This window comes from Erithacus rubecula (assembly GCF_903797595.1).
Source record: "Erithacus rubecula genome assembly, chromosome: 5".
NCBI classification, from domain to species: domain Eukaryota; kingdom Metazoa; phylum Chordata; class Aves; order Passeriformes; family Muscicapidae; genus Erithacus; species Erithacus rubecula.
This window is the reverse complement of record NC_136687.1, coordinates 59643392-59715190: the sequence shown is the minus strand read 5'-3', so window position 1 is coordinate 59715190 and position 71799 is coordinate 59643392. Positions and strand designations below refer to the sequence as shown.

The 71799-nt window shown below is 43.0% G+C and overlaps 2 protein-coding genes across 5 annotated transcripts; one reads left to right on the top strand and one right to left on the bottom strand.

Moving 5' to 3' along the window:
- The first annotated feature begins 25927 nt into the window (after positions 1–25927).
- Positions 25928–33799, top strand: NOCT (nocturnin). Its single transcript, XM_079305795.1, has 3 exons — positions 25928–26398; positions 30595–30864; positions 31679–33799. The coding sequence occupies exons 1-3, from the start codon at positions 25957–25959 to the stop codon at positions 32512–32514; spliced, it is 1548 nt and encodes a 515-aa protein (XP_079161921.1). The 5' UTR covers positions 25928–25956; the 3' UTR covers positions 32515–33799.
- Positions 33800–38291: 4492 nt separating this feature from the next.
- On the bottom strand, positions 38292–68689 carry ELF2 (E74 like ETS transcription factor 2). Of its 4 annotated transcripts, none has more exons than XM_079307481.1 (9): positions 68507–68689; positions 62427–62635; positions 61291–61456; positions 45661–45774; positions 44497–44670; positions 43820–43906; positions 40967–41159; positions 40230–40583; positions 38292–40010 (listed from the first exon to the last, which is right to left on the bottom strand). In XM_079307481.1, exons 2-9 carry the CDS (start codon positions 62505–62507, stop codon positions 39383–39385), a joined length of 1797 nt encoding a protein of 598 aa, XP_079163607.1. In that variant the 5' UTR covers positions 62508–62635; positions 68507–68689; the 3' UTR covers positions 38292–39382. The 4 variants fall into 4 exon arrangements, with proteins under 4 accessions (XP_079163607.1, XP_079163608.1, XP_079163610.1 ...); XM_079307482.1 differs by having other exon boundaries at positions 62436–62635; XM_079307484.1 differs by lacking the exon at positions 61291–61456 and having other exon boundaries at positions 62436–62635.
- Positions 68690–71799: the final 3110 nt, after the last annotated feature.

Below are 71799 nucleotides of genomic sequence, written 5' to 3'. Positions count from 1 at the left end.
GGAAAATAATGGAGAAGGAAATGAATGAAGAAGGAATGAAGTCACTTGAAGAAGGAAACCTGGTAGGGCACTAAAACATGAACAGTTCCTACATGGAGCACTCTGTTCTGTGCCTCACAGCTCACTCACTGATGGGGCTCAGCTGTAGCTGGGATCTCCTGAGAAATTTCCATCACCCAGATAGTCAAGCTGGGAAGCAAACAGCATGAAAAGCCTCTATTTTTTGGTGTTACATGAACACACACACATAGAGGAAGCATAGCAACAACGCAAATTAAAGGCTAAAGATGACTTTCATGTTAACATGATTGAGACAAATTTAAAAAAAAAAAGTGTATAAAACAATAAGCAGGTGCTAGTCCTACTAAACTGAGCACTAGGATCACACACTTTTTAAAGACACAGTAGAAGGAATAGCTAGTGTAAATAACTTCTTAAAACTCTTTGAGAACAGCCCCTGTCTTGAAGGACTGCAGTGAAGGAAATAAACTCTCCACCTTTAGGAAGGAAAACTTTAAAATTGAAAAGTCCAGAAAATAGAAACTTACATTCCAGTCACTGACAGATGTGCAGCTGCAGAAACTTTCACATATATTGGGCAAAAGCAGAAATAACAATCTGGACAGAAAAAATATATGAGCAATGTTGTTTATTAGGGGATGGGAGGTCCCCAAACCCTTTCACCTTGCTATCAGGATTCCATCAGCTGCATTACCAAAAATATCCTCCATAATTCAGTATGGTAGAAAATATTAAGACACCAGAAGTAAAATTTATTGAACTTGGTCTTTTCATCTTTCTACCTATCTGCATAAGCCTTTGAAAACCTTGGGATTATTTAAGTACTTTAATATAAATTTTCAATGTCAGATCAGGTGACAGCAATTCCATTTCTGTCCTCCTCAAAAGTAATGATGCAGGACAGTTGATAATGCTGTCACCACATGCTCAGCTAGCAAAGAGGTTGGAACATTCCCTCAGATACTTTGGTGTTAAATGAAGTTTAATTCTAAATAGAATATTACTGACAAAAGAAAACAAAAAGAAACTTGAATTAGACAAAATTGTAGATAAGATTAGACTGCATATTATCCTTTTTACAATGGACTGAAAATTAGAACAAACCCAAAATTACAACTTTTTCATAAAACTAGGGCTTGCAGCAGCTCTCCACTTCAGTATGCATTTCCAAAGTGGGAGACTTGAGCCACTTGTTTAAATCACAATATTGTGCTGGGGAAAATGTGGTCAGATGCTAGCAGCTGGGCAATGATGGGTGTTCCCTAGCTCAGCTGGGTGTGACCCTCAGGACTGCAAACTCTGAAGTGAAAACAGGACTTGGTCTGATATGCCAACATCACCTGACATCATCTGCTCAGCAAACCCACCAGCACAAGCTCTCCCAGTGCCTTCAGGTGAGCTCCTTATTGCTCTTTTACTCCAGCTTGGACACTACTAAATGGAAAATATCTCTACAGGTCTAGAAGCACTGCAGGTGACAATTTTGCAGCCAATTGCACTTTTTGCTTCGCTGCCTTTTTCCTTCCCTGTGGTCTTTTAACCTGCTCGTCAGCCAGTTTGCTCTGCTTTTGGCACAGTGTGCAAAATAGGACTTTGAAAAGCTCCTGTCCAAGCATGGCAGCTTCCAGATAATGAAGTAATGTGAAACTTGCAGGCAATATTTAATAAATTTCTCAATTATTCTGATACTTCAGGCCAAATAGAATAGATGCCAAGTGAGACACAGTGGATTTGTGGATTTCTCCCAGACTGCTGATGCAACCTCAAGCTTGTACACTCCCAGTTTTCTGTGACAACTTAAAGAAGAATCTGGAGATCTACAAAGGGGCAGAAGGAGCATGGAATCTCCAGCTCTATCCCCTCATCCTCATTCCTGAGGCCATGCTTGGAGCACAGCTGCCTCCATTCATGCCCTGTGGGTGAAGAATGGGCTCCTCTGAGTTTCATCTCTCATGCACCTTGTCACTAGAAAATCAGGACAATCAGCCTCTCTGACAGCCTAGAAACACCCCACTGCATTCCATCAATCCTTGTGTCAAACAAAAGCCATTGCTGGGGCTCCACTCTGGTTGAGAAGAAGGGAGAATCTTTCCCTCAAGCAGGACCCACACACAACTGCTGAAAGGGAGACCTAATGCCACAAACACGATGTGATTTTCATGACATTCTTTTCTAATTCCAGATATGTGCAGCACCTATCTAATCGAGGAGAAAGTACCTTGGACTTCTCTTTACTGACAAAAGTTATCAGAAAAAGTAAATAGAGAAGTGGGCAGCATCTGCTTCTTGTGTTGAAGACAGCCTGATTAATCAGTTAAAATGTTAAACATTTGAGGATGTGAAAAACTCTGTTTTCTGACAGCATGTGGAATTAAATATACCATTTATATTGTCATATGTAGATATATGTGGGTGGTCATCCTTGATCCTCTGGAACAGCAGCACATAAAGGATTAACTACACCTATATAACCTGTCAGAAACAAACCATTGACCAAGCCTGGGACTAGGATTAGATGCAATTTCACCCAGATTCTCCTCTGAGAAGGAGTGTGGAAAGCAAGGCAATCCTTTCCTGAACCTCATGAATCAGCAGGATGGTGTCCTTGATAAATCTTGTCCAAAGGTTCCATTCTGCCCATGAAATCATGCAGAGACTGCCCTGGGGTCTTCTGCTTTGGTCTTCTAGTGACACTATCATCACCTCAGATCTAATTGCTACTTTCCATCAGCTACATGTCTTACACTAACTGATGTGTTTTACAGATTAATTTATCTGTAAATCCACACTGTTTACATCTTGAATCTGACAGAAGTAAAGGCCAATCATCATTGGAAACCCCAAAGTCATTATTCTATTATCTCTCCATTTTTAACAAGGTTTACCAGTGTAAGCACACATTCCCCTCCATAAATGTATTGAATAATGTAGAAAAGTTGTCTCCTTTTCAGTCTGACTGTTAAAAAAAATGCATGGGTTTTTATTTATGGAGTCATCATTGTTGGGTTCATTTTTCATATTGTTGTCTGCATGTTTGTTATTGAAAACAAACTGCCAAAGCAGAGAGGCTGCTGGATCAAAAACTGTGGAAAGCCTTTCACTTGGGATTTGATGTGCTGTACCCCATATCCCCAAGATTCTAAATAAGCACCTTCCTTTGATTTGTGCAGGTTGTTCTTTTTTGGTACTTGGTTCTGGACTTTGGAAAATTATAATCAAACATGTAACTCATACAGGCTGTAGAGCTTGTTTTCTTTAGGATAAGTTCTAATTTAGGAGTTTGTATGATTCTGTGTATTATTGCATCCCAAATAATTGCATACCTTATTATTATATTCTCTGTATATTACATCCCAAAATGCTTTGTAGGAAGGGCTTTTCATTGCTGTGTGTGGCCAGTAAGGAAAGGAGTCTTTCCTCCTGAATCCTCTTACAAATCCCACACATTTACTCTCAGAGGGAAAGGCATCCAGCATATTTGAATTGATTCCCAAATGATTCCCCATAGGCACTGCTGCCTGCTGCAGGTCTGTGGCTCAAAGCATAAAGGTTATGCCCACCCCATTTATTCTCCTCAAGAATGAAAACCCCACTTTTATTGCTTCTTTTTTTCCTGGGAAGAAAAATTACTTTTGATTGCAGAAAAATACACTTGTTGCACTATTTCTGCTGAGGAATCAAGTCCTCACTGCTTGAGGAGGTGTGTAAGCAGCCAGACTCCTCTTGCTGCTGGAAAGGTGGGATGCCTCATTTTGTGCTGCTTACACCAGTTGTTTGCAGCTCTCCTGATGCCTACACCAGCTAATTATATAGTATTATAATATTATTATATATATAAGGTAATATTATATATTATATAAATATAATATATAATATATATTATATATATTATAATATTTCCTTATATTTAAGAGAAAGACACAGAAGCCATTTAATATTCTGCACCAAGAAATGCAACAGTTCTATGTACCTATAGCTCTAGTTGTCTAGAAAAAAATCTTGGCATATGGCATGACTTCTTTATTGAAGTAGTTAATGGCCTTTTTTATGATACTTGATTTAAATTATGTAGTTCATTATTACTTTTGCTGCTCTGTTCAGAGATGTTCTTCCTACTCCAGATACATAAGATGTTTGGACAATTAAGTATTTTGAATAGCCAAATATTCTTTAATGTCTGGTCACATACTTGCATGTCTTTATTCATAAAATATATAGGGATGTGTGGGAATATTGTGTTTCTATTTTCCTTGTCTTTATATGATAAAAAATGGACACTGGAATAATGAATAAGTCTGTGTATTGCAATAGCAGGTTGTAAAAAGAAAATTATTGTATAGTGCAGGGATGTACAGGCTGTGTTTGGCTTTGGTTTAATGGCTAAAATTCTGAATAAATTTTTAAAGGTAACCCAGAGTATAGGGAGCACTTCACAACCACTGACAGCCAGGACATTAATGCAGGTGTTAATCCTTCAATGCACCTGCTTTATGAGGACAGGTGTCTGTTTCAAAGCAGATGCCTGGAGGAACCCATGGATTGCTGGAGTGTGTCAGGACTGGAGCAGAGTGAAGCTACTCCATACATCTGCTACAACCTCAGGAACAGGAAATTTAAAGCCTGAGGTCAAAAATTTTTTATTATCTGTTACCCAAAAATTACCTTTATTCTGTGTTTCAGTATCTTCTGCTCTCTCTCCCTGTCCTGTATGATTGCAACACCAATGGAAAGGGCTCTTTCTCCAACTTGGATTCTTAAAAGTGACAGTTCTGCTCAAATATTTTTCTAGCTGCTGTACCCACATCAAATTTAAAATCATATTTTAGTCAAGTTGGCCTTAAAAATCCTACTGGTCTTCTCTGAATATACCTGCACATATATTCTGCTTTTCATGATGATATGATTTATTTTCTATTTCATTTCTTTTTTTTTTACAGTTTCTCTCTCCTGTAATCTGGCTGGCAATTCCATAAAGGAAGCAAAGGGTAAAGAAGAAAAGTCTATTCACTACAAAATGTGAAATAATATCTAAATATCTCCATTTAAAAAGAATTTTCCTCTGTATGTCCTTCAAGGTGTGGATTCTGGAGAGCTTGACCTATTATTAGCTTACAGTTCAAAAGGAGATTTTTCTTGACAGTTGCTGGATGGTCAAGAGTTCAAAAGTTGAAGTTCAATGAGGAGGGCAATGGCACAAAACAGCTTCAGGTCCCATGACCCTGTTTCAACAAAATGCATTCTTTTTGAGAAGCTCTAAGCATAATAAATTATATGGCAAAATAGACTCATTAAAACCCTGTGGTGGAAAGAAAGGACCAGAAAATGCTGTAATGATGATAGGTCATGTTTTTACTGTATAATGAGCACAGGTCAGGTAGTGGTGTCTAATTTACTGGGAACACAGGTTTTTTTGCATTTTCAGAGCTCAGTTTCTCTGCCAGGCTAAATACATGACTCCAAAACCTCCTGACCATTTAATCCCAGGGAAGTCCCATCACACCAATTACAAATAATTTGGGGACAAGGTCAAGAAAATAAACATACAAACAAAAATCAAGCAGGCATTACTGCAGCTTTTCTGTGGTCTCTCTTGAAGAGAAAGAGGGGGGGGAAAGGGAAGGGCTACTAAAGGATTAAAATAAGCAATCTTAAATTTTTAGGAAATTTCCTCTGAAGCTCATATAAAGCTGCAAGAAGGAGGAACTACTGACAGAGAGCACAATAAGGAGCTTCTTGCTTTCCAATAGTGCATCACTGGAATGGGATGCATTTGATCTTCAGAGCCAGGGCAGCTGGAAAAAAATATAAAGGCTGCAGTGGCTTGGCAGAGAGGGAACAGTTTGTGGTGGCCTCACATATCACAGTTCCAGGCTTCTATCAACTTACAAATTGTCATTTCCCAATCCTTACAGTAGCCTAATTAACACTGCAAAGCTTTCCAGGTTAGAACAGGAGAAGAAAAGCAGAAAGATTTCATAACCTACTATCCCAGGGTGAGAGTTTATATGACAGTGCTTTTGGCAGAAAAGAATGGCCAAACTTTTTCCAGAAGGAGCCAAGTTCATTTCTTAGACTTTGAAGCAGGTCCACAAGAGAGAGGGTCCAAGAGAGCCCAAAAAAAAAAAGAAAAAAACAGTCAAAGTAATGTTAAGAAAAAGCCATGGCCTTTTTCATTTCTCCAAACTTTAGAAGTCTGTAATATTTTTCATTCCCTCTCTTCATGCAGCTCAGGGTGACTGGATCTTAGAGACAACCCCTGAAACAGATCCCTAAAATTCTTTTCTTGTTCACAGGATTTTCTTTTTCTGTGCATGCACAGAAGCTCCCATCAAGGAGAAACAAGGACCCTTTGAGTTTGTTGACATAAATTCATTCTGCATCCATAATGCCAGGGAAGTGCATGAGAATCCTAAAATCCACTTACTTCACACAATCAAAAAAAACCTAGGATTATTAGTTTAAATACAGCTTTCCAGGAGAAGGCACATTAAATGCCAGACTAAAGAGCTTTATATTGACAGCAGAACAGGATCATAGTCCCTAGGGCTGGGTGTAGGAGTTTGGCAGCTCAAGACACTCAGACAGATGTCTTCTGCTTCCCACCTTCAGCCATCCAAGTACCTCTGCTAGTTTGCTGATCCAGCCACCTGTCTGTTTTACTGACAAGGCTTGCAAAAATGAGGCAACTTAGAAGCATACTTTTATCTATTTTCTCCAGTTTTGTTCTAATAAATAAAAAGACAGTTTGGTTTATTAAATCAGGAGGGGAAAAATAAGGTTAGGCATTCAGGGAGAATACAGAGAAGACATCTTACAGAGCTTCTGCAGGCAGAAGAAATAATACATCCCAAAGTGCAGCAAAGCAACAACCTGAAATTTCAAAACTCAAAGGCATATTTGGATTTAATCTTCAGCATATGGACCTACATAAGGTCACTAAAGCAAGGATCTCTACAGAAAATGTCTCTCCTGCAGCTTTTCTGCATGCAGTTGACATATGGTTTTGTTGTTTGTTTTGTTTGTTGTTTTTTTTTTTATAGGGCATCAAATGTTATTTCTCATTATTATGAATAGCATCAAGACTCCCTGTTCCTTGCATGGCAGCTGTAACTCAGGTGATTTCAGTGGAGACAGAGCACATAACCATGGTAAAAATCCAGAGCTGCCTGACAGTTTTCTTGGCCTTATCCTGCCTGTGTAGACACAAAAGCAATGAATCTGCCATCAGTATTTACTCATCCCACCATGGTCACCCCTCAATACCTCATAATCTCCAATATATTTGCCCTCTCTCTCTCTGGGGCATTTTTGATGGATCAGTCTCAGAGCTGTGAACTTGAGGAGAGGACTGGGCACAGCTTTAGTCTGCCTCTCATTGCCTCTCTTTTACCATTTCTAAGGCAGAGAAAAACATCATTTCAGCCACCCATAGCAGGGCAGGAAATAAAACCCAACTCCCTCTCCCTGAAGCCAGGGTTGTCCCCAGGCTCAATTTCCATGACAGGAGGCTCCCCTAAACCACAGCCATGCACAAGGATGGGATTCTGAGTTATTCTGAAGGAGAAAACCAGGATTCCCAGCATATTTCCATCTTATTACATCCCACAGGCCACCAGATGCTGTGCACAGGGAGCAGCTGCCAAAAGGAAGCTGGCATCACACAGCTCACTGATGTTTCTCTCCTCCTTCAGCACCTTCTCTCTTCTTGGTCTTTCCAGATAAAATTCTTTGAAGCTCCACATGAAAAGCAAATAAGCAGCCCCAGCTCATTCTGCCTCCTAACAAAAGTTGTGAATACCATATTCCCAGCCATGTGCATTCTCTGACTTGAACTTTATGCTGAAGTTTATGTGCCTTAGCACTGCCTCTCTAAGGCAGACCCTGTGCAGTAATTAATATTTCTCTATTGACCACCTGGGCTGAGGATACCCCCTGCAAGCAGTTCAATAGTTGCCTATAACAATCCCATCACCAGGAAGTTATTCCAATTCTCAACTTTAGACTTCAATAATTCTTGAAGAAAAAAAAAGCGTACAAAAGGAATTAAAAACACCACTGCCTCGATCAAACTCTGCTGCAGGTCAGCATAAATAGAAAAAAAAGGAAAAAAGATTATCCTCCACATATTTAAGGTGTCTTATCTGGCTTCACTGTCTCAGTCCATCCTCAAGATTGGCACCAGCTGCTTCCCAAACATGGTAGACAAGTGATATGGGGAAGTTTCCACCAGAGTGGTCCAAACGCTCCACTGTTCCTGCAGAGGATGTTCTGCCAAGATTTTCCTTCATTCCCATGCACAGACTGCTCATCTCCTTCCTCTTCTGTCCCCAGTTTCACCACGAGTTCTTTTATGGATAAATTTAAATTCCCATCACTGATTCCACTTGAGGTAACTGAACTAGGCTGAGGGAGACACACTGAAAACACTTGGAGGACATGAACTTCTCTCCTGTACCTGCAAGGTCATTTCCCACACACTCAGATCACAGACTTTATTCTATTTATCTGTAAAACCAATAGCACTGTTTGGATTTCCTTGAGTGAGCAGGTAATGATGTATATGAAGTGCTACATGTGAATATATTTGTCTGATCTGCTGGGTTCTTGGCTTGTTCATCTCCTTAGGACTCCTTCAGAACTTCAATCAGGAAATTATAAGCAACCCAAATCGATTTTGGTTCCCCCCACCTTCAGTTTCTAAGCTCCTCATTTTCCTCAGTCATTATAAGCCAAAAAGCCAGGCCTGGTTGCCATCTGAGCTGGGTGGAAACAGGCACCAAAAGGAAATTAAGAAATGTTTACAGTTTATTTACACATATTGGGAGGGGGAAGAAAGGAAAGCATAGCATAAATCAACTGGCTTTGTGAAAAACTGACAAAAATTAGGGAAGATATGGTAAAATCGCAGCCAGGAGAAAGGCACATGTAGAAATCATACCCTGGCACTGATGTGGAAAAAGCAGTCACAGAACCAAAGGGGAGGTAGACCAGGGTCTTTGGAAAGGTATTCCTGTTTCATCAGGCTAATTCCATAACACAGACTGGAAATGGACTGGCAGTGGTTGGAGTCTGTGTGCTAGTATTGAGCAAGTCAGACTTGCATTTTCAGCTCTGCTGTACACTCACATCATTGTATTGCTTTGGCTGGACTGTGTTTAATTATTTGTTCATACAACAATGGCTTCATTATTTCCCTGGGAAGTAAGACTGGATTGTCAGTATATATAGCCACATTTCTGTTTATTTCTGTTAGGTGCACTAAAACAACACAGTAATCACAGCTTTCCCTTGACAATTGTTCTCCAGCTTTACACAGAAAAGGGCGGGCTGAGCCCCATCTACAAATCATACTAACTGTATTTATATTTACAGTAAGCTCACATTCCATAAAAAGTGGTCATAGATACTCTGATCAGAGTAAATGCAATCATCAGCAAATGGCCCCACCAGCAGAATCCAGTGCAATGCATTATTTTAATCTTTCCTGCTCTCTGTAACCCACAATTTATCTTATTTGCTTGTGCATTTTTTTCTTTTCAGCTGAGATCAAAAGCTGGAAGAGGGAAATTAAGTGTTTTCATCTTTCATTAGAGATGTAGTAATAGAGTCTTCACATTTATTCTGTGGCTTATTTGCTGCAGGTTTTGGCAGTCATCAGCCAAGGATGCAGCACCCAGCACCTGTAGCATGTGTGAAGTGTTGCTGCAGGGCTTTTCCTCCAGCAGCAGACTGCATGTTAAAGCTCTGCACTTTCATTAGAGAGGTTACTGCAGGTAGAATTAAATCTACATCATGCCTATGCAGATTATGTATATGTGATGTACTGTGTATGATGTGTATACTGACATCACACCTTGGCTTACTCCATAAATATGCTTTTCAAATGTGCCTCTTTATAGGCAATAATTGTTACTTCAGCAAGGCAATGCAGATTGCCTCATCCCAGCCCTTGGCCATCCCAGCCCAAGGATATTTTACTGCCCTTGCCTTCTTTTAAGATGATTTTGGAAATGTCATCCCCCTGGTTTCAGAACAAGAAAGCTTTGCTAAGGGCAAAGGCCTCTCCTTTACAGTGTGCACATCTATCTTTCTCTTACTTTCTCATCTTTTACCTAAACCTGCTTTATCTGCTAAACCCAAACTCAGCTGTATTCTCACTTCATCTCACTGCATCTGTAGCAATCAGGAGCTCACTTCATAGTGCTGCTTTTTGGGATTTGCACTCCAAAGTGCCCTTTATACATTCTTTTCTTCAGAAGCTTTTGCTGGTCTTCTGGATCCCTTAATGATGTGAACACTCTCCTTGGAGTCTGTCAACCAAAAGCACTTTTTGAGTGGCTGCATTCATTACCTGAGGAAAATAAGTTGTGCATGCAACAGTGGAGCCTTCTTAAGTGAATCCCTAAGTTTCTTTGACAGAATAGACTTCTTAAAAAGATAAGATCTGGTGCAGCAAATCTGTGTACTCTCCACTAATGATCTGTTTAACTTAGTTAAGGCAGCAGTCTGGTGATCCTCACAAAAGCAGGATAGCACTGTAAATAATAGCATATATTATATATATATTTTATATATATATATATATATAATAGCATAATAGCACTTTCCATTAAAGTTGCAATTATCCTCTGGGTATCAAGCACGTGCATTATCAGTCTATGCAGAACCATCAAGCAATAAGGAAAACAAAACTATCTCTAATGCACTCAGCTGCCTCCATCAGCATTCAGTTGTGCCGCATTTCAGAAACATTTCCTCTCACATTGGTATTTGGACCCCTTAGCATAAGTAAATCCCTGTGAACATGCCACAGAATAGAACAGAATAGTCCTCTGCTTCTTCCCCTTTTTCATCTTTGTCTTTCCTATCCCCTCACACATGCTCACAGAATGTTTTATCCTATGGTCCCTACTGTTTGTCTAGGTTGTTACAATACCAAGCTGATGCCAGATTTTTTGTTTGTTTTTCCCAGGAAAAATATGTCCAAATCCTGGACATTTTTAACTGGAATATCTGAAAATAAAAAAACTTAATTTGGTTGAAAAGTTCTTCTGACTTGACTATTCCTTACACACAGTGCAACATTCTCTGGATTTTTCCTCCTAACTTGTCTCAAACTGAGACAATGGGGTAGACAGCCAGTCTGTCTCAGGGTAGAACATGTATCCTTAAATCAAAAGCAGTCTTCTCTTTATGTTTTCATAGCCCAGAGCCAACAGAAATGCAGAGCAGGCTGGGCACTTCTGCAATTTATTAAAGTGAAAAGACCATCAACATCAGGAACATTAGTGGTGGCAGAACAAAAGATTTTTGTATGAAAAGAAAGCTAGTCACCTAAATTGAATTTTCAGCTGAGGACCTAAGAGGCCAAATTTAATCATCCACCTCAGATTATCACACAAGTCAATGTTCCCTATTTTCTCTCTGCAAGGGAAAGGTGCTGCTTCTCCCCCTTGCCTGTGAGACTGCCAAGCTCTGCTCTGCTCTGCCAGCACGTGGCAAAACTCTGCAGAGTTTGGCCAAACTCTGCCAATGCAAATCTTCAGAGGAAAGAAACATATATTTTTGCAGGCCTGTGTAACAAATATGCATGGCAGAAGGATTTTCTCACTGTGTCAATTTATGAGGCATTGAGAAAGTGGGAGGGACAATGGGAAGAGACTCCATCCAACACCTAGAGATGCATGTCTGATTAGATTTATAATTCCCACTCCAAACTCAAATCTGACTCTGTTCATAAACTAATCCTTCTTCCCCCATCCCTCTCTACAGGGTCAGGTCCTACAACAATATAAAAGTCAAGGGATGGACAGGGGTGAATTATAAAAACAGTTTTCACAGAGGATGCCTTAGGATGACAGAGCTGAGAATGCACTGTGGTCTCTGAAGATAAATTCTCTCATACCATCTCCCTTACTGTGTCACAGAAATGTTGTTTGCTTGGTTTTAGGTTTAAAATGAAGGCAAGAAAAGGACACTTCAATGAAACTCCACACCACTCATGGAAGGAGTTCTCTATAAGAGCCATGTTTGTTGTTTTTTTTTTTTTTGTTTTACCAGGGGAGCCAGAAAAATATGTTGGGAATGTTGGAAATAACAGAAAGGGAACTGAGAATTTACAGTGTGAATGATGGTGCTGGGTTTTGTGAATATCTCTGCACCACAACTGCATGTTTTAGCTTTGCCCAGAGCTTGGAGCCTTGGAGCCTGAGCCCAAAGGTGCAAGCCTTGATTCTGCACAGTGCAGGGAGCTGGCAATCACAGAGACACAAGCAAATACTTACAAACTCTTAAGAAAAGAGGACAGAGAACTGGTCAGACTGGAAGAGAGAGTCTCTAGGATCCATGAAATTTGTGTACATGCCTCTGGCCTTAGGCACTCTGAAGTTGCAATATTTAAACCAACAGAAATCTTCCACTCCCTTGTCTGCCCTTCCTCTCTAAGCAATACATCCAAGAGTGGCACTAATATCTGCCACGACTCTGTGATGAAAGGGAGCTGGGTCCAGGCTCAGATGAAAACTCCCAAGGGACAGAAAAAAACCCCAACCAAACAGTTTTACATCTTCCTGAATCCACTCTGCTTGCAGCAGCAAAAAGCAGCTCTGGCACACAGCAGAAGGTGGAAAACAGGAGCAGGGATTGTATCTGCTGCTGCTGCCCCCAAACTGCAGACTGAGCAGCCTCAGTGATAACTTGCAGGACTCAGACAACACTGATGAGCCTACCCAATGCTAGCAGCCAAAAAAATTAACAGAAGCCTCTAATAAATAATAACTTGCTCATTTCTAATAAGTTAATTGTAAAATAGCTAGGACTAAATACATTCAATTCTTTTTATATTCAAAGACATTGTAAGTGAAGAGGTTTTGAATGGGCTTTTTACAAGGGCATGTAGTGACAGGGTTTTGACTTTAAACTGAAAGAAGAGAGGCTTGGATTAGCATCCCAGCTGCCCATCAGTATGAATGAAATGGCAACTGCCCCTGCAACACAGTCCCTCATCAGCTTCATCACCAGCATGTCACAGAACCAATTTGAAGAGTCCTAAATCACTTCCTGCACTGTGGCTCTGCAGTTATAACCAATTCTTTTTGGAAAGACTGTATTGGAGCAAGTCATGTACAGCATTGTCTTTAACAACATTTTCCTGTAAGATGATAAGGAGGCAGTTTTGCTAATGGATTTTTACCTACTTTTATTACTGTTGCTAAGAAGAAAGTGCTAAAAGTAATTCCTGTGATAAGAGCAGGATGAAGAGTGGGAGGGAATGGCAGACATAAGTCTGTTTTTCCTCATCTTCATGCATATCTGCTATTCTTTCTATATCACATTATCATCATATAATGTCACCACGTGGCTAAAAGAACTTCTGTTTCTCTTCCCACAGTTTTTTTAATTCCAAATTTCCACCTGATAGCTATAGCTAATGGGAAAAAAAAAAAAAGTTTCAATTTCCTCCTTAACTATTTTCCCATAACTAAACAGATCTCTGCAAAAATGGTTTCCTGCATCTGGTCTCCAACAGGCTGAAGTAGAGAAGGCTTCAGGGAGCTCTTATAACACCTTCCAGGACCTAAAGAGGCTACAGAGAGCTGGAGAGGGATATTTAACAGTGTAGTGATAGGATAAAGAGGAATGGCTTCCCACTGGTAGAGAGTAGGTTTAGATGAGATACTAGGAACAAATTCTTCACTGTGATGGCTGTGAGACCATGGAACAGGTTGTTCAGAGAAGCACAGATGCCCCATCCCTGCCAGTGACCAAGGCAAACACCAAAGGCTTAGAGCACCTGGGTGCCAGTGAAAGGTATCCCTGCCCAGGGAGGGCTGGAATGAGATGAGCTTTAAGTCCCTTCCAACCAAAACTAAAGGCTTTGCTTGTCCATTTCTTTCAAATAATACTAAACTATGGGAATAGGCTAGATGTGAAAAGAAGAAATAGAATAAAGGGGGAAAAGGGCCTTCTCTACTGAAAAAGAAACCTTAGATTTCAGGGAACAATACAGCATATACTCTGTTGGATGCATTCTAAACCATGGATTTATCAAGTTCTCTCACAAGAATCCCTAGGCAACAAACAATTTGGGGCACAAAATTCTCTCAAAAGCCTTTGCTGCCATCTCATGGCATACCTGGAGAAAGCCAGCCCAGCTCTGTCTTGGAGGAATGCCACAGCTTCATCAGGCATTCCCAGCACCTTCCTAATGCCAGGAGTGCCCCAGTGTCCTTCAGGAGCAGAGCAGCTGCTGCAAGGTGATTCACCACCTTCCTTAATGTGTTCATTAACACATTCAGATTGTGGGGAGCTGAAACCAGGCACCCTGAGTGACCAAGGCAGTGTTCAAATAAAGAAAATGGAGGTGGCTAGAAAACAAGACAATGTTGTGCTTACAACTACTTTCTTCTCATTTCCAAGCTCTGAAATGAATTACCTAAACGAACCTAGGGAAAAAAAATGCCATCATATATAAACATATCTACAAAAATAAATGATGACATTCAAACTATTAAACACTCCAAAAAGCAAAATAAAAATCCCTAAAGGAAAGAAGGTACTCAAAAATTAGCTGTCATCTTGTATCCAGGATATATGAACAATACACTGTCCTTCCCTTGCCTGCCACTCTGACATTCATTTAGTTTGTAATTAAGATGTTTCTGGAAGGTGCTAACCCATGGCTTCTCAAAGCATTTTTCACAGCTTCTGCTGTTCTTGGACAGCAGGCACCTTGTCAGCACAGCAGACAACCCAGATTTCCATTCACATTGCAGCATTTTAGTCACTACTTCAGGCCAGTTGTGACTGGATGTGCTGGTGAATTAAGATTTCTCCTTTACCTATGCACACCTCCCTGAAAACTCAGCCCTCACAAAGAGTTCTGCAATAGAGGCTGGTTTTGGGCACAGTTCCATGTGAACACAGTCCTGCACCTGCTGCATCATGCCTCTGGTAAAACCCTACACACCATTCTCCCAGGCAAAAAGGGAAAATGCTACTAGAACACATTATAAACTAATTGCCCTGAGAAAAAGCCACCTGTAGAGTTTTACCACTCAGCTTGCTTTACCTGAAGCTGAGACTTGCTATTTTAGTTGTTCCTTCAAGGCTCACTGTATTTTGATAAAGGACACCAGTGGCTGCAAACTCTTTCATCAGAGGCATTGACTATTTAATTTTACAGTTGTGCCTCTTTTCCACAAGGAATACAGAGAATTCATTAGTAATCACACATCAGAGAGGGCATCCACCTGTTCTCCTTTGGCAATTGTGTAATTCCACAGCCATTTCTTATCAAAGAAACTTTTCCCTTTAACTTCCACACAATAATTGCCCATGGCTTTTCTTCCATTTATCTCACATGAAGAGAGGGAAAGACTGAAAACACAGTTATGTGCAGGTTTTCTCTGGTTTCCTTTAAACAGCAAGTCACAGGATATGTACAGAGAGAAATGTAATTGTAGTCCTGAATCCATGGAAAATAAAATACCAGGAAAAAGTATTCCAGTGGGCAAGTGACAACAACACAATACAGGAGGGAGAAGTTGGACATTCCAGGTGTCACTGTTCTCTCTATATATATCTATATATTGCTCCTTCTCTCACTTTTTAAATTCCTGTTTGCCATTTTGTGATTAGTCCCCACAGTAAACAACATGCTGCAAATTCTGGCAAAATGAACTGCTGAAAGGGTTGTTCATCCCTCTGTGAGATTGCTCTGTGCAATGAGAGCTACATGTTCTGCATTCTGTGACTAAGATACAGTCCCTTGTGTTTTCCCTGTTCAATCAAGTGTGCAAAGGACTGTCACAATAGTTCTTGATGCCAAGGAAATGAAATTTAGGGTAGAATGGAAAACCTGAGTTGTGTTTTAATGGCATTGTGTTTGCACCTGGGTTTTTTTTCTACTCTTGGTATTTTATTCTTTTTTTAATCTTTATTGACAATTCATTAAAACCTCATCTTCCCTCTCAACAGAAAAAAAGCTAGTTGTTATTGTAAGTGTCTAGGTAATTGTTACTGGATTGTCAAACTCTTAGAAGTGGCTATATATCTTTCATGTCAGACCACTGGGACTGATACAAAAACATTTCCAGGCTTCTGCAGGGTTTGGTGGTTTGTTTTTCTCTTTCCTCACATTTAGATGAAGACAAAAAAAAAAAAGAACAAATAAGTCAAAATGATAAATTATGACAGGAAAAAAAAAATCAACATTTGAATCGCTTGATGCAGGAAAAGACCATGGGGCTTGAGCAAAGATTAGAGCAGCAAGAACTGAAAGTTATTTAAAAATGATATAAACCCTCTAGGATCTGCAACCCCACCATTGCTGCTGTTTGCAATATCAGTTATCAGAAGCTGCAATTAGTCTTAATTGAATTCTGCCTTAGCAATACCTAAAATTTTAATTGACTGGGAAGGTGATCATAAATCTCTGTTGAAAATAGAGCTGGGCCATGAACAATCCCCAAAAGAGCCCAGCAAAGTGGCACAAAGTGGCTTATTCTGCTGGCAAGGCTGCCTCTAGACCATAAAACAAACATTCAGAAGTGAAAATCCCAATAGGAAAAGCCACTCCAGCCAGTTCATTGCTGGGTGTTTAGCTCCTGCTTTAAACACATTGACACCCTTGCTACTGCCATGCTGGCTCTGTTATACACATGCTTGTCTCTCACTCTGCTTGCTCCCTTCCACATCAGGTTATTTTCAATCTGATATTCAGCTGCTCTGGAGATGTGAACTTTGCAAATAAAACTCTGCAAGGTCACTGCACTCATGGTATTGAGCTGCAATGGTTTTCACATGTTTAATGCCTTGTCAAAACCTGCCCAGTCTCAGATTTAGACAGGAGTGACTGAGTAAAAGTTGTGAATTGGGATGATTTTGCTGACTCTGTGAAATTGCTAGTAAAGGCAGCAGGGCAGCTGAGTGACAGAGCTGGAAAACATATCACAGGGAATTTAGGCTTGCAAGCAGCTGTACCAATCAAAGAGCCCAGCAAAGAATATAAACAAGGTTGGGATAAAATTAAGAAGTTTTAATAGACTGAGGGAACCAGACACAAAGGAAAATCCGGCATCAGACCTAAATCCTTTTTCAGGATCAAAGAAGTCCAAAGAGGAGACAGAAAAACCTAACTCCAGTTATCTCATCTAGGACTCAGAGAGAAACAGAAGCAAAATGCCAACAGTGTGCAGAAAGATAATTTCCAAACCAAATAAAAGGCACTGCAAGGATGAGCCCAAAGCTCATTTATGGGATACATGTGGTACAGAGGCATCAAGACTCATTAAAGCAAAATTCACCTTCGAAAAAAGCAGCACTGCTACAGTGAGCAAGAGACAGGAGTAATTTTCAAGTCCTCCACATTATCTCTTCACAAGAGGGTTATCCCTTAAAGAACTGGGACTTGGTAAACTCCTGGCAGTGATGCCTCCACATGTCTCACAAATGATGGCACTGTCACAGGATGAGTCAATGGAGGCAACACTCATTTATTTTATTTTATTAAATATTTATTTATAATTTATTAACTAGATAGGAAAATTGAGGCCAGGAATGATTTGTCCTGTGCCTGTTACCTCCCAGGTAAGTAACCAAGCTGAGATCAGACCCAAGAGATGTCTGACAGCAGTGTCAGCCAGGACCCACACAACTGCCCAGACACCAAGGAGATGCTCTGCAGCAGATAATGAACCTCAGAAATCCACACCAAACCTCAAATTTCCCTTTCCAAAAGGAGCAAGGAAGACTCAACATGCAAGTGAAAAATCCCTGGCAAGATAGAGTGGTGTCCCAAGCATGTGAGGGAAGGGCACAGCTTCACAAGCACCTGCCAGCTCCACTTTCTTTTCCCATCCCACCACCCTGCTGGCATTCAGAGCCCTCCTCAGGGCAGCACTGCATTGTAAAATATCCAGATCCAAGCCCAGACAGCCTTAAATATTACTATATACATTTTATACAGTGTCTTCGATAAAGCAAGTTTTGATTTTTCTGGTGATTCACTCATGAGCAATGGGTGGATTTTCCCATTTGATGTAACAGCCATAAATTGTCAACACAGATATATCAATTGCATCTCCACAGCACCCAAATACAGACCTCTAGAGGTTTTGTTGTTGTTTTCCTCAGTGTACCAAAGAGTGTACCTCTTTTAAAATTATATCTAGTTTGTTTGATGTCATGGATGGTCTATTTCTCCAGCAGCAAAATATCCTCTCTGCCATCACATTCTGAGTTGAAATCCATCCAGAAGTACAATGTCAGTGCAATAAAGAGACACTTTAGAGGAATAAATCATTGCTCACCTCACCACAAGTGTGGCTCACACTGCAGCAATAATTTGGAACACATCTCCCTGTAACCAGCAGCGTGGCTCCCCTCCCTTCCCACATGGCACTGTGCATGATCTCTGTGTGTGCTCCCTTCCCAGGGCCCATGGATATTTGATGCTCACCTACAAGGGCTGCACAGTGCAGGCAATGCATCTCCAGTGAAGAAAAATGACATTCAGCACGAGAAGACTAAACCAATCCATCACTTAATGCAGGGTGTTACTTTGCTGCTAGCAGAGCATTGCAAACCAGAGGATTGATTGCAAACAGGATGACACCTCTGTATGCACTGCCTGCTGCATTATTATAAATAAATAGCCATTCATTTTGGAGCCTGTGTTACTGCAGAGAATAGATTATATCTCAGTAAATATCCCATTGAGTACAGTGTCTCTCCCCAGCCAGCAAATGAGTTTTGCCTCACATAGCAGGGTTTTGTAAACAAGATAAGGAAACAGAGAAACACAAAGAGATGGGGAGATTTGCAAAAAGTTCAGCTGATAGCTGTTCCCATGAAGGACATGCTGAAAATTCAGTGAGTTGATGTTAGAGAGCAGTCAAGGTAGGGGAGGCAGGTACAAAAGGCTTGTCCTTGCTCCTGGAAGAGAGGAAGCCCTAAAAGGTTTCCCCAGTCCTCCAGATGTCACTGACACCAAAGCAAACCTTTCTAGTTTCAGAAATTTAGTGGGTCATGATGACCAGCTCTACTCAGGCATGCTGCAGCATTCAAAAAAAAAAAAAAAATTAAAGCACAGCAGTTTAAAAGGCTGTAAAATGAACATACTGGGAGAATTTTGGCTTGTCTTTATCTCCTTCCCACTCTCTGCTTGAGTATTAGTCATCTCCAGGTACTGCTGGAGAACCCCCTGCCCTTCTCAACAACCTCCTAGACAAGATATCATGCCTTGATACCAAAGCCCCGAGTTGGAGTGAAAATCAGACCTTTGCTTTGCTGGACTTTGGATCTTGAAGAGCACCACAGGAGGGATGCTAGGTTAGGTCAGGGATTGTGCAACAGCCTTTCCCCTCCAGTGGACACATTCAAGCCTGGCTGGAGTTGCTAATGATCAACCACTCCAAGTGGTTCACTGTGTTTGTAAGCATGTTTTTTGTTTCACAGGTTTGTTCTGTGCCTTGCTGCTGGTCACTGGGCTGCCTCTGAGTTGCCTGGACAGTCCTCCCACCATGAATTTAATGCCCAGGGCTTATTGTCCACCTCAGGAAGAATTTTCTGCTGACCTGGACTCAGCTCGGTGGAGGGGAAATGGATTTAGTGTTGAATTAATTGTTAGATCCTAATTTCCTGAGGTGCAGAGTCCTTCATAGGGCAGTCTCTGCCCCTTGCAAGGGATGAGTTACTAAAACTGCCCCTTGTCCCTCCAACAGACAGAAACACTGAGACTGCCCCAGAAGCATCTCTGGGGGTTTTTCAACATCACATCTGTGGATCTATAGCATGATTCTTTCACTGCCCTCACCTTCTCAGTCACTGAGTTCATCCCTACTTTTTGCTGAGAGGCCAAGGATGAAATATCACCTAAACAATTTCAGCAGGATCTCAGAAGGGGCCTGGGCAGCTCACCAAACAGCCAGGAGATAATAAAACCAATATTTCTTTTCCTGAACCCCAAGGAAGAAAAGCACCACAACAGGCTGAAGGGAAGTTGGGGGAGACTGGCACATGGCAGTGGACTCAGAAGAGAGCCCTGACACTCCCTGAAGACAGGAGACATGCCTTGCCAAGCAGAGAGATGCTTTACCCTGCAGGGATCAGCTCCTGATCAGACTGCCTCTGAAAACTGCCTTCTGGCCTTAGAGCTACTGAAAGTCTGTCAGGGAGAGCCTTGATCAATCCCCTGATATCCCTGGGATAGAGGTAAAACTAGAACTTACTTTAAAAAAATAAATTAGAACACAATAAAGGCAGAAAGTACAGCTGCTCTGAGGAAAACAGCAGATTCACCCAAACTCTGGGGTGTACCCATGGATGGAAGAGAACCTTTCCATGTCTCCTGAAGCTGCCCTGGAAGGACAAAAATCTATTCACAATCCAATCTATGCTTGTTGCAATTCAAGTAGGGGACTCACAGAGGAATTTGCTATGGAATAAGCAGATCATTTCTGCAGGGTGAGAAACCCAGGCACAGCCCAGGTGGCCTTTGCCATGGCTTGTTGTCATTACCTGGGCACAGCAGCTCCTCTGGCTCACAGCCAGGCAGAGGACATAGCCCAGCTGGCCACCTGGGAAATGGCCAGTTCCCAGCCCTTATCTTCATGGCTCAGTGTTGGCAAAACCTTGAGCTTTGCCAGCTCACTGCCTGGACAGGGCAGAGGGGTCAGGGCTGCTCATCCACTTGCCCCCTGGTGCCCTGAGGCCAGGGTGGCTGCAGATGGCACGAGAAGCCCAAAGCTCCCAAGATGCCCAAAAGGAAGCGTCCATTTCTGTGTGTCCAGCAGCACCAAGAGCTTCCCAGCTGAATTTCGGGCTTGCTGACTCCTGCAGAGGCTGGTCAGAGCTGAGCAAAGCCAATGGGGCAGAGGGCAAAGCCCCCAGAGCCCTGCCAGCAGCGTTATGAAAGCCAGTGTGGGTCACAGTGGTGACAGGGACATTGCACAACCAGCAGGGCCCGTGACGCAGACACAGCTGGAGCCTGGCCAGGGCTGGGTGGCCAGCAGCATGTGGCAGCTGCCTGCAGCCCAACCAGAGTGCCTCCCCTGAGCACACCCCTGGGGAAAGTCCAGCCCTGGGCTTGGCTGCCAGCCCCATCCTGACAGTCCCTCCCCAGTTACAGATTTAGTGCCTGGAAAGTGATGACTGGCAGGTTTCTCTGCTGAGGCACCAAGGCACTGTGAAACCAGGGTAACAGAGCATGAAAAATGAGAGTCAAAGATGAAAACCAGCATAATTTTACAGTGCCCAGCCAAGGGTCCTTGGCAACCCTATGCCAGACCACATTTCTCCATCACTTTGCTTTTCAACAGGAGCCCAGAGTAGCAATGAAAGAAAAATGATGGCAATAAGAGTGTCATTATCTTAGACTAAGATATCCCAAAGCAGTCATTGGGAAAGAGAATGGACCTTCAGCCCCTTGGAGCATCAGAGAGCAGCACTTGCAGATCACCTCTGGATGGGCACCAGTGACAATGAAAGGTGATATTGAGCAGCCAGACCCCCTCCTCTTGCCCCTATATACATCAGAAGCTACACAGGGGCAGCACCTCCATGATTTGGGCTCTGGAAAGACTCTGCAAAACCCAGACTTTTCAATGACACTCACTCCCATTAGCCTCAGGCTCTGACAGAGGCAGGGTGAACCACTCATGCACCACAAAGTGTTCCAGGTCTTTCCAGCAGGTCAGGAAATGGTAGCCCTGCCAGGCCTGACCTTTCTAAGGATCTCTGGAAATCATGTCACCATCTGACAGCTGCTCAAAAGTCACAGCCATGTCACAACAACATCCTAAATGGAAAATGTGTCCATTTCTGTTTCTCAAAAGGCAGACTAATGGCTGAATGGAAATGTTTGCTAAATGTGCTAAATGGAAATGAATGATCCTGCCCTTGTTGAGATACAGGTGAGCATTGCAGCTCAGGAGGTTGCACTGGCTCCAAGGAGAGATATTCACTGCTTCCCTTCAAAGTCACTAACACACACAGAAGGAAAATAATATAGCTTTCCCCAAAAAAAGGCACATAGCAGGTCCTTGGAGCATAAATAAGCATTCAAAAATTATGAAGAGTCAGAGAGGCACTGAGCAAGTCAAGACAAAGTCTGGCTGCCTCATGTAGAAGTCTTGGAAATTTTGATTCCACCTTTTAGACAGACACCTATTTCTAAATATGAAGTACTCTATTTAATAATCATGCCCCCTGTCATGTATATCCATATCTGAGATGAAGTGACATGCACGTTTCTTTAACAAGATGTCAGAAGTGTCACCATCATTCCCTCTTCCTTAACTGCTGGAACACTTTACCACCTGCTACCCAGACTTGCTGCTGGGTGGCAAGACAGACACTGGGATCAAGTGGCACTTTGTGAAGTGTTTCAGTGACTGAAATGCTTGGCAAATGAGAGCTGAGGGCTTTGGAAAGCTATCTCAGCTATCTGCAGCAGTGCTGCCTGTTGTAAACACCCAAATCTCTGCCCTACTTCACCTCAGCTGAACCTGTTTCAGGGCAGCCTCCCTCAAACCTACCATGATCCCCATGGCTGCCACTAGTCCTGGCTCACAGCTTCTTCCCAGGAGCCCAAAAGCAGCTGAGGCAGGGAGGGGAGAGCAGGAGAGCATTGCCAGCCTGCTGCTCACAGCAGGTTGGTGCTGGGGAGGTGAAGGGCTCCTGGTGATGTGACAGGGGAACACTTTGAGGAAATCATTGCTTTTATTTGATGCTGGGAAAACCTTCAGCCAAAGCCATATTTTTTAGTAAATAACAATAACCTGCTGGTCCTGAGATTTTCCTTGGAAAAGGATTAACAGTCTGGGCAGGATGTTTGAAACATCTCCAGGGTAAGGATCAGGTAAAAAAAAACTAAGAAAAAAGCATTTCTCACAGCCTAGGCACCCTTCCACCTGGAACCATTCTCCATTTGCTCACTGTTCCCAGCTTGTGGAAACATCAGTCAGATGCACATGGGATAGCTGAGATCAATTCCCAAAGAAATTTCTCTCTTTTTACTAAGTCACGTGCACCTAAAATGATTCATATCTTTTGTGCATTTTCAGAAGGATTTTATTTTCCACAGAAGGCTAGTAGGCTTCTGAATCAGCCCAAGGAATGCCAGGCAAACACTGATTCACATTTTGGAATTAATCACCACTCTTCCCAGTCCTTGGAACAGAACAGTGTGTGTGGAAAACAGCTTCATCAGGGACTTCTTTTTTCTTTCAGAAATGCCTTTTTTATTGTCATGCAAGCATGGGTACACATGGCTAAGGAAAGCCAACTCTCAAAAGAGCAGAGAAAAGCACATGCAGTACAGCAGGAAGCAGGAAAACTCCTGCCCTTACTCCTTGGAGATCACTGAAGAGGTGGTTTGGCCTAAATCCAGCTACTTGAGTCACCAGAAAAACAATATTAATAACAAACATATTGCACTGCCATTCATTAGTTACTTAAGGACTGCTGAGCTCACTAGGTGGTGAGCAGCTCCAAGAAATCTGCTGGAACAGAAGGTGAGGAGGATGAGCAGCCAGCTCTGGGGGAAACCCAAGGTTTTTTCCACGGGGCAGGAGAGCAGAACAAAGAGCCATGAGGATAAGATGCACCTAAATGCCAGCAAATGCCTGACAGGATGCTTTGATGACCAAAAAGGAGATGAGTAACAAAGACAAACTGATAAAATTACAGATGAGAATAGCAGAATTAGGACAAACCTCCAGGGATTAAATTGGGATGAAATCAGTCAAAGCCAAGAGGGTTCAAAGCATCAAAATGGCACGAGGGATCAAACCCAGCTCTAGAAATGAGACAGAAAAGTCTGAACAAGAAGCAAATCAAGTAGAGGATGGGAAGAAAGAAAAGCTAACTCCATCATCCCAGAAGACTCTAGATATTCTCCCAAGTTGTCTCTGAATGCCTCCAAACTGTGCCTTCCAAAATCCAGGCAAGAAGAGTGATACCAGGTGATGAAAGAAAGACAAACATCTGCATTCAAAGGGGAAGGAAAGTTCCTTGCACTATGAAAATTGTGGTAAAGAATGACCTGACAATGGCAAACGTGGCTGGAATGGAAAGTAACACAAAGAAGGCAAGCAAATTTGTGGCTTATGTGGGCTGTGTGCAGGAGACAGTGGGGAAGAGCTGGGGCAAGGAGAGGCTTGAGGAGAGAGCAATAAGAAAAGATTTAGAAGACATGATATGAAAGAAGCATGTTTATTTTTTATAGGGGAAAATAAAGATCAGGTCCATGACAATCTGCAAAATTAAAAGACTGTTAGAACAAGGACAGGGATCAACCAATGGTGTCCAAGCCAAGATGCATTTCCTGCAGTGGGGAAGCAATACAACAGGGAAAGCAGGATCAGCTGTTATGCTTAGGAAAGATAAGCACCAGGAAAGTCAGGGATCTTATGACATGCCAGTGGAAAAGATGAGTCCCATCTTCCTGATGGCACCTTGCATTTGCTTCCAGCCCTGGAGGCCAATTTAGTCCCTGGAAAGGTCAGAACTCCCTTTCCCCTGTACTCAGAGGCATGATTACATCTGTACCCAAAACCAAACAAACAAGGTTTTTTTGGGAGCTCAGGGAGGTTGTGAAATCCCCTCTGCTTGCAGCTTAGAATGAGGTCACACATCACCCACACAGGCAGCCTGCAGGGAATTAATTCATCCTGACAGCACAAAGAACAGAGGTAAGATCCTCTCCAAAATTCCCTTCTGCTCAGCAGTGGAGCCCAGCCTGTGATGCTGCTGGACTGAGACAGCTCTGCAGAGGTTGTTCTGGAATGGTCCTTTTTAATGCTTGTACCATATTTTTGAGGATCACCATTCATGCATATTGATCAGTTCTTGGAACTCTCTGGCATTGCAGAGGTGGTTGTTGGCTCCACCTGGTTAATGTGACAGGAGTAGAAGCATCCTCAGCCTCCCCAGTGCCCTTTTCCCGGGTGTCCCCCATCCTGTTGGTGCAGTGGGAACCCACCAAAGAGGACACCCCCAGCACCGAAATAAAACCTTCCTGATGATCCTGGAGGTCTTTTCCCCACTAAATGATTCTACTATTCCCTCGTCTCCAGAGGATGGTTTTAACAATCCTAAATCCATTAGGCAGCAAGCTGAAGAAAAAAAAAACACGTTGTCAGCAGGCACTGGAACACCAAAACACAGGGAACACAGGGATCAGCTGCTGTGCCCTAATGCCCTCTTCCTGGCAAGGGAAAGCCTGAGAAAAACAGGATGCTTCAGCAGACCCAGAACTAATGCCAGGCTGCCAGCTTGTCCTAATTCCTGCAACAGCATCCCTCAAATGGGCATCTGCCTCGCCCATGGCCCCTCGGTAATTTATCAAACACAGAGAGAACAAAATATTTCTGGGGAATACATAAATAAATAAATAAATGTCACATTTAGAATAAAGTATTTCTGGGGAATAAATAAATAAATAACACATTTTCAGAAGGAAGCCTGCTCAGACTAGCTGCGGGCACTGCCCTAATTTCAGCACAGGAATTCCGGGGCTGCCTCTCCGGCTCTGGAGCAAAGAGGACTCGGGCAGAAGGGGTAACAAGAAGCAAGATCTCGCAGCAGAGCTCCCAGCTGCCTGCTCTGGGTGGCTCCAGAGCTCCCGCCCAGCGCAGCGGGCTGCGGGATGCGGCTCTGGGCGAGTCTCCTTCATCCACGCGGTGCTGCGGATGGGATGCCCGTGTGCCAGCGAGGGGACGCCGAGCCTCCCGCAGGCGCTGCCCGCCTGCCGAGCCCCGCTGCCCCCGCTGAGCCGAGCCTAGCCAGGCTGGGCTTGGCCGGCCCGCCGTGCCGTGACGCGAGCGGGAGCAGAGGGCGCCCCGTGCTGACATCACCGGGAATCCTCCTCCGGGACACACCACTGCGCGGGGGAGGCGGCGGCGGCGCGGGGCGCGTTCGTCCCGCCGCACCATGCTCCGGCAGCGGCAGCGGCAGCAGCGGGCGGTGGCGGAAAGCGCCGCCCCGATGTGTCCGCGGGCGGGCGCGGTGTGCGGGCGGCGGTGCCGGGAGGGTTTGTTTGCGCCCTGTGTCTCCCCCTGCAGTGAGGGTGGTAGCGCCCGCGGTGCGCGGGGCGCCGCCGCCTGTATAAGCGCGGCCGCGGGGCGGGCACGGCCGCAGCCGCGCCGCTGGTCCCGCCTGATCCCCGCCGGTGCCGCTCCGTCCCGTCCCGCCGGGAGCATGTACCAGAGCTCCGCGCGCTGCCTCTGCTCGGCCCTGCCCGCCCTCTGCTGCGCGCCCGCCGCCGCCTCGGCCTCCCGCCTGCCGCTGCCGCGGCCCCGCTGCCAGCCGGCGCCGCCCGGCCCCGCCGCCCCGCGGGCAGCAGCGCCCGCCCCGGGCACGCCGCCGCGCACAGGTGGGTACCGAGCGGGCAGGGGGCCGTGCGGGGTCTGGGCTGTGCTGCCCACACCGGCTCCGCCGCCCTTGGCACCCGCAGCGTGGCCGGGCGGCCGCTGGAGCTCCGGGCTCTCTGGCGGTTCCACGCGTGGGCTCGGGATACGCCCGGGTGTGGGTGGCTGCGCTGCCTGGCGAGCCGCGGGGTCCGTGCCCGCAGCCGAGCCGCCGCGCTTTGCGTGGGACGAGCTCGGCGAGCCGCGGCTGTTTCACCCAGGGCGGTGTGTGGGAGCGGCCCGGGCAGCAGCAGGGGCCCGTACACCGTGTGTGCCCCTTCAGTAATTCCAGCCCCTTAACTAATTTTGTTAATGAGCGGGAAGTGGCGCGCTGCCAGGCCTGGCTCGGGCAGGGCCGCACCCAGCGCCCCTGGGGCACACGCAGCCGGAGCCGCCGCTGTTGGCTCTGGCCCCAAGGGCGCGGCAGCCGCCCCTGCCCCGGGCTCTGGCAGCCGCGATGAGCACAGCTCTGCAGCGCTGAATGCTTGGGGCTGGAAGAGACCTTAAATCCCTGTGCTCCCTGCCCTCCCTCCACGGGCAGGGACACCTCCCGCTAGGTCAGGCTGCTTAAAGCCCCTTCCAGGCTGGGCTTGGACACTGCCAGCCATAGAGCAGCCCCAGCTCCTCTGGGCAGTATGTTTGAGGCTGTGTTAATCTGGCACACAGGAGATCCACTTTGCCCCACTGCCTTCAGCTGGGGTTGGGCTGAAGTGAGTTCGTTCCCTGTTGTTGCTGTTACAGGAAGGTTGTAAAAGGCAGGCTGGGGCAGGGTGCTTCCCTTCCTCCTGTTGAAGCCGGGCCAGGATGCCATATGGCAGGATTGAAGCTTCGTGGCACTATAGGGAAGAGGAGCATATGCATCTGGGAGCTGGCAGAGTCAAGCTCGTGATTAATAAAGCACTCATGAAGATAAAGGTTTCCAGAGCTTGTGCCAAGTACTGATTCCCTATATTACTGGAGGCAGGATTTAGGGTTCCCTCTTCTCTGGTGTTGCCTGTAGAGAACAGGCAGCTTCTGCCTTGCTCTGACGAGCTCCCCTTGCTGTCCCAGAGGTTGTACATGTAGTATGATACTGTAGGATAGGTTTTGTCACATGTCAGGGTGTTCCTAGAACAGGTTCCAGAGGGCATCTCCAGCTGCTGCCAGCCTCTGGGGCCCTGGAGGCTGATGCAGCTCCAGACTGCAGGTGTGTGGAGCCATTCACCTGGCAGGGAAAGCCTTGTAAAACAGGGTAGGGCTTCTGGCTGAAAGTGGTGCTGGGAGGCATGAGCTGAAAGGAAGGGAAATGAGAATGATGTTCATCTTACCCAAAAGGTCAGGGTCCAACACCTTTCAGCTGCCTTCATCAGTGAAGCAAAATCCTTAAATAAAGTGTCTGGTGGCTCATTGCTGAGATCCTAGAAGCTCATCTCTTCTGTGCTGGATGATGCAAGAAACCTTCCAACTTTACACCCTGTTCTTGCATTTAATTCACAGTTTGAGCTCTACCCTTGCCCTTACTATGCTGAGGTACCACCTTTGCTGAGAGGAAGGAACTTTTTGATTTTAAGCAACTTGAATAGTACCTGCTGAGTTGATGTTCCCTGTTACATCACACCAAGAGAATTGTTTGCAATCCACTGCTACAGTGCAAGTTCAGGAGTCTGCTTGTGCCTCTGCCCTCACCAGCACCACAGTGTCACAGCACTGGCAGCACACATTATCCCAGCAAGTTACAGGTCACTTAGCTTGCACTGTAAGATTTCAGAGTGGTGACCTTGTACCTGTATTGTATAGCTGGACTGCTGTGGACATGCTTTTCAGCATTGCAGAAATAAAATGGATTTTGTGTTTGGAGTTTTCATGTTCAGGTTGTTAGCCTGGCCCCTGTTCTCAGAACTCCTCAGTCTGTGTTGTCATGATTTCAGCACTCTGGTACAGAGAATTTGTGCAGATAAGTAGTCATCTTAAGCTGGAATCTTCCCAAGGAGCCCTTTCCTTCAGCCAGGAACTTTCAGGTTGCCTATACCAGGACTGAAAGTGCTTAATTTACAGACCCTCTTTCACACAATCTTCTCTGAGTCCTCAGAAGATGATTGAAGCTTTTTCCTTCCTGAGACATGAGTGACTTTGAAAGCTGTCAGATCAGTTCTGGGCTATAGTACAGGCTAGGCTATACTTTACACTCCATAAAGAGCTGGATACAACATGATCCCAGGGATGATGAGATTTAACAATGCTCTGGCTTTGTTTGCAGCTTGGCAGGTGGAGGCTGAACTTAGCCTTGATCCTTCTGTAACAGCTGTAAGCTGCTCAGGGCTTTGCCAACAGACCTTTGACTCCAGCTGTACTACACCTACCTTGTCCCTTTCAACATCATCCCTCTGACTCAGGTCAAGCCACAGGCAGCCTAAGAGCTTGCTAATGGTTCCTTGGGGGGTAATTATATCTAAGTATTCCTCTGGAGATCCCCACATGAGCCGTGTTCATCCCTGCCATGATAAGGGCTGTATTCAGCTGCTGGCAGCAGCCCTGATGCAGCAGAAAACACGGGCTTATCTCCAGTTGCAGCACTTAGCTATGGGCTGTACCTGCCCTAAAAATAGGTGAGTGGCTCCCTGTGGGCTATCTATTAAAAGCTCTGTTGATGTCTTTGGGTTTCTACATGGCAGCCCTGGCTGTGATAAACTGCAGCCTTCTCTATCCAGCACAGAGCATGCTTTCATTCCTGCTCCCTCTCCCCTCACAGCTGTCTCAGGGTCCTGTTTAGGCATTTTGTGTTTTGCCTCATTGTTAAATGCCACTACTTCCACTTATGCAGTACTTGGCTTCTTGAGAAGAATTGTAAACTGAGAAAGGCTGCAGAGGCTGAAACACCACACGTGGCTTCCCTGGAAAGACATTCATGTGTGTGAGCTCAAGATCACATCTCAGTTTGAGGAACTCCTGTTACTTTAACTAAAAGGACAGAGACGAGGAGAAACATCCTATATCTAATCTAAATTCCCATTTCACAGCTTTCTTGGAACTGTTCTGTGGGCTTACACATCCAAAACATACATTAAAGCAAGCAGTTTTTAGTGCCTTCTCAAAGAATCCATTTTCCTAAATACAAGGACTTGAGGCTTATATTGCAAAGTCTTTCTTTTCCTCCTGGGTGTGTTTATTGAACTGAGTGTCCATCTTACTGCCTGCCCCTCTAGCCTGTCATTGTACATCTGTCACCAGCTCTTACAATTAGTAGTGCTGTAGTTCAGTGTGAACATGCAAGTGTGTTGGGGAGCACCCCAAATCTGCTGCAAGATGTGAGCACAAGGTCACAATTTCATCACCTTCCTTTTTTACGTAACTCAAATGTATAAATAAACCTGCTTAAAAACCACTGTGGGCCAACAGCATTGCAACACTGAAGTTCTTTTGCTTAAGATTTCCTTTGCAAAAGGCACTCAGAGTAAATGAGACAACAACAAAACTCAGTCAGTGTTGCTTCTTATGCAAGTTGCTGTGGTGCAAGCACTCCTTCCTGCCTGTTTGAAGGAGCAAAGGGAGAAAGGATGAGGGGAATGAACAGGGGGATGTGGAGCTGGGGGACCCCACCTTCTCCACTCCACATGCTGAGGGCTAAGCCAGCAGAAGCATCTGGCTGCTTCATGCTCATGACAGCATTACTGCTTTGGGGATAAATGAAACTGAGATCAGAGATTCCTGTTAAACACTAGCCTGAGGGAGTGAGTCACCCTGCAGGCTGTAGTCAGGCTGATGGACACAGGGTGCCAGGCCATACAGAGTGCCATCTCCATCAGAAGCAAGTGCTGCCCATGAAATAAGGGGCAGGCAGCATTTGTCTACCTGCTGGGCAGGGAGAAAATACGCTCTGTTGTGTTTTCTTCAATATATGCAGTTAATATTAGCCCTGCTATTTTGGTTGAAAAACTTCTTTATTGCCTTAGAAGACAGCAGCATGATGTTTTAAAGCAGGCTGTTTGCAGTCTGCAGCCCCTGGTGATAGGCAGAACATGAGACTGGACAGGACTAACCCTATCTCTGCATCCTTCTTATTTTGTCTCAGACTCAGGAACAGGCTGCTGCACAAGCCACCAGTGGCTGGCACTGCAGCAAGGTACCCAAGTGATGAGAAGAGCTGTGGTGGGCCATCTGTGTATTGTTTTCCTTTCCCTTGCAGTGTGTTCCATGGGAAACAGCACCAGCCGGCTCTACAGCGTGCTCGCCAAGACGCTGAGCAGTGGTGCCGTGTCCCAGCACCAGGACTGCCTGGAGCAGCTGGACCCAGCTCAGCTGGATCCTATAGATCCCAAGGATTTGCTGGAGGAATGCCAGGTCGTTCTGCAGAAGAGGCCACCCCGCTTTCAGAGGAACTTTGTGAGCCTGAAGAAGAACACTGCCAGTAGCCACCGCCCCATCCGGGTCATGCAGTGGAACATCCTCGCCCAAGGTAGGAGATGCTTGTGAGCTCCAGGCATGGCCTTGAGACCAAGTGCAGCAGTGAAAACCCTGGCAGGGCAAAGGGAAAGGAGTGAAATACATGAGATACAACTGACTGAGGGTCAGGGGGAATGTTGTGAAATGGTAGCTTTCCTTTTGTCCCATAGGAAAGGAAAAAAGGTCTCTCCTTGCAACTCTGATTCCAAAGGTAGCTCTGAATTCCTGTCTTAACTGAGCACAGTGTTTTCTAAAAGCTGTGACCCATCAGTTTTAGGCGATTGTTAACCCCAGAGAAGACTCATTCTTTTCCAAAGTTTTAGTCATAAAGTTTCTCTTCAGTTTCTGATTCTGATACTGGTGAACTACCCAGAAATGCAGATCTGCTATAGGAATTCTTAATGCTTAATAATTTTACTACTAGTTTTGAATCAAGGCTGTAAGTTGACAGGAAGTAAGGGCAGCAGCCTCATCTTAAAATCTTTTGGTGTGGGAAATTTCCTTCATAGGGATTGCCTTAAGTTTCTGCTGTTAAGTCACTTTTAACCCACTTCATTTTATTTTGGTGCAAGCTGCAGCTTAAGGGGAAGTACCTGCTCTTGTGTAGTGGACAGAGGGGGAGAAAGTCTTAATACGTGTTTTATCTGTAAAAAGAACTTAATTTTTTTTTTAAGAAGGGGTCCTCACACCTATTGGGAAATCTGGTACCCTTAAAGCCACCATGGAAAACCCATGACCTGCATGAAAACTGCTAAAAGCTGAGGGATGACAGGACGTTTCAGCTATTAACTTTCTGGTTTCTTGTGCCCCCTCCCTGCTAATTCCAGCTCTCGGGGAAGGCAAAGACAACTTTGTTCAGTGCCCCATGGAAGCTCTGAAGTGGGAGGAGAGGAAGTGCCTGATCCTGGAGGAAATCCTGGCGTACAAGCCCGACATCTTGTGCCTTCAGGAGGTCGACCACTACTTCGACACCTTCGAGCCGCTGCTCAGCCGCCTGGGCTACCAGTGCACGTTCTTCCCGAAGCCGTGGTCGCCGTGCCTGGACGTGGAGCACAACAACGGGCCGGACGGCTGCGCCCTGTTCTTCCTGAGGGAGCGCTTCCAGCTGCTCAGCAGCGCCAACATCCGCCTGACGGCCATGAAGCTCAAGACCAACCAGGTGGCCATCGCCCAGACGCTGCGCTGCCGCGAGACCGGCCGCCCCCTCTGCATCGCCGTCACCCACCTGAAGGCGCGCACGGGCTGGGAGCGCTTCCGCTCCGCCCAGGGCTGCGACCTGCTGCAGAACCTCAAGGACATCACCCAGGGGGCCCAGATCCCGCTGATCGTCTGCGGGGATTTCAACGCGGAGCCCACCGAGGAGGTGTACAGGGAGTTCTCCAACTCCAGCCTCAACCTCAACAGCGCCTACAAGCTGCTGAGCCCCGACGGGCAGTCGGAGCCGCCCTACACCACCTGGAAGATCCGGCCCTCGGGGGAGTGCCGCCACACTCTGGATTACATCTGGTACTCCCAGCACGCCCTGAACGTCACCTCGGCCCTGGGCTTGCTGACTGAAGAGCAGATTGGGCCCAACAGGCTGCCCTCCTTCAATTACCCTTCCGATCACCTGTCCCTCGTCTGTGACTTTAGTTTCAATCAGGACCCTGACAGGCTGCTGTGATGCCTTGGAATGCCGCCTGGTATTGCAGCATCTGAACTCGCCAGTCTTTTATTTTAGAGAAAACCTTTGAAGCTAGATGGTGTTGGAAGATGAGGAAATACTGTTGACTAACCATTATTTCAGGCACTTGTTTTGGAGTTACACTTGCTGTTCAGCCCTCATTAATGTGCAGCCTTCGAGGGAAGAAGAAGGAAGCCAGTGTTCTCATCATGCTCTTCTTTCCATGTAAGGGTTTGAGGGGAAATGAGCTTTATCCTTTCACTAAGCCCCCTGTTTTAAGGATTTAATCCTCTAATGAATGTGGAGGCCTTGGTATTTAAATCAAAACACTTGTGTTTGTAAAACAACTTGCCCTGACAGCATGCTAATTTTATTTATTTCACGTTAAGCTTCTGCAAGTACCAAAGGGAATGAGGTTCGACTACCCAGTGAGATTGTCTTAAATCTTTTTGTGTTGCAATATGAAGGAAGTTTATGCAGTTTAGACAAAAAGCTGAGCTCATAGTAGTGTGGCCATGTCATTTTTCCATGACCTGAGATGACAAACTCATCAGAAGTGTGAGAAAGGCCCCCTGCAGTAAGAGCAGGTGAGGAAACAGAGGCTGACCATGACCTAGAGTAAAGCCCTCACTTTTCCAGAACAATGTGCATGTGTCTGTCACACACATACAGCCTGTAGGCTGTACAGTCACTGTACCTTCATCTCTTGTGTGCTTCCTTCTGGAGGACACAGCTAACCAGGGACTATTTCTTCCTCTGCTTTGAGTATTACTTTTCTAAATGGTTTAAATTTGTAGTCTTGTCAATCTTGCTGTTTCAGTAAAGGGCCAGTCTTAATGTTGAAAGATTTTCTTTTATTTATCTTCAGAATTTAAAGCTATACTGGAACCTGTTATAAGATAAAATTTATTTATTGAGAGAAGTTGGTGATCCTGCATCTGATTGGAAATCATGTAGTGACAGTGTTCAGGAGCCTCTTCCTGTGACCCAGGAAAACTCTGGTAAAGCAGCTGGACTACAACAGAGGTGTGTTGGTATGTTAACTCCTGTGATTGCTCATGGGTGACATAGGAATTGCATATATGGATTGTAAACATGCCATCATGCCAGAAAATGACATAGGAAGGGAGGGAAGAGGGACAACAGTTGGAGTTGGGCTGACATTTAGATAGTTGAGGAAGAGATGGCAGGGCAAATAAAGCAGTATTTCCATGTGAAGTAGGGTGCATAGCAACTCTTAAATGTTCCAGGTGTTTATTAGTAAAACTCTTTGGAAAAAAACTAATATCTCTGCTGCTGTCTTTCTCACTTCACTGTCCCAAGTTCCTGCTGCCAAGGAGGTGACCTGTCTCAATTAGTTTGAGTTGATGCTTCCCCTTCCAGACCTCTTTCCCCCACCCCTAACCCTAATCTCAAAGTGGCATGGCTGCTTTGCCTTCACAGCACACACTCTTTCTCCAGCTTGGAATGTCCAAATTTCACAAGTGTGAAGGGACTGGAGTTATGCTTAGTTGTTAAGCTGCTCACTCTTCTAGTCAGAGAGGAAACCTACACTGTATTACTGTAAATATTCCCCTTTCCAACGTTTGTGTGAGCTACAAACCCAGCTAGTCCTCCAAAGCAAGGTGCAAGAATTCCTCCCTGAGGGTTGCTAAGTGTGCCTGGGAAGGCTGGCCCCTTCCAAGGTGCAGCTGTATCTGCCACTTTCTTCTAAAACCTCATTTGAAGAAAAGAAATGCCACAGGTGTGACCTTTACACAGCCCGTAAATTTCTATACTTGCATTGCTGAGAAGGGAAATGCAGTCTGGTGAGTGGAAGTCCCAAATTCCCACACAAACACACTCCTCATCAGTCAAACAAATGAAGTGCTGTTGTGCAGCTGTAACACACTCTGCACATGTTCTGACTTTTGCAGGATGAGGGCAATGGTCTGCTTCCAAGCAGAGGCTGCTTTAACCAGCCTGGGATTTATGTGGATTTGACTTTCCCCAGCCAGAAAGGATTGTACAACCAAGGAGCCAATGGCCTTGGTGAATACTCTTACCAGGCACATGTAACATGCCAGCACCTCCTTTGGCTGGAATTTCAGAAACAGCAAACTGCCTCTGGAAGCCAGAAGGGTGGCACTTTTGGGGGAGATTTGGGGTAAGAGATGCAATACTCCCAATGCCCCACAAAAAGACAGACCTTTGAGCCTTGCTGCCATGTTTCATTTCAACTAGACACAGCTTCCTTTTTCAGTTGTGAAAGGGGGTGAGATGCAGTGCTTCTTCTTTAGGATTATTTTCTCTTAGGACCTTCCCTCAAATGGTCTTGCAAGAAGGAGAAATAATTAAAATGCCCATTAATGAATGTCTATAGTCAGCTATAGCTAATCACATCTAAAATCAACACCACAATGTAGACCTATAAAACAGTATCTTTAGTAGATCAAATCCTTGCTCATCTAACACAAAAACTCACATCAGAAGCTGGAGCTTCCATCAGTGTGGCATATTTCCCACTGCCAGAGCACAGAGCCACAGGCTGGATCATGAGAGGCTTTTAGCAGGAACTGAACTATCACAGCTGCAGAATTCCCACTGTCACTCTCACAGTGGAGTATATGGTATCTGCATGGTTCTCAAGACATTTTAATTCATACTCTTGCTTACATTAATTCTACACAAGAAACCAAACTGCTGAGAAAGAGTGTGATTTATACAATCCTGCCATCACTGCAGAACCTCTTCTGAAGTGGAAAGGGCTGGAATTCTTCTTTCACCCTGTTACAGGACATGTTACAGTAGTGTTCACTGCTTCCACTCCTTAAAGGGTAATTTTGAAGGCAAGGGTGGGAGGGGTGGAATAACTCAAAAGGCTGAGGACTCTTCCCATCTCAAGGCAGTTCTGCCTGCTCCAGCCCAATGGTGAACCCTGCCTGCTGGATTTTAATAAAAAATTAACTGGTCAGTTCCCAGGCAGCTTCAGCCTTTTACTCCTGTACACGCCACAACTTATTTTGCAGACAGACTCTTTTGGAAAACTTAAATGGATTATTGCTTTGTTTTATGCAGAAAGAGGTAAGCCTGCAGCACTGAAATACTTCTGCCAGCTATAAATATCAGCACACAAAATATTTTTCAGAAGAAGCAGATAGTTTTTCCTATGTAGCAGTAAAAAAGTCTTCCAAGCTCTTCTTATGGATGTCTTATAAGCACACCAAGGCTAAAAAACGTCTCCACAGATCCCTTGCTTTCATCTTGAATAAAGGTTGCTTTAGCTTTAGCAGTGACACTTTTCCCTCATTCTCAAGCAAGCTGCAGGAAGAAATGACCCACTTTTTAAATTTGCTGAAAGGCAGAAACTGCTGCAAGCTTATTAAAACACTATCTCTCCTAGAGAACAATTAGATTCCAAATACATAGTGTCATTTGGATCTTCTTAATAAGCTTAACATCTGCTATTTGAACTGTCTCTACAAGGCAGAACTGCACTTGGCTTGTTCTGCTGGTAACAATCTTCACAGCCAGTTGAGGTGCTGTACATGTCATGCTGAGTATGAACTTCAGGCTTCCAATTTTCTCACCTCCTGACTGCCCCTGGTTCACTCATCCCTGATCACCTCAGGTGTAACCCTCCAAAGCCACAAAGTTAATGAAATCAATTAGCAGAGAATGCCAAGAGCTCAGCCTTCCTTTCAGCACACTTTACCCTGACAGACAAGCTGAGTTGTGTCCAGGTCCAGAACCCTTCACTGGGAAAGATGTGCAACAGTGAATCAACAAAACCAGTTGCCTCTGGAATGGGATTTCCCCTTTCAACTGTTTTGGTTTTGATACTCAGACATTTATTCTGAGTTGCAACTCACAGTTGCTTTGTTCCCCTGTGGATTACACAGAATTACGCTTTTCATTCTATAACTTAAAACAGTTTGAAAAATAAAAACTGTTTTTATCCATAAAACAGTGGTACCAAGTCTGTGTATGTCTCAATGCCTCCTGTGTAAAGCACAGTCACTTCACACAAGTTTCATTCTATCCACACATCTATGAGTTACTGCTTGCCAACAATGTGTTAGGCCTGGACCCTTCTACATGAGCCACCAGATTCAGATATAAAAGGGAGTCCCACTTTCACACATGTACAAAACTAAAGGTTTTACCAATTGCAAAAGCCTGGGAGAATAGCTCCATACTATTACAATATTCTTGTGTTCCTTTCATCTGTTTCAGATGTTACAAACCTGACCAAAGCTCCCTCATCCTGAGGTCACCTCCTCCAATACCACCAGTAAAAACATACTAATGTACAGAATGGGGTTAAGTCCCCTTTCCATTTCAGTTACAGCACATCCTCACACAGACTGAGATTCTCCCAGCACTTCATGAACTTCAGGTAAATCTCCTCTGGCAGCCAGGATCATGTGCCACTCACTGGTGGCCAGGGGAGAGAGCCAAAGGACCATCACAGCTTCCATGGCAAGACAGCACTAGCAGTGTCTCAGAGCTGGCCACCCCACCAGAGGTGGAGCTGGGTGCCTTCATTCCTCTAGTTTTTGCCATTACATTATGAAGTCTTGGCATTAAAAGAAGGTCATCAGCTGGAGATCCTTGTCTAATTCCAGGAAGATAGTTTGTCCCCATTTGACTTCCAGTGAATCTAAATTAAGTGTTGGAAAGGTCTTCATTACAAATGCTCAACATAGGTACTCTCTCTGAGATACAGTGTCCCTTTCAGATACAATCAAGTTACAGCCACTTAGAATAGGGTTCCTTACAGCCTGGACTTAAAATTGCAGGTTTCAAAACTCTTGTTTCTCTCTTCCTGTCTTTTGGCTCAGATTTGTTCCACCTGCCTCTCTGTACACTGCTCCATTTCCCTTTACACAGAACATTAGTGCCTGTCAGGCTGCCAAATTAGATAAGTGATTGCCCAGCTTCCCCAGCTTCCCTTTCCTACCTCTTTCTTAGAAAAAAGAAGTCCTCTTCTCTCTCCGTTTCCTTTTGTGAAGGGGTCTTTGTCCTCTACCCCATCCCAGAAACACAGTCCATGTGTTAGAACCTTTGATTCTCTGGATTGCTGCAAATGGAAGGGATTGATGCCTTCTACACCATTTTTTATCTGCTTCAGCTTCATTTTCTTCTTAAACTCCACTTCCCTGCTCAAGAGGATGAAAAAGAATAGTTTTCCCAGAAGCCTTGCATAGTCCCCCACATGCTGGCCTGGCTGTGTGGAGCTATTTCTACTTTTCTTAACCAGTTAAAGGGAAGAATGGGTCTTGCTGCTAGGACTTTTCAGGTAACCTGGCTCTCAGCATGTCAAGTATTTAATTCTGGTGTCTTTTAGCATTACAGAAGACCTCAGTTCCAGACAGCTGTTAAAATGGCTCCTCCAGGCATGAAGTACTTAGATGATAATTTAGACTTTCATAATCTCAAGATTACCCAAGTTCCTGCCCTGAAGACTTTTCAGGGTGTATCACTAGGAACAGGGGATCCACTGGGCACCTGGCTACCCACAGGTAGTTCACAGAGCTCATGTGTATGCTCATCCTAAAAATGTGTAAGAACTAGACCCCTGCCAGAAGTTACCTCACCAGCTACAGCAAACTTCACAGGTATTTGAACAACTGAGTGAGAGAGCTGGTCAGCCCTTTGAAGCAGGGAGGAGTCCCAAAATTTCACACTGTATCATCTGTATTAGGATGAACACCTGAAAGATTTCAAATAAGAGAAGAAGGTTAAGAGGTTAGCAGAAAGCAAGAAGGAAAAAATAAAAAGCACAACAAACACCATTAAATTTTCTTTCTGTATTTCAGTAAAACCTACTTGAATACACTTTGAAACAAGAGTACAACAAAATAGAATATACTTCAAATGTTGAATATACAAACTATTATAGTTCGTTCTGAACACTGGTACTTCCCTCTTAACTTCAACTAAAAAATTTACAGGTTTAGAACTACCTGACAAAAGCTCATGCTGGGCGTGACCTTTGAAGTGAGAGTAGAGCTGAAACTGAAATGTATGCACAGATGTCAAGGCTAAGTGAGAGAAACAGGCATGGTACAGCAGAAGGCAGAAAACCTGCTGCTACTTTGTCCACGATTAAGAAATTTAGACAGACTTTTAACTACCATACAAAATATGTTACATGTTATTCTATAACAATACTGTGCTAGGTACAAGGTTTTTAAAAAATTTGTTTTAATAAAAAAGCTTTACACAAACAAGCCATTAGCTTATTTCAAGAAAGATAACTGAAAATCAGTCTAAGGCTTTCAATTTGAATCTGCTTAAGCTGTATGATACAAAAATCCCTCTAGGCCTCTGTCTTCTTTTAGAAGCTCTTTAATCTCCTTTATTTCACTTCCTACAACACCTAGTAGCATAGTTTTTCACATAGCACCAGTTGAGTACTGTGGGCACACAGTAGTAATCGCTGGTTTAAAATACAGAAAATGCATCAAATTTGCCATTTGTGTAACAATGAGACTTTCCTCTCCCCCTGAAAACTAAAAACCAAGGCAAACCTCTCACACAGCTCTCTCTTAGTGTTTCAGGTCTTAGTGTGACTTGGTAACCGGTAGCGTAGTGAAATTGTTTGGTCCCTTTTCAGTCCCTCTCTCTTTCCTTCTCCATAGGTTCAGCTGTTTCCCAACTGGAAGAGGCAGTTTTTATCAGCATTATCAATGTGGTTTAATTCCCACTGAAACACGGGAAAATAATTATTTTTTTTTAAGAAAGTCTTTAACATATGCATGTTTATTAACATTCCAAAACTCTCCTTTATGACCTGGTGGTGGCATCCACATCCCTCCCCCAGTTATGTCAGTATATTCAAAACCGTAACAGTTAGAAGTCCATGCTGGAAGAAAGTTATTCTTCATTTCTCACATGTGATGATTCCTTCTGTTTTCATTGTTACAGGAAGGGCAATAGCTGAGGGTGTGCTAACTACTACTACATGGGTCACAGTCTTGCTTCCATCCACTGGCTTCTCCTCTTTTACCAGCTGCAGCGTTTTCACTTCACATTCCTGTTTCGGAGCGGCTGTGTCTGATTTAACTTCTGGGCCTTTGAGAACTGCACTGATCACCCTGGGAGGAGTCTGGCCAGAGGCCTGCTGAGCAGGAACCGACAGTCTCATTACTGGTGTCCCATGAGCTATGGACACTGGGGTTAGTGCTCTGACAGCCAGAGGGGCTCCCACAATGTTGATGCTTCCTGACCCGGACAGGCCCGTTTTTGTTTGCAACTGACACTGCGTGAGCTGCGTGGCAGGGATTGTGATGATTTTGGTGGGCTGCATTGTGATTTTGTCTCCATTTTCAGCAGAGGCTGGCATCACAGTAGGGATTGTCTGGATTACCACCTTTGGAGTCGTTGCTGTGGTTGGACTTGTGTTGGTTATTAATGGTGACCCTGCATTTACTGACTGCACTGCCACGGTTGAGATTTTCTGTCCCAGAGAGGTCATGACAACAGGAACTTGCATTGCCACACGAACAGTCCTACAAAACAAATGTGTGTGTTTAGGCCAAAACACAGGGCACCATTACAGATGGCAACAATTCTAAGAGACAGGTTTTTAACTGTCTCTTAAAAAAACACAAACCAAACCATAACAAAAAAATGAAAAAGCCAAACCAGCAAGCAAAGAACCCAACCCCAAACCTTTTGCACATCTAGCAATAGGACTTTGGAAATTTAAAAGGCCCATTAACACAAACCTGGGAGCTGTTGTTACTGGGACAGTAGCAGTGGTAGTAGAAGGATGAGATGAGGATGTGTCATGAGCTGGTGAGGCAATATTCACAACTCTGGTGACTGCTTTTTCTGTTCTGGTACAGCTTAATGGAGAGGAATTTTTTCCTCCACGTGCAGAGGTTGCTGCTTTTAAAAGGTTTTCTGCAGATAAAGACACTCTTTCCAGAGACTTTTCATCTGTAGGCATTGACAAATCTTCATTGCAGGACTCACTTTTGTCATCATCTATGACAACTATATTTTTTGGCATCTCCTTAAATTGATATACAAGCCTCTGTCCCTCAACTTTTGCCAGGATTCCTCTTTGATAGTAATATCTGCGAGGAAAGTACAATTAAGAAGTAAGCAACACAGTGACAGATTTTAAAGAAAATCTAATTATGTCCTAACAAGAAAACCTGAAGTAATCACAGTAAAATCTGCAATGTAAGGAGGTATGGAAAGAAGCTGTTAGAACACACCATGCAAAGGATCTGAAGGATCTACTTGAAAAAAATCTTACCCTTCAAATACATACTTCAGGAATTAAAATTCCAAATTTACTGGTAATATAAAAAGTTACAGGGACTGCAAGACTGAAGTCTAAATCTGCAAAAGGGCAATGTTTTTAAAATTTCAGAACCTTTAAATTTCTATGGGCAAAATGAAGAATCAGATTTTAAATTGTAGTAAAAAACTCAAGGATTTAAGAGATTTTTACCTCAGAGCTCTTCCCATAGTCTCATAGTTCATGTCAGGTTTGTTTTTGTGTTTTCCCCAGAGTCTGGAGACAGCTTTTGAATCCACAAGTTTAAAAATTCCTTTCTCTCTCTGAGTCCATTTAATATATCGAGGACAGGTATTTTTATCCTGAAGAAGGTCCAAGAGGAACTCCCATAAGTATGTTGTATTTCCTATAATCAGAAAGCATTTATGTGTTAGAAAACCACTTCTAAAGGTAACAGAAAGTTCTCCATATGAGCTGTGTTATAAGCCATGTTACACAGAGGATGTAACCTCCACATACTCATTCATTCTGTTAAGTTTTGTGAAGTTTCCATAAATTTACATTCTGAAAGGAGCTAATCCAAGGGATATGCTATAGAGCATAGGAGCCTATTCAATCCAACACTGATTCTCAGTTCCTGAAAAGAAATTTGGGAAGTGGTTCCAAGTCAGTACCTATCTATTCAGCAGGATGAGTGCTAGAATTTTCTTCTCATCTTTGATTAAACAGGGCATGAAAATGCCAGTATACTTTATGACACTGCAGAACAAGAGGATGTAAATAAGTAGCTTTTAAAAGGCATACAACCTGCAGCAACAAACCATCTCAACTGTGGTTGAGTTTGTCCAGGATCTGGGGCTCTCACACTAACTGGTGACAAAACCCTTCCCAAATGTATGTTGCAGAGTGACCAACATCCTTCTGGGTGCAAAGCCAGCCCAACTTCCTAAGAGCAAGTATTCAGAGGGCAGAAATCCCATGTACCTTTCTATAATTAGGGGGATATAAAATGAAGTCAGGCTAAAGAATTCAATGCACTTGTCAGGTATTCAAGAGGTGCACCATCTTCACTGGAGAAGCCCCAGGAAGGGGTTGACTATCAGGAATGTAACACAGGGTCTGTCTGCACTCTGACCAAGCCATGTGCATCTAGGAAGAGGGGAAGAGAACCCAAAGGAAAAAAAGCAGATCATGTTCCAATTTGTACAGATGAAAAAGATTCCTCAAGTTTCTGAGAAGGGAGAACTAAGACAGATCCACAAGAATAGTAACCTCAGACCATTAATAATGACTCTTTACCTCCAAGGACAGGGACCCAATTACACTTCTGTGTGTGTGTGAAGAAAGGTCATTAATTCCTGAGATTTAATGGCCTAGCATAGCACTTGTTATGCCATGCAAAGATAATTAAAATGAATTAAGGCAGACTAGAGACCACTGTTGCAGATTTTGAGAAGTCAGCTATCTTTGAAAATGTCAAAGGGTAAAAAAGATCACAGGTTCCATCTTCTGGAAAAGTATTTCATAGAGAAAAACTGTGCTTTACAATGTGCTCCAAACAACTGCAAGTACTGACTCAAGAGCTACCAAAATCCAACTAGATTACAGACATTTGAAGAAGACCTATATGAGCAAAGAGTCAACAAGAGAACTCAGAAATCTTTAAATCATCCTAGATTTTAAGGAATTAATCCCTGGGCTTTTATTCCTTAGCTCCTTAGAAAGGGAATTTCTGGGTGGACCACCAAATGCTGTAGGTCTGCAACAGAGTTTTTGCAAAAATTTAAGTGAGCTTCAGGATTAGAAAGCAAACAGGAACTTCAAGAGAATAAATAGGACACAATTAAATCAGATTTACGGCTGCCTCACTTTGTACCAGGAAATACCCAGAATGCACAAAGGAAGGAATGCCAAGAAGGGATCCCCTTTCCAAATATTTCTCCTTCTCTATGACTTAACTCTGATTGTACTGAACTGTTTCTGATTTTCCAAAAACATGTTGCATATGAAATAGCCTACCTTTACAAGTGTTCTTTTAAAATAAGTAACAAAAATTAAATCCAGTTAACAAAATATTTTGCAGGACATCAAGAAAAAAATTATTCCTTCTGGTTGTAATATAAAATATGGAATGAGATACTTAATGAGAACAAGAGACATATGTAGGTCATTAGGAAGGGCCATAGAAATAAAATAAATTTAACAGAAAGCTAAAAAATCTCCCAAAAACCACAAAGCAGTACCATCTCTTACTTTATAAAACAAGAAGCTATAGAGCTGAATTCACCAGCAAAAAAAGGAGAACAGAGAGAGAAATATAGGCCTCCTTTTCCAAACTATTTGTGCAGGAAACTAGGACCTGGGACAACAGGAAAGTATTGTTCAGGTAATGGAAAGCTGTAATACTAAAATCTGAAATAGAAAGAAAGGTAAGGATTCAAGAAGACTACAAAAAAAGGAAATGATTAAATAAGATATATTTTTAAATATAGCAGATAAAAAAATCTGTCATCTCCACTGAAGTCCACTGCTACACCAAATCTAAAGCACTGTGGGAAATGCAGGGAAGTTCAATTAGTGTTTGCACTGGTTTCCATGAGCAAACATCTCCATGAAGTCAGTTCCATTCTTCCTTGCCCTACGACAAACATGATGACTCAGGAGCTGCAGCCAGATAAAGAATTACATAAACAGCAGAGACCTTGCTTTCAAACAAATGTCAAAATAACAGTGGAGCTGACCACTGCACCCTCTTTCAGCTAGCATGCTGCTACTCCAAGTCACTCAGCTTTGTTACTCCCAGCTACAGCAACATCTCCAAACTTTCAGTGCACTAAGTGGAGGAGAGATCCAGATTTTTCACCTGCAGCAGGGGAAGAGCTGATACACTGCACACCACCTCAAAGGTAACCTGTGAGCAAATGACCCAGTCTGCCTTCTTGCTGAATGAATAGCAGGGGCTATTGAATAAAACTCTGATAAAGTCAGTACAATCTCATCCATCACATCTTTAAAGATGTACATACACTGCTTATTTTTAAAGAATCAATGAATGAAAAAATATACCTTTGCCTTCTCTAGGTTTCTTCTTTATACCTAGATCTGGAGACCCATCAGACAAAGCTGATTGCTGAGTCTTGGGTTTACGGCCAGCTGCACATAATATATGGGGAAAAAGAAGAATTAATCATATGCAGAGAAAATTTGTATAGTTTGCCTTTGCTGAAAAAGCAGTTTGTGTATTTTTCCCCTACTGCCTTCTCAGAAATCAAACAATGTTCTAAATTGTTTCTCCTCCAAGACATGCCAATTAGACAGGAAAGACAAACATTTCACAAAGAAGATTTTACAATGATTTTGTAAACAGATTTATGTTTTCTAAGTTAGTATTTACCCTGTTGCTTCATTGCATGAACCCCAAGTCTATCATCTCACCAAATATATCCACATTTCCAACATCAGTGGTTACCCATCACAAAAGTCCTCTTAGAATACTCTATCCTTCCTCCACTTTGTGTTAAAATAGACAACACAGAAACCATCTTTCTTTATGGCTTGTCAAAGCCCACTCTCTTGCTCCCTCTTTTCTTGATGCAGACCCATTTTTCTAAGAACTCACATTTCAGACTCCCATCAATCTGTTTGCATGAGCAAAGAGATAAGATCATCCAATCTATAACCCCCTGTATCAACTGCACCAGAAGTAAAATTTTGAGATTGCTCCTATAAAAAGTCATATGTACCCTTTTTCTTTTTCATTGGTTCATGGATATCAGGAGAAGTTGGAACAGGAGATACATCCATTTGTTCAGATTCCTCTGTTGATACTTCCACCACGGTTTCTGTGATCACATCAGGTCTCATGGCTGCATGGATAAATTCTGGGGTGGACACACAAGGAGGGACAAAAACTTCCACTGTGAGAGAAGAAAAAAAGAATATTTGATGAAGTTTCTACCTGATTATTTTAATGTATCTTACATAAAATTATTTTAAACAAAGCATATGCAAAGGTGCTGCAGGTTTCTGCTCGAAAATCCTGTCACCTTGAAAATCAATCCAACTCCTCAAAACATACACACTTGTCAGTAGTTTTAGGCAAAAACAAGTACTGCACCAATACTCTCCAGAACTAAACCAAACCTAAATTTAAACAAATTATGAGCTTCATCTTTGATCATTACTCTGATCTCAATTTCCTATTTTGTAGATTTTGCATATCAGTTTGACCATTATTTCATCCAATATATATTAAGTAACTTCAGAAGGGACATCAGTTAAAGAAACTGATGTCATCTATCAGTTGATGACATCAAACTATCGACAGAAACTATCAACATTAAGATTTGATTTTTCAGACTGGTAATACTTTGCAATACATTGGTTTTGGGTATTCTTTCTAAAATAGAAATACTTTTCCGTTAAAAAAACTCTTAAATTTAGTAATTTAAAATGTCAGATTCACAGAACCCAGAATGGCTGGAGTTAGGAGGAGACCATGTCCAACTCCTTGCCCAAGCTGGGCCACCTAGAACTGGTTGCCCAGGATCCTGTACTTTTTAATATCTCCATGGATGGAGTCTCCATGGCCTCTCCAGTCAATCTGTGCCAGAGCTCTGTCACCTGCACAGTGAAATAGTATTCCAGTATGTTTAGGGGGAAAAAATTAATTTTAAGTATGTCATTACTCAGCTATCTCTTCCCAAAAACCTCTCTATATAAACTATTTAATTGTTGCAGGGTGGAGAAATCATATAAAACTCAAACAGACCAGTAGTTTTTAAATATGCAGGCAAATGTTTGAAACGGCATACAGCTCTCCACAGAAACAGGTTTCCTACTTTGCTTGTTTTACTGATTAGCAGGAGGAGAAATGGCTCCCAGAGCAGAGACTGTGGCTGACATACCAGGACTCCTGGCATCTCTCAGGCAGGTAGGAGACTCCATATGAAGCAAGGCCTCTGCAGCTTCAATTGTCTTATCTGTGCAGTGCACATTACTGCCATGAACTGATGCTTCTACTGCAGAAGGATACAAAAAATTTATGAGAACAGGTTACTTGTAGAAGTCCACATGCAATTATACTTCTCAATCTTTAACATGAAAAACACAATTTTATCAGATGTCTTCACACCTTTTATACCTTCCTGTCAACAGAAATATTTAGGGAAGCCATAAGACAAGCAGAACTGACACTGCCACTTCCTAGATTAGATTTCTGGTTCACAAGCAAGATCCTCATTTCCATGAGGAGTTCAAGAGCTTACAGAAAGAGACTGAGATTTTGTTAATTCTGAAGGCAGAAGACAAAAAAAAAAAAAAAAAACAGATTGTGATGAGGATGATCACAAATTAATGCAGCAGAACAGAGAAGTAGTACTATCTCCAACTATTATCCCATTAAATCTAAAGGTCACCTCTCACCAAATTTTCAGTTTATTGGATAAATATATGTATATGTCTATGTGTATACATATATATATGTAAATACAAGACTAGTTTCCAAAACACATATCCTGTTTTGATTTCTGACATTAAAAATAATTATAAGTTCATTTTAGCAGGTTGGTTGCTAAATAAAAACACAAAGCACAACAAACAGTATAAGGGGTGTGCTTTATGCCAAAACTAAGGGAAGAAGGTAAAAATAGGTTTTTTTCAAGTTCTGCAAGTTCAGGAAAACTAATTAATCAAAAATAATGCAACTTCAAGAAAGTACAATTAAGTTTGATACTGTGCAGACCACAGCACCTTGAACACAGCAGCAACACTAAAAAAAATTACAATTCTATCCACAGCTAACTCTATATTCCTCATCCTTGTAAAGGTTTTGAAAAGTGGTGACTGCAGAAACACCTGTTGCCCATTATCCACACTCTGGCCAAGGTAGCTGTCTCTCTTCAGTTGCTCTTTCCATTTATGGCCATCTGCTCTAAGCTGAACCACTCCAGCAAGGCAGCCAGCAAGCAGGAGATCTATCTTTAGCCTAAGCAGAGTCACCTATCTCTAGTATCACAGAACTAAAGAGGATTTGAGAAGCATTCTCTATGAAAACTTCAAGGCAGCTATGCTGTTACTGAAAATGTCTAAGAAATAACTCAAGGTTTCTTTAGTGAAAAGCAGGGAAACATAATGCTAGAGTTGCTTCTGACTTAAGGAAACACTGGATATACACAGATTCCCTGCAGGCTCACATGGGGGTAAAAGCCTTCCAGCATACTGCAATTTTTTCAAATGCAGGGATTAAAAAATTGCAAAACCTACTACCCAGTAGATTAAACCTATCAACCAGAAGCTGAAAGTGGATGAAATGTGGAAGATGCATAAATGCAAAATTACAGGTGACAAAGTTCTTGCTGAACCAGCCTGCTGCCCACCTGCTGGCTGGCTGATGGGATTCCCAGCACAGCCTATCAGCTATGGCTGGGATGCTATTTAGAGGGTTTTATCTTTTGCAACAGTAGATGCCTGTTACAGCTGGCATTCCAACACTGCTTCACCCCAGGCTGTGAACAATAAAAGCCTACCCAAGAGCACAGGAAAATCAGGAAAGGGTCTTTATTGTGCACTCTGTTCCTTGGAAAACCAAAGGAACCAGCACAAATTTTGCACCAGGAGCTCTTTCCTCAGCTGCAAACTCTGGATGCTCCCCATGCTTGGCCAAGAGTTTCCTTCCCAAGCAGCTGTTTGGGCATATCCAAAGCCAGAGGCTGACCACCTGCATTGTAACAGAGCAGCCCTGCAGGAAACCCTCTGCCCAAACATTCCTCTTCCTAAATAAAAGTTTCAGTTGCACAGAATTTGATGACTAAAGTTTCCCCCAATCTACCTGATAAAAATTTTCACTGATTATCAGAATACAGGAACAATATTCAATAGTCATTAAAAATGTATAAATTCTACAACACTACTGAAATTAGAAAGTCCAAATCAGAATTTAATGTTATTATTCTAATGCATGCAATAAGATTCAAAGCATGTCAGCAAAGCTTCTCCAACCAGATAGCTGTTCCTGTGTCATTAGGTTCAGCATATAAAGGATTTTTATAAAGAAATTCAAACTTAGTTGACAAATTTCAATTGTAAGAGGGTACTGAATTCACTACCTCCTAAATGCTTAGAAGTATACAAACTCCTCCTACAGAGAGCAGTTTAGATGCTGCACCACAACTGAGAGGTACTTAGAGGGCAGGAACAAAACAAAAAATAGCAGAAACCATCTATATACTTTTCCAGTACTAGGATATTCTGCTGAAGGACCAAAGTGGAGGGAAAGGAAACACAACCAGCATAACAGACTAAGACTGCAAAACCATAACAGCAGAGCAAAGGAGCCACTCAACCTCTCCCCCAAGCAACCCTTCAATTTCCAATATAAACAGCATTATCTACCCCACAAAAGCCCCTGAGGTTTGAAAATACACACTTCACAAACGCTTTTCCAATGGGAGCTACTCGGGACTCCACTAAAACTGTCACCTAAAAAATATCAGGCAAAAAATAGTAACACTTCTGGCTTTGGCTGAACAACACATGCTGTCTGTCTATCATGACAGCTAACTAACCTAGCACTGCCAACAGGACAGCTATTAAAACATGTACTAAATTCAGTTCTACTACCAAGTTTCAAGTCTTCCCAGCTAACTAATTCCCCTTTACCCAGTACATGGTTTTAGCCTTAAAGACATTTGTCTACACAGTGACCATCAGGAGTTTGCATTTGCTCACAGGCACCAACACAGTGGGAAGAAAAAAGGAGAAATGTCTAAACACAAATTTATGTAAAATATCTTTCTGACATACTAGAAAATGTCTAATCAGAGTGCTCAGATAGAAGACATGATAGCAAAAAACAGCTAAAGAAGACATCATAAAAGATGAAGTGGGGACACAGGCTCTCTCAGAGAGGGGATAAGACAAGAAAAAAGCAGGCAGCTCTTCTTGCAGGTAACTAGACCAAGTGTCATCAACTAAATTACACTTGTATCACAACAGCCCTCACAAAAAAAGATGGGGGAAAGCAAAACAAAGGAGCAGGATTCCATAATTAAAAGAAGACAACTTCCCGAAACTTTGATACACAGTATCACAACGGACAGAAACATTTCCAATCAAAGACTGAAATGTATCACCCATTTCTCTAAAAATGCCCTATTCTATTTCTATTATCTTTATGCTATCAACTATATGCAAGACCACAAAGCTAAAACAGACTGTACTGTTTCAGCAAACAATGTAAGCTGTAGGTCTGTTATATTATACAATCATTTCAGAAGGAACTGTCACTTGCTCAAATGAAGGAAAGGAGTTTATGTGGATGGAAGTAAGTTTGAGAACTGCCATTTACTGATCTAGAACACATCAGATCAAACACCACTACTTCTCTTCCATTCTTTTAAATCAAATCTCATCTTACTGCTTCTATGAAAGAATCTGAGTCCTTGGTACATTATTTTAAAGTATGTAATTTAAAAACTTTTATCCATTTACAAGAAAAAAACAACCTCAGAAAACAAATTCAAATCTAAAGTGTAAATAAATAACTAGACTAGTTGATGTCTATCTTCACTTTCTACCCAAACTGTGTGTACAGTAGATCATTCAAGGTTCTCAACAGCTGTTACAAAATACCAGCCTTGGTAATTAAATCTGACCTGGCTGTACTTTAGATTTTCAGAAAAAAAAAAAAACAGTGGCAACATATCCATTTGGTAACAATGTCCACCCTTTTAACACAACACCAAAAATATTAAAGAAAGCAATTTGTGAGACCAAAAAAATGTATTTAAATTTTCAAAACGCTACTCTTTTGCACTGCACTGCAGACCCCCCCCTCCCCACCTTTAACTTGAAGTGCTATCAATGTCTGCATTTACAAAGCCAATACTTAACTGTAGCACCTGCAATAGCTTACCCTTTAATACTATCAGGCAACCAAAGCAACATTTTAATGAAGACTTCACAATTCCAAGCATGGAAGTCAGTAAAGAGTGACTACCTATACACTAACAAACCTCATAAAAGTTTACTGGTGCTCACATGATTGGTTTTCCTCAGCATTTAAAAGCAGCAGTGGAAGTCAGTAACAGTGCTTAAATGACATCTTAATTAAAAGCAGGTGAATTGCCTCTATAGGTAATACCCAGAAATCTTTCTGTATGCAAAAACTGACTGGAAAAGAAAGCATTCTTCAGTTTACTGCTTGTTTTATGGAGGACATTTGTTCAGAAACAAAAAGAAAAAATTATTGGGTTTTTCAGTTTTTCCCTCTGTTCAAGACTCTCAGCTGCACACAATTTAAAGATGATGCCTAACCCACTGCATAAAGGCAAATCAATAACAAAGATGAGAGCAACCATCATCAAAACACTTGTTTCACTGTGAGCCATGTGTTATCAGCCCAATATTGACAGAAATACTAACTACAAAGCCAAAACATATCTTTGTGAAGTCATTTAGGAGTTGCTCTTACAAGTGGCAATTAAGATAACATTAAGCAGTAACAATTTTGGTCCATCTTACTTCCCACAATTATTACACAATGAAGTTTTGTCAACACTGAAACTAGCAGCCATGGGAAAAGGCAACATGTAATTATTATAATCCCTCAGGATAAAGAATTCCTCACTTAAATCCACGTGATATCATCTACATACAAAATTAAGTAAACAGATACAGTATCTTGATTAGTATGATGATGGGAATACTAGACATGTGTAGTATGCAAATATGGAAATAAAAAGAAATGAAGTTGGGCTAATGAGAACAGTATGACAAAGGACATCAGAAAGAGCAACTCAAAGGTAATTCATTATTTATGCAAGAGCTCAGTCTCAAGCAATCTAGCTACAGTGATTTAAGGAGGTGTTGACACAATGATCAACTACTTACACGTTCTCTATTCACGGACAATCAAGAGTAAAAAACAACTCACTGAAATCTGCAGCAGTGAGAGTGAGTGCAGAAATGAGAGTTTTTCTACTGGCAAAGTGAAGCTATTGCTCCATCCTAGACCCAAATATCAAAATGCTTAGGACCTAGTCTCCTTCTGTGGCAGCAGAACAGTTCTTCAGTGCTTTGTAGTGGGGTATTTTTTGTGTCTGCAGTGTGGGTCACCCCCCTCCAAAACACCTTGTGTATTTTTCCACATTAACTAAAATAAACGATGACGATTATGTGACTTGGCCCTTTCTGAAAGCATATCTTAATGCACTGATAAACAACAGAGCATTTACCTTTAGGCCTGTAAAAACCCACTGCCATGCCAATGCAAAGCTTGACTCTCTGAAAATTCATGTGCAGCTACTGCACAATTCATTACCTGTAATGCCCTACACTTTACTGTTCATGGTGCCATGGATTACTTTTAGAAGTTGTAAAGGCAAGAATAAAATAAAGTCTGGTACAACTTTGGTGGTGAACTGAATGCTTGACAGTGCATTTTAGGTTTGGGTCAGTTGTAACCTTGCCCATTCTCCAGGGCTTTACCACACTTGAAGACAAGTCTTGGCATCACTGGAGTATCCTGCTGTCAGACAGATTTAACAAAACCAAAGAGGCCAAACCATGCAGGGCTCCGAACGGAACCGCGGAAAAGCGCTACAGCTCGGTGGGTAAACGGCCCGTGTGCCGGCAGCTGCGAGGTGCGGAGGAGCGGCCAGAGCAAGCGCGGCACCCGCACGGGCCGGCGGCAGGGCGCCCGGAGGCTCGGCCCGGCCCGGGCCGGCGCAGCCGCCCGCCTTCCCCCGCCCGTCGGGGGCGCCCGCAGGCAGTGCGGCCACGTGCGGCGGCGGCGCGGGCACTTCCGTGTTTACAGTCGGCTTCCCCCCGGTGCCGCGCGCGCCCGCCGCGCCGCGCCGCCACTCCCGCGCCCGCCGCGCGCCCATTGGCGGCCGGCGCCCCCTCCCCCGCGCGGGGCCCCGGGGGGAACGCGCCGCTTCCGCTACGCGCCGCGCGTGGGGGAGGGGGCGCCGCCGCCCCCCCGCGCCGCACACGTGGGGCCGCGGCCCGGCCGCCGGCGCCTCCTCCCGCCCCGCCGCCGGAGCCGAGTTTAAAAGGGCACGGGGGGCGGGCGGCGGGGGCCGCGCCGCCCGCGGAGGCCGGCCCGCGGCCCTGCGCGCGGTGCGCGGCGGCGCTCGGCCTGCCCGCTCGGACGGCGTGGCGGCGGCGCTCGCAGCGGGCCGGGAAAGGCGGGAGGACGACAGCCTCGCGCACTTCCTGGTTCTCGCCGCAGCCTCCCAAACCCCGCTAAACTCCTCCGCGCGCCCCGCCGCGACTGCCGGCGAGGCGGCAGCGGCGGCGCCGCCCGCGCCGGGAGGCGAGTGCCGCGGGCCGGCCGCTACCAAGGTGATCACTTCCTGATTGCCCTCCATTACCTCCCGCCCGCCGCCGGAGCGCGCCGCGCGCCGCGTCTTCCCCCGCCCGCCCCGGCCCGTCCCCGCTCCCGCCCCGCGTCGGCCCGGCGCGGCGCCGCTCACCGGCCCGAATGAGGAGGTCGAGCTGGTTCGTGGGCCTCTCATGCACGGACGCCGCCATGTTTACGCCGCCGGAACGGCTTCACATTGACGGGCGGGCGCGCGCAGGGGCCGGCGGCGAGGCGCGCTCCCGCGGGCGGGCGGAGCGCTCACCGCCACGGCGCGCGGCGGCGGGAGCGCTTCCTGCGGGGCGGCGCGCGCGGCCCTTCCGCCGCCCGCCCCAGACAGGAAGTGCCGCGCCGGCTCCCGCCGCAGCGCCGGGGCCGCCCGCGGGCGGGGGAGCCGCCGGGCCCCGCCGCGCCGCCCGCACGGCTCCGGAGCCGCCCCGGGGCCGGCGCTGCCCCAGCGCCCGCCGCTCCGGCTCCCCGCGGCCCTGCGCGCCTCCCGGCCGCGGCGCACCGCGCACCGGCATGAGCCGGACAGTGCGCACTGACGCATTAACAGCATTTCTCCTTGACAAGTCCCTGGGGCACCTATGGTAGTAACAACATGCCAGAAAAGCTCGCTCCTCCGTGCCTGCAATCCGCCTTATCTCCCTTAGAGTCACAGGGCTTATTCCAGTTAGCCAGAGGCCCCATCCATCCTTCACCTCGGAAAAGTGTCATTGCTCTCTTAATTAAAAACAACAACAAACAAAAAAAAACCACTACCACCACTTTTTAGGGTTGCACCCTCTCCCCCCAAAAAAGACCTGCATTACCTGCCAGGACAGAGGAAGGCAGGAGAATGCACTCTCCACACTTCCCAATCCAGCACAATCCATGTGCTGATCACTCCTATGGTGAAACTTCAGAGCAGCTGCACCAAGAAAAGCCAATGTCTTACACAGAGCTATCATGGGAATTGCACACAGGAATTCCTTCCTTACTCCACACACACCTGAGTAGGCCCACAGTGTTAAGCCAAGGATCTAGCAAGCACCTGCTGCCTACAGAGCCTTTCAGGAACACATCTCCACAGCTCCATTAAAAGAATGTGAAGAAGTCCACCTGCAATCTGATAATACACAATCTCTTCCCCTCTCAAGTTTCAGTAGTTCTAGGACCTAGCTCAGAAGCAACAATCTAAAAGCAATTTTCCCCAACACTGAAATCACAAAATAGTATGCAGCAAAAATCAACTCCAGCTGGTAAATTCAGTGCTTCAAACTCTTAAAAAAACCTACTCCTCCTCTACAACTCTCAAGACATTATAGGAATACATTTTCATTACTGTATTTATACATAATATAATACACAAATAAAAAAAAATCAGACATTTTGAAGATAGCATTTTGAAAATTTCTTCCTGAGTGTAAGGATTAAATTTGTCCAGTGCCTCATCAGATAAAGAGCAAGCCCTGCAAGCAACATCATTCATTCTCACATTCAGGCCATGATATCTAAGGGTAGGTCTGTGCTAAAATTTTGCCAGTCAAGATTCTTCCACAGCCAGAAGCACGGACAAAAAAGGCAACTAGCCAGCTGTGAGGGCAAAAAGCTCTCATGCAGATCCAGCTTTGCCAAGAGCAGAGTGCTCCTGTCAGCTTTTGTTATTCAGGGAGGTGGAACAGTAGTTCTAACAAGAATCCCTTCCATCAGCATATTTCCACTAGGGGACTCTGCTGTATTCTCCAGAAGAAATTTTCCTAGTGGAGACAAGCCCAAAGACAAGAAAAGGCATTTTGGGGAGGCACACACTTAAATGTGCAATAAAATTTAATAGTCATTCATTAGAACATCCTCAGATTGAAGTGGAGGCTTTACATGGTCTAGTTTAGCAGCACCACAGCTTTAGCCTATGTACAGAGCACTGCAATAACCATGTAGTCCCATCATTTTGTCCTGTGTACCTCCTGTTGCTAAAAATTATAATTTACCCACACTTCAAGCAATAAAATAAAATTTAAAAGTTTGTTTAGATCCAGATCAAAAGCTGTACTGCCATGCTCAATGCCTTTGAAGATCCACACCCATGTCAACAGGTGTTCACACTACCAGACTTTGGAAAAGATGCACTTGTAGTTTTTTACTTTTTGATTGCTGTGAAATTCAGTGAGGATTGTTTACTGATTACAGCTTTCAGTCACAAACTGAAGTGTTTGACTCATACCCAATAAAGTTTTGCCCAAGATGCATGGACTCCTTGAATAAGTGCATGCAAGAAACTGGCATTGTGTAACTTTTGGCAAAATCCATAGGTTCAAAATGAAAATTAAAAAAGTATTAAACATGAAGTTCTTGGTTTAATACCAGTTTCCTAAGCAGCATTTATTTACTGCTGCAAGCACAGACATAGCACAATGTTTGCCAGTGCACATGAAATGGATTTGAACAGCTGCACACAAGTGTTCTGACTGTTCCCTCTCTGATCATACACACAGAGAATATCACTGGATGCCCAAGGGATTCCAATCAGTTGAAAAATAAAAGAATCTGAGCCTGTGCACTTTCATGATTAATATACAAAAAGCCACAACAAATTATGAAGTGACCTGTGCATACCTTATCTATATTAGTATTAAAGCATAACTCTGTCTTCAAGGAGAAATGCAACTTTCTAAAAAATTCCTACAGTTTCATCTGTTTAAATTATATTATTTCTAATACTTTATGAATGCTGATTGATTTGTCATGCTAATAAAATATTATTATTTCAGGGGGAAAAAAAGACAGTAAAAAAAGCAAATGTGCATTTAACTTTTTAATCTCTTTTAAAGCCCCCTTTTTAGGCTAACAAAGAGGACTTCAAAATCTACTTAGTGGGTGGCCCAATGAAGCAAGAAATACTTACTGTAATGGAACAGGGCCACAGGAAATTGCAGAAATTTTATTTCTCTGGCATGAGAAAAGTTAAAAAAAAAAAAAAAAAAAAAAAAAAAAAGTAGAAGAACAGATTCCCAACCAGCATCAATCTGTCAGACAGAAACACATTTATTTACCCTAGTTTATTGTTGAGGGGGTTTTGTTTGTTTGTTTTTACTGTTAGTATACAGAGACTAAACTTTACAGTAACTTTTTAATGCACAAGTTCAGCTGTCAAGATTGCCAGGTAGACCTACATGTCACATTTACTAACTGCCACGAAAAAAAAAACAGTGAAAATGTTTAACAAGCTGGAAAGTTTCCATTCAAAATTATGCTTCTAGTTATTACATTCCTGTTTGTCATAAGCTTTAAGTAACTTCAAGGCAAGAGAATTGTATCTCCATACTTATATAAACACAGGAGTAAAATACCTATCAGCTCATGCCTTCTGGCAAGGGATATGGACAACTTCACAATAAAGGAGATGTATCACTTCTCTGCAATATAATAATAGCAACAGTTAAAACTGATTCTGATTCTTTTGAAAAACTGAAAGACAATTAAAAAAAAAGTAGCGGGATGTGAGTAACTGCATCCAAAACAGCAGATGTAAATTCAAAATATGAAAAACTGATGGGTTTCATCGATTTGCAGACTTAGAACCATCAATTATCTTAAGCATCTCCTTGAACAGGCCTCAAAACTAATAGAGCATGAAGTACTCCTAGAGGAATTGTCATTCTCCACTCCCATAATCTCTTACACAAAGTTGTGTTTCCTACAACTCTCACAAAATATGATGAAAACGTTCTTTGATAACAGACTAGTTTCTCTTGGAAAACTACTTCACAAGCATTGTAGCTTGAAATGCTAAAAGAACCTTCCAATAGCACCTTTTCCTTCCAGTGACAGCAAATAATTAAGCAGAAAGAAAAACCTGTGTGCATTTAATTACTTTTAGCCCCAGAGGATTCCAGTTGTATTCTAGCAAGATGAAGCTACCCTGGGAACAGGCAATTATCATAAAGCACTTGCTTATTCTTACAGAGGTGAGTTGTTTGAGCTAATTTAAGTAAGTAGAGGGTAGATGGCAATCTGTGTGCTGGCCCACAAAAAGCAGTTGTGGGAAGACTCAAACCATGGGAGGGACTTCACATTGCAAGTGGGTTCCAAGTGTGAAAATCAGAACCACGCTGGAAAAGTTCACAGAGAACTGCTTCCCACAGGAAAGATCCCATGGCACAGCAAAAGAGACTCCTCTCCCTAAGTGAACTAAATCAGGATTTTTAGAAGTGACAAGCTGACTAAAATCCCATGTTTTGTCTCCCTGCACTGTCAGTAGGAAGGAGGAAAAGGTGTTCTAAAGATTTATTTTTGTTCTCGTTATCCTCCTTTAATTCTATTAATAAATTTTTCTTTATACCTTTTAAAGTTTTAAGGCTGTTTTGCCCTTAAAGTGTTTTTTCTCCTAATCCTTATCTCAGCCTGTTAATTTTCTTTCCCCCCCTCCCCTGCTTAGCTATAGCAGAGGAAAATGAATAAATTATTTTCATGGGTGCACTGGCATTTGGGCAGTGCCAACCTGTCACAGTCTGAGAGGAGTATTTGCAGTCTACATATGATATTACAACGATAACAGAGTAACAATCCTGAAATGCCAACCACTTTAAAAAGCTGCAAGTAACTTCAGAAATCCAGGCATGCCCTGTCCCTAGTGCCCAAATCATCTAATTTTAAAGTTACAGAAAGGTTTTGCCCAGGATCCTAAAGAAAAATTCCCATCTATTACAGAGTTAGCTGCTGTCTTCAACAGCAGGCTATCACAGTTGACAGCTATTATTGCATTGCAAACAATACAAAGAAGCATTTTTAACAGTTAAATGCCAGAAAATATACAAGAAAATGCAGCCAATCTGTTTTATCAGCACATCAACATGATCATTACCATCCACTGTGGATTTGACAGTAGAAAATGCCCAAATAGCAAAATAACCACCAAATGTCCCTGGAAAACACAGGGAAATATTGAGGAAAGTGCTCCATGACTATGCCCAGCTCATTTTCTTAACTACACCACATGCAATCAACAACACCAAAGATGAGTGCCTGTCACAATCTGCACCTTTGAGTGGACTCAGGATCCTGCTGTCACTATTCGTACAGCAATTAATGATTCCAAACAGAAAAAAACTAAATGTGTCCTCAGGATTTGGCACTACCTCTGACAAACTGAAAAAAGTTAATCAAAATAGCAAGTGTCTACATTCCAGCCTTATTACTTGTGCATGCAGAGTAACCAAACTTCTTTGTAGCCCAATATTTTTCCATCCTGGAAAGGGTCATTTTCAGTTCCACATTTTTTTCATGCAGATCTTCCACCCCCCTGCGGCAATAACAGTTTTAGAATCAAAACAGACTTTCAACTTTTACCACAGGAAGGATTTCTGACAGGGCATGAAATTAAAAAATCTGGTGACACTTCATAAATTGAATGATATTTCAGCTTTTTAAATCAGTAACTCCGTTCCAAATGATCTCCCAAGAATATCAAACAAAAAGGGAAAGAAATTTAAATATTCTGTCAATCTGAAGATTATATTTCTCCTTCCAATCATTACAAAAGGCACTCATTACTTTCACAAAGAATGTCATAAGGTCACCTGAAATGACCCAAATTTCTATATTTTGTTTTTCTAGAAAACTCCTTTTTCTATCCGAACAAATAGGCATAAAAATTAAAAAAAATGAACCACTAAGTCTTTCTTGTTTGGTGAAAGACACTTGGGTTTTACTTCTGTAGTTAATAGATTAGTTTTACTCTTAAAAGATTAATTATAAATAATGATCCTTGATTAATGAATCGAGATAGATTACTGGGAAGGAGTCTCATGGGGAGCAGGGGAACCCCCATACTCCACTAGGATTAATTAAAAATTCTTGAGTATTTATAATGATCATATAGTATATTTTATTGAATTGTGGTTCACAAATCTGAGAAGTTTTTTAATTAAAAACAACATTGCAGATCCTGATTCTGCCCTTGGCTCAGCACTGACTATCCTTATAGTCCACACAGTCTCAAATCCATTCACAGAATAGCAAACCACAGGTAGAACCATTCAGTGCACAGCATAGATCATCTCTTTAGTGTCCTATATCAATTTTCCCACAGCACTTCCCTACAACATTTTTCACACAGGGTACTGATCCCTATCTCTGGAGGCTGGAATAATGCTACATTTTAATATATTATGAAGCTTTAAATTAACTGCAAAGTAGCCCAAGGCTATTTGAATGTGTGTTGTAATGCTATAAACCACTTAAATCAGCAGTCATTGGAACTGCCAATGAACTGTCACAAGAAAGGGAAAAAATCAGGTCCATGACCAACAGGAAAGGGTGTATTGTTTGAAAAGGGATCTTTTTCAAGTACTGCCAAGGATTCTTTAAGATGGGTTTTAGTATTTACCATGCTGCCTGTAGAATCTAGAATCTGAAAAGGTATTAAATCTACTCATTCTTGGTGCAACTAAAGTATGTTCATCAAATAACATGAAAATTTTTGTAGCAATTAATTCTGTCATTTATGAAGTAGAATCTACTGAGGCTATTTTAGCAATAATAGATTTTTCTTCTAAGATGTACAGAAATCAAACTGCTGCACCTCTCTAAACTGAGATTGTTAGCATAATAAAGGCACGTACTTCAAAAAATTAACACTTTAAAATGCTCTTTAAACATTGTACCTTGTTTACTGCCTCAGCCTGCTTTCTCATTAACAATTACCATGGCACCTGCTACCACCTCTCTCCTACATTAAATTGCTACCTACCCACAGCCCAGTATCTCTACTACAAAATTAAAATTTAAAAACTGTGCACTCAGATTCACTGTCCTGCAATACATTGCTGATAATGGTGCATTAGCAAAATGAGTGTTTCTCATGGCTTTGATGCTTTCTCTCTGCCCATCTTACCTCTCTGTATGAGAAATCATTCAGAAAGACTCCTGGCTGTGCCAAAACATGTGGGTCACAGCACATGCCCCACGAGACTGCCTCCCTCAGAACAGCCCAAACCAAGCACTCCTTTCACCAACACTGGACATTACTACTGTGCAAGGACCACTACTCATTGTCATGTATAATTGTACCATGAAAACCACACTGGATTAATAATTAATACACTACACAAATAATACTTAAAAGATGGACTGTAGGAATGAGTGTGCATTCATAGTTTTTAAAATCTTCATTAATTTTAATTTTTCCTCTACTTTTGGCTTCTCACTGCCCATTAATTCTTAGATAAAAACTATTAAAGCAAATAAATATTTGAGTTGATTTAAATACATCATTATCTTATCATATGAAGTTTTAAAAAACATTAATGTCAAACTGTGAAAACAAAAGCAACATAGAAAACATAAACTACATGCAGTCAAGACATCTCTTACCATCTCCAGCCACAGACACCAAATGATCAGATCAACTGTCCTATAAATTTTAAGGCTATACTTTCAAATATCAAGGCTTAGAAGAACCCACATCCCTTTCTTTGAATGACAACTATTCCTATAGAAGAGCTACAAGTTGTAAATTGTAATTTCCCTCAGTTTATTATGGCCATAAAATTATGCTTAAAAACAGAGTTCATTTGCAGCAGCTCTTTACCCTAAAACAACTATTCCATTAGCCATTAATTTAGTCATTAGTCTACAAAAATCTTATAAGAAACAGCATTATTTAATGTTTAAAAGACAACTTCTGAATACAAAAACTTTCAAAGCATAAGCTCTTAAAGGTTTTCGAACATAAACTTAAGTTATAAAACTTAGTTTGGGAAGAACATGCTCACATCTCACCTTAATCTTAAAAGTCAAAAACTGAATTTAAGAAATACATTATTTAATAACTTCTCTTTACATTTATTTGTTGAACTTCTAACTGGCATATTTCTTTCAAAATGCATTTCAGTAAACTGGAATTGTAAGTATTGCCCCAAAACCTGCATGCTCACCTTGTGAAGTTGATGCCTGTGATTTTTGCTGCAGTGCTACAGGATAACATCCAACTTGAGAAGGATGTATGAGCAATTGCATCCACTGTTTACTGAGAAATCTGCACTGAAACTTGCCTAATCTGATGGGAATGCATATAGACTTAATGGGATGCCAAGTCAAGCAGCTGAGACAGTCTCTCACCTTTGTTTTGCTTTCCTGACATCATGAATTTAAACTCCAACTCTAAATTAGGCAGCTGCAGGATAGGAGCACATGCTACCCATGTCGAGTGGGTCTCACAGTTAAGTATGGAGTGCCCAGGAGGACCTGACCTTTGATTCCAAATCTAGGTACTCCCTACCCCAACACTCTGCTAATCCAGCAGAAATTTAACTCAACAAAAATACAGAACAGCTGAGGGTCTCCTGCTATTTTTCTTCTTGCAAAATTAGCATAGAGAAGTAAGAGAAGCAATACAAGAGAGCAAGAAGGAAGGACAGCAGGAATCACAGCCCAACAGTCAGATGTTATTAGGCTGCTATAGCAGCACAGCTTTTGTTGCCACAGATACTTCAAACATACTTTGGTGCCTCTCAGAAAAAGGAAACCTCCTGATCCTGTTCTTTGGAGAGAGGGTGTACAGAAAGATTTGTGCTTATCACTGAGCAGTTCAGCTTTCACAGCAAAGCTCCACTCCTTTCTTCATTCCTCACTTGTTATTTTATAGGTAGATGTGTTAATTTCAATCTGTTAGGCTTTTTGCCCATAAAGGGACAGCCCAACATCAATCCCCCTAGCCACTCACTCCTGCAACCAAACCAGCAACAATACAACTCTTGCACCAAAAGGCAGGATAGAAAGGGAAGGGGCAAGAGTTGGAAGATGGGGTAAATAAAGCCATGCATTTCCAGCTGCCCTGCAGTTGTGTGCCTCATACAGTGCAAAACTGAATTCTAACCAGCTTCCTGGCTCAACTGATTTTTAAAAACTCCAAGTTTAGTTGTCTAGTAAACTCCCTGCATAAGTAACAAAGACAAATGAAGATCTGCCTGCTCATGAGGGAGGAGACACAGAGTTAAAATGCAGCACCCTGAATGCAATGTGACATTTTTACCTGCCAAGGTAATCCTGTCACCAATGAAGCCTAAGCCAATCTAAGCTTAGAGGAAAGAGATGTGAACCCATGTCAAGATCTCCATCCTGTGGATAGACACATTCTTTGGGGATTTCTAAAAGTATCAAAACCTCATGGAAGAAAAGAATTAAGTAAGTCTACCTGTTTCCACAGTTTCAGTCTCAATTTCTTGTTCCTCTGCTACATCTTGCATCAGGTAAGTCTCATCATCATAAACCAGGACCTGAGCAGCATAACCCTGTTCTAGTCTGGCACTAGGAACTGGTTCCACAACCACTGCTGGGAATTCAGAGACTGGCTCATTTTCCTATAGAAAGGAAAAAAAAAAAAAAAGGAAAGAAAAGAAAAAAATGCTCTAAATACTGCACTATTGAACTCCACGTTGGTATTTTCCTCTTATGTTCTTACATTCTTTATGGAATAAAGATAATAATTTAAATTATTTTTTAAAAGAAATTTTCTTCCAAAGCAAGAGATTAAAAGAATAAAAGATAGCTATCAGCCATTAGAGGAGGCTTGCTAAATCTCAAAGAAATTTTCCTGGGTTTAAGGACTTAAAATTTAAAGCACCAGACAATTTAAGATATTAGAAAAGAGCACACTTTCTAATGAAGACACTCAGGGGTGAGAAGTGTTTCTCCTCTCTCTGCTTGATGAAAGTTAACAAAGACTTTCACTATGCACTGCAAGATACCTACATCTGACCTGTGTCTTATGAACACATGTTTTGGGTTAAGTGCATAAGTTATTTCAGAAGAACTAACTACTTCAAAGCCTATATTCTCATCTCTACTTATTTAAGGATCAAAATGTCTGTAAAAGCATATATAATGAGTTACAGTGTTGCAGAAGTAGAACCCTGCCAGACTCACCTTATTGAAAGCTAGAGAAGAGTAGAATCTATTTCTTATTTGTTGCTAATAATACAAAATACAGTAAAATATGCTGTGCTGACTTTAAAAGAGGTCCATGTATTGTTCTGCTCAACTTGTTCTATATCTCAAGACACATCTGAGATCTTTAAAGAAAGCTTAGTATAGGATATAATTTTGTAAACCCAGTCTACAGTTGCACTGCAGACTTCAAAACTTCCTGCTTTCACTGCTGTGATAACAAAATCTTCTACTAAAGGATATTTGAAAAATGACTGCACTCTTCCTCCTTATACAACAGCCTCAGATCCATTTCATTTGTTTTCCCAGCAAGTTTACAGTGAAATTTTGTATCAAATGAAGATAAAATGTTTCAAAGTTTGATAGTAAGTAAGTGCTATTTACTTTTCTAACCTCTTGATTTTTTATTTCGTTGCAGTCAAACTCCAGGGCAGGGCCTCCATTGTCAATCACTACTGATGTCATGGTGCATCCCCCGAAAACTCTTTGAGAACTGTTCTCTCTCTCTCTTGAAGACAATAATGCTGATAACCTCAGGATATCAAAGGCTTGAATTCACAATCCACTGCTCTTAAACAGCTGGGCGGAGGTTGCTGAAACACAAAATAATTTTAAGTTATTTGCATAATTTATACTCAAAAGTCTTCCAGTGTTTATTAAATCTCTTGCATGCTGCATCTCTACATCAAAATAGGGCATTAGCAAACACTGAGATCAGTGGTCTATAATAAAAGTCAGAATATGGCCCAACATTTTTAATAAAGCCCATCTAATAGAAGGCTACAACAATCACTGAGGTCTGCAAGAAAACAGGACCATCTAATACATATTGAAGAAAAAAATTATCAACTACTTCAATGGGCAAACTCAATGAGTCTGCTTTTCAATAGCAGGAAGCTGCTTAAATGAAACTAATCCTGCACATTTAGGGAAATGCTTGTTTGGATTCATACAAAGTAACTAGGCTTCCTACAGGCAAGGTTACACTAACAAAAATTACAAGTGCTGATCTCCCCAGCCAGATGCAAACTAAGCAAGGAATAAGATAAATTGCAGAAGAAAAAATGTATACACAGTTTAGAAAAAAAATATAACCAGCCCACTTTACATGACAAAGCACAACTCATAACTAACTATATTTCATTTGTAACAGCACAAACCCCTCACTAGTTGCTACTTTATTTTCCATTGTTTAATTTCAAAGTTAGCACCAGTTTTGGATGAAGAAGATAGCCAAGACCTCCTCTTCACCCCAGAAAAGACTTGGGCTAGAAAGCCTTTAACAGGCATCCCTTGGAGCCACATACAGATGTCACCCACCAGATGTTTAGAACAAAAAGTCTACTCCTCACCTATCAATTATTCCAAAAGTCTTTAAATCTAAAAACATATAAAGTAGAAAAACAACTGTTTATGAATACACTAAAATAATCAATCAGAAGAACAAAGTTAAAAACCCATTTTATTGCAAAACTATTTCTTCTTCTACAGTTTTTCACTGATATACACAATAGAAATATTTCCAATGAATCATAACCCAAAATAGAAGTCCAAAGAAATTAAACTGCATTTTAATTTGGAAGCACAGATGTTCCAACCTGTTTCAAACATCAGCATTATTCCTGCAACTCAGACTCACAGCTACATGAACATACAGTGCTTCATATGGGACCTCTGCTTAAGCACATCACAAAGCTAATTTCATTCTCATGCAGAATATTACTGCAAACAAACAATCAATAATAATAAATATTAATGCAAATAAACAATCACACACTAGACCACACCTACTGTATATTGATATTTTAAGTACTATAATCCCACACAGGTGGCCAAGTAACTGCCAAATTGCAGCAATTGAAAACACTCAATACTGTTTACAAGATCAGGTTCTCCCAAAAACATGTTACTTCTGTCTCCTAGGTTACAGAAGGTTTAGATTACTTTTATGCTGATCTATCTCTACATGAATCACAGATTTCCTACAGAAATGAAGGTAAGGTGATGCAGGAACATAAATTATAATCCTCATTATCCAGCTGGGGCAAAAATCCTAGTAAGGACCTTATAGGGGAAAGAAATTACAGAGAAGAATGTGAGATGCTAAATCTCAGCATTCATTAAAATAAAGGTATCTGCAGACTGAATAGATGGAACAGTCCATCAGGGTATTCAAAGTCTTGATATAGTAGGATTTGAACTTCATAGTGACATTCAGTCAGCAATGTTTTCAAAACTCTGCCAGGTAGAGAAAACAAGCAGCTCACTCATCAGCAAGTGAGAAGGTAGAAGAGTTTCAGTTCAGTGTGGTTTGGAAGTTCTAAGATATAGCAGACACTGAAACACACCCACACACCTCCATGTACATGAGATTCCCACAGACACAGCCCTTTCTCAATGAACCAGCATTTCCCTTCTTCCCTTTCCTTATGTCTCTATGGGAGACTTCCTGCTTCTCCCTCAAAGTTCAACAGGACACTGAATCTATTCCCAATCTTCTCACTACTAAATCCCAACTCATTTGATTCCTGTAAAAGGAAAACACTGCCCGGTCACTTCCAGGAATCAGCTCAGAAATTCACATTTCCCAAGACTAAGTGAGCCAAAAAGGCCAAAAGACAATTAGACCCAGACTCTTAAAGTAAGAGATGATTCAGGTTTGTAAGAGACTAGGCCAGTCCCCAGTGATACAATTAGCCAGCACACAAGCTGCTTCAAAGCACAATTAGTTTTGAATTACAGAACAGAAACCTGCAGAAAGATTAAAAATAAAAACAAAAAATACACACTACAAACATAATTTCTCTCTCACTGGATAGATGCTTACAATAAAGCAAAATACGGAATAACATTAGAGGAGAAAACAAAAATTCAACACTTCCAAAAGAAATTACCAAATCATGTTGTTACAGTTCTGACATCTCTTGTTCTTCCTGGTAGTGGAAAATTCAGAGAAAAACTAGTTCTGGAACATTTGGAAAAACCCTTACAACCACAAAAACATCCTTGCTGTTATTTTTATATGTATCTTATGGGAAAACAAAAATAAATCTACATGCTCCCATCACCAAGTAATAGAAAACAAAACCCCAACCAAACTAAAAATTCTGAATCTTGGTTACTTTACCTCAACAGCAAGTATCTAACTATTTACCACTACAAAACACACAACAAAAACTCGAATTTTTTTGTAACTTTCACTGGTCAAGACAACCAATTAGAGCAAGTCTTTGGAGGCCACAGGGCACTTGTCATAAAGGCTGCAAAATACCAGTTCATTCACCCATTGAACAGCACATTTATCTTACATTATGTATCCAAGTGTATGCCTACAAGAAAATCCAAACTGTCCTAGTATGTTTCTGGCAGAAAGCTTGAAACCACAGCAAATCACAACTGTGATGAACTCATCCCACTAAAAATTTCCTAAATTGATTCCCCTGTGAACAACCACTTATCAAATTAACGGGGAAGCAAACATGCAGCTCAACAGAATAAAAGATAATAACTGAAAAACAGTGTGGAAAGGATGCTAGAGAAGGTCACCTCTTCTAGGCTAGAATTCAAGTGAAGTTATTCAGGACTGATTTCAAAACAAAACTCTAAATATAAGTCTGCAAATAACTTTAGCACTCTTTCCCTTTAACTATAAAAGCAACTACAAAAAAAAAAAAAAAAAAAAAAAAAAAAAAAAAAAAAACTGAAAACACAATGGTTGAAAAAAGATGCCCATACACAAAAACAAGACAAACACACAGAAGTCTGGGCAGCAGTGACCAGAGGTAGCTGCTCCTACAGCACTCAGAACCATCACAAGAGTACTTGGAACAACATCCCCCTTTCATTCAGGGATTTATCCTAAACCCTGAGGAGAGATTTATGCAGATACCTACACAGATGTAGGACTCCAGCTAGTAGTAGCATCACACACAGCTTTTTTTTTTTTTTTTTCAAAGCAGCCTTCTTTTGTATAATCAAAATAAAAGTTAAGAAAGTTGGCTTGAAAATTTAGTTAATAGTACATGCAGAAATACACCAGCCAAGATCACTGCAGAATCCCATTAACAGGAACAAGGCTTCCTAAGGGCATTGAGGTGTTATTTCACAGGCAGAACCTCAAATACAGCAGTAAATGCCACTATCACTCTGACACATATAAACCACAGCACACTCTGTAAAACATTTCATACTGACTGAAAAGTCTTTTTAAAGACGTTTTCCCAGATCATAATTGCAGCTCTGGCTACCTGATTCACACTGGCACATGAAGAAGAAATGGCATACTGGCTTTCTTTTTCTGAAACTCAACAAGTCTAAGAACTGAAAAATAAGTAACTGAAAAATCTCTCTGAGCAGAAAAAAAAAAAAAAATAAAACAACCCTAAACTTCTTCCTAAAGTTTGTTGCAGAGTTTATATCAACAGTGGGATACAAAGTAAACCATTGCATCCACAAGGTCCGGGGAGCATGCAATCCATGCAGCTCACAGTACTTTACAAACTAGACCAAGCACTAAAATTTATAAAACACAAATCAAAGTAAGGGATGGGTAAAGTAGTCCTAGCCACACCACACTTTGTAAGTTTTTATACAAAAAAAAAAAAAAAAAAAAAAAAAAAAAAAAAAAAAAAAAAAAAGCAATAAATTTATTGCTGAATGCACAGAAACTATTACTCTGGATCAAATTAATCAAGTCCAGTAAAACACTAGAAGACCTCCTTCTGTGCATATACAATTTGATAATCTGAACATCCAAAGTTTGCTCTGAAACCTCAATAGCTAAAGCTGACGGGCCCCCAAAACATGTAAGCTTATAATGACTTAGAAACTATTAACGTTCTGCAAAAAGCTTTGTGGCTTCAGCAGGCTTCTTCTGGACTTTCCTGCATCTCATCCTATTAGCAGGCTCTCTTCCCACTGCTCTCTATTTAAAGATACCTTGTAACCTTCACTTCCCTCCGACAGGAGTCTCGCATACTTTCCCTTAATTTGCACCTCTCCTTCCAGCAAATTGATTGTTGATCCTTAACAATCACTTCCACTCCCCCACAAGCCAGAGTAGGGAGGAATTATTCATCATGTTACATACTACAGCAGCAGCGACGATTAAATTAAATGGTGAGGATGTAGGTTTAAAAAACAAACCCCAACACAGACACTATAAAGGAAGCAGCGTGCAAAAATTCCGTAATTAGCTTTGATAGCATATTCTAGAGGCCAGAGACTTGCAAGATTTGAGTTAGACAGCTTTAGGAAGGTAAAGTTTGAGTTGCATATGAGACTATTGAACATAAAGATGCGTGTAACAGCCTTAACTTTAGGCACCTTCTGAACAAGATACTACTGAAACCCGAGAGATGAAGAGCATGTCACTGATGGCACCACACAAACGAACCATCCTTTTTCCAGCACCTTTCCAAAAGCAACTAAGCCTGTCCACTGGAAGAGATGGAGTGAGAGGAGAAGGAAAAGCAATGAGGACTAGACCTGTTTTTAAACTTAGATTAAGGTTGTGCTGTCTCTGCTGAAGAAGTTAAATGACTAAAGGAAAGTGACAAGAAATGTACCAGCGACCAGGGGCAAGGGAGGGAGCAGGCAGAATGAAAAACTGAATTATTCAAGAAGAGGGAACACATCCAAAAGGCAACAACAGATAAACACGAACCGGACTCACCCCGCACGCCGCTTTACAGCGGCGGTACAATGCAGAGCACGCCAGACTCGCGCTGTTTATCGGCGGGGCTGGGAAGGGGGCTGGGAACGGGGGGCGAGCGGAGCGGGGCTGGGAGCGGGGCTGGGAACGGGGCTGGGTGCGAGCGGAGCGGGGCTGGGAGCGAGTGGAGAGGGGTTGGGAGCGAGTGGAGCGGGGCTGGGAGCGGGGCTGGGAGCGGGGTTGGGAGCGAGTGGAGCGGGGCTGGGAGCGGGGCTGGCAGCGAGGGGAGCGGGGCTGGGAGCGGGGCTGGCAGCGAGGGGAGCGGGGCTGGGAGCGGGGCTGGGTGCGAGTGGAGCGGGGCTGGCAGCGAGTGGAGCGGGGCTGGCAGCGAGTGGAGCGGGGCGATATCGCGGGGACGAGGCGCGGCAGCGGCGATCACGCATGACAGCGAGTGTCCAGCACGCCCGGGCTGCCATGTTCTCCCCGCGTAAACAAGGCGCTGCCCCTTGGCGCTGCCCCAGCCGCCTCCCCGCTCCGCCTCCGCGCCGCTCCCCGCGAGCCCGGCCCGGCCCGCCCGGGAGGCCACGCTGCCCCGGGCTGTTTACACTGACAGCGCCCGCCACCGACCCCCGAAACCGAAACCGCGCCGGCGGCGGGTGGGAGGTGCCGCCGGAGCGACCCCCGGCCCCGCCGCCCGCAGGCCACCCCGCACGGCCCCAGCCCACTCGGCCCCGCGGCCCCTCCGCGCGGCGGCTGCCGCCTGTCAGCGCCCGCCCGCCCGCAGCAGCGGGAGCCCGCACCGCGCCCTTACCGTGGCCGTGCGCCCGGAGGCCGCGTCCGTCCATCGGGCGGCCGGGCCGGGAGCAGGAAGCGGCGGCGCCGCCCGGGCAGAGCCGAGCCGGGCCGGGCTGGGCCGGGCTGGGCCGGGGCCGCCCCGCGCGGGAGGGGCGGGGGCGCCGCGCGCGACCTGCCCGGCCCGGCCCGGCCCGGCCCCCCCCCGCCGCCGGGCGCGCGGGGGCGCCGCGGGCATGCGCGGCCGCTGCGCGCCTGCGCGGGGCTCGCCCGGGCCGGGCGGCGGAGCGGGGCGCGGGCGGGCCCGCTGCGAGGAGCGGCTCCTCATCGCTCCCTGCTCCTCGTCATTCCCTGTCCTCATTCTCCGCTCCTCGTCATTCCCTGCGCCCGCCGCCGTGCCCGCAGCCGGCGCTCAGGGCGCAGGGAGCGAGGCTGAGGGGGAGGACGCGGCGGTGTCGCTGCCCCTCCGCCCTGGAGGAGCAGGTGCCTGCGGCCCCGCGGGCGCGGTGCTGCCCGCACCGTCGGTGTGTCTCAGAAGCGGTTCCAGGCAGTGTCCTGTCCCGGCAGTGCTGAAATGCCGCCCCCGGTTCTGCCCCGCCGCTGCCGCCTCACGGAGCGCACGGGTTTGGAGCCGGCCGGAATCGTAATGCGGCTTTTGTTGTACGAGATGCGCTGCCAGACTCTGCTCTGCATCGACACTGCCTTCATCTAGCGTCAAGTTTTGAACAGAATTCGTCTTCTTTACAAACATTGGGCTCCAACCATTATGGGAGGTTTTGGCATTTTACAGGAATAAACAGGAGAGCTTTAGCTGAAGAGGAGGCATTACATTTTCATAGTAGACAGAAAGAAACCCCTACATTGCCAAGGAGATTTTCTACTCTAAGGAGCCCTAGGATGATGGGCCCGCTGATTTGGGTCCCCTGTGCCCGTACAGTGCAAGGGAATGATTTAAGGATCTCCTTTCTGACAGGAGCCCAGCCCCTGTGACAGCAGCTCAGCCACACACATCTGCTCCTCACCTCCATCCGCAAGAAAAAGTTTCCATCTGACCATCCACATGTACTGCTCCTTTGGCACTCTGTGCATTTCCTGCTTCACCAGCTCTGATTTCCAGTCTTCACCTTCTGCCATATGCATGTTACCACCCACTGCTCTGTTGCTCTGGCCCCTTATGTATTTGAACTGAATATTTCCTCCCTCTGCATTTTCAGGCCATCAGCTTCCTTTCCTAAGGGAATTAAATCTTTCAGGGGTCTGGAATCTGACTGTCATTTACAAGTTACGTACAAGTTGAGTTTTCCGGGATAAGTAACAAGTGCAACTGCACTTATGTATAAAATTTTACAAATTTTACTCTCGCTGAGTCTAAAGGTAGCCCTAAAAAAGTACCAGTCCTGTGCCCTGAAGCATGGAAACATTGGTGATCCTTTCTTTCCAAAAACATGTCAGGCATTACTAATAATAGATGGTGCTACCAGCAGCCTCTTATGTAAGTGACTACTAGTGAGGTGTAAATTTACATGAGCTGTGTAGTAAAGCACACACCATAGCAAAACTGAGCTTTTACCACACAATAAGCCTGCTAGACGTGTAGTAAACATACTCTTGGATGTTGTCAGTTACAGACTGCTCCTAGTTTATATTAACAAAAAAAAATTTCAGTTGACTACCCTCTAAAAGATAAGAGGTATCACTTTTAGGTCTTTTGTTTGCCTTTAAAAACAAGACTCAAATTATATGGAGAAAAACATGATAATTTATTAACAATATAGCTGACATTTATGTTGCTGCTAGAAGTTATAGTATTCAGTGTTTATACATTAGAGAATGTAATTATTCTAATAGTCCAGCATGTAAATAGTATCAAAAATATAACAAAGGTGTAAAGTTAAAATCTTATCAGTAGTGGATGATGGAAAGTAGCAGACGACAATTATAAAATAAAAGGAATAAAAGGACAAGTCAGGAGAAGGGTGGGTTACTGGGAGGAAAAGATTAAATACTTCCTGGCAAAAATTGCCACTCAGAAAAATTAGAAAACCTCTTGCCTTGATCCTTTTCATAGAAAAGAGCAGACAGGTTCTTGCAAACACAGACCCACTGTCAGCTGAACAAAAACCACATAAACCAAATCTGCTTTGCACATCTCAGCAGCTCCTTCGTGTGGTGACAAAGACCATCACTTTGGGGTGCTCTAAGATCCATCATCTAGTTCCAGCCAGCTCTTTGGGGTTATTTTTGCAGGGAGATGTGACCTAAGTAGAGCTCTGTAAATTTGTTGATTCACATATTTCTGTTGCCAAAGATAAACACTGTAGGAGAACAGATTATGGGACATTGGGAACGGGGCTGTGGCTGAGCCTCATCCCTAATGGGATGTATAATGTGAAGAATTCCAGATCCAACAGAATTGAGGCAAAGTTTCAGACTTGCTGCTAGGTTTCTGTGCTGTGAACACACATGACTAGTGTCAACTCACATTTATTTACACTTCCAATCTACCCCCTTGATTTTATTCACACTGTAAACTCCAAAGCAGCTTATATTTTATTATAATGGCCTTTAAATTGCATGTTTAAGCCTCATTTTTTCTGAATTCCTTCCATCTCAATTATATTTTTCCTTTAATAATATACAAGTTAGAATAAAATAAAACAAAACCTTAAACCAAAAAACCCAAACACACACCTTCCTTTCCTTAAAGCCACAGTGCTGCTTTGCTTGTAAAGTAGGTAAGATCATGAACCTTCTGATCCTCAGCAGGGGTTGTAACACCATTAATTACATGGGATTTAGGTGACTTGAGTGGGAGAACAATGCAATGCTAAAGCAAACCTGTTGCAGGCAGAATTTTATTCTTGAATAAATTTATCTTGCTTTGAAAAAAAGAAAAAAATTACATAGAAATAAAGGAGGAAGTGGCTTGTTGCTGTGCATTAGACTTTAAAATACAACAGTTGCAATATTTTAGAAACAAAAAGTAAGGATCTGCGTGAAAGAGGACCTTACCTCATTTTCACTTAGAAAATACATGGGATGTACATGGCATGTTGGTTTTCTTAATTTAGAGGTAGCACAAAACAGAATGCCTGCTTCTTATACAGGGAAAGAGTTTGGAAATTGTGAAGAAAAAATTCCATACAGAGACTAACCAGTTTGTTTTCAGTTGTTTTGGTTTAAAGAAAAAAATTAAAAATAATTGTCCTCAAAGACATTTTTGTTTTTCATAGGATAATACTTCAGCACTGAAAACTACTTTTCATTTAGGAGCAGCCAAGCTCTGCAATTCACATTGATAGTGGCGAGTGA

Excerpts from the sequence above, each read along its gene's own strand:
- NOCT (XM_079305795.1), top strand. The coding sequence starts at position 25,957 with ATGCTCCGGCAGCGGCAGCGGCAGCAGCGGGCGGTGGCGGAAAGCGCC. Across the intron at positions 26,399-30,594 it reads GGGCACGCCGCCGCGCACAG|TGTGTTCCATGGGAAACAGC; the intron begins GTGGGTACCGAG and ends TTTCCCTTGCAG. Across the intron at positions 30,865-31,678 it reads GTGGAACATCCTCGCCCAAG|CTCTCGGGGAAGGCAAAGAC; the intron begins GTAGGAGATGCT and ends TGCTAATTCCAG.
- ELF2 (XM_079307481.1), bottom strand. The coding sequence starts at position 62,507 with ATGACATCAGTAGTGATTGACAATGGAGGCCCTGCCCTGGAGTTTGAC. Across the intron at positions 44,671-45,660 it reads GAGAGATGCCAGGAGTCCTG|TGGAAGTTTTTGTCCCTCCT; the intron begins GTATGTCAGCCA and ends CTTCTCTCACAG. Across the intron at positions 41,160-43,819 it reads GAAACCTAGAGAAGGCAAAG|GAAATACAACATACTTATGG; the intron begins GTATATTTTTTC and ends TTCTGATTATAG.